Genomic DNA, 72089 nt, shown 5'->3' with positions numbered 1-72089 from the left:
TTAATTCCTCAAGCTAGCTATTTATTATACCATTGTGAACAACGTGTATCATTTTTTTTTCTGATTTTTCTTCTTTTTTAGAAACTTTTTCTACTTATTCAATTGCAAAGATCCGTCACAGTCGTATCCATCTGGGGTTTAAGTTTAATTCTGGATCAAATTTCTTTATTTACACTTAATTGAAGAAAGTTGTATCATCATTTAAAATGGACTAGTATAATACCACCTCTTTCAAATTGATTTAATGACCGAATTAAGTTATTTGTTGTTAGAGTTATGCTGTAGTTAGAATACATTTTTTTTAATCATTAGGCTAAGGTACTATTTGGTTTTCGGTGTAAGTGAGATTTGAACACTACATCTCTTATTCGGCGACAAAAGTTTGTCCTAGTTGAATTAACTGGAACCCACCAGATACATTAACGTAAGTTCTAACTTATACCATTAGGCTAAGACATCATTCGGTTTTTTTGTGTAAGTAAGATTTGAACTCTAGATCTTTTATTCGGTGACAAAAGACTATCCTAATTGAACTAGTTGAAACCCACCGAATATATTGATGTAAGTTTTAACTTATAAATGGTTGTATCAACTTTTAAACAAGATTATAAAGTAATTCCAAATTTTATTATATTATATATGTTATTTACGTAATACCAACCATATTCGTTATCATTTTATTGTAGATTAACCTTTTCTTTGTTGTTATCTAACAATAGCCAAGATGAATCATCATAGTTGATCAAGGTCACATCAAGCTGCAAGGAAATTTCTGAGATACTTCTAGCTGAAGAGATTGTTATTCAATCCTTCGCCTCAAAAGACAATAAAAAAGGAAAAAGCAAGCTTTGGTTAAAGCAAACAAATTTGGGTACTGTTTTCTACTTTAAAAGAAAGGAAAGTCCGTAAAATACTTAGGAAGGACTTAAGGGAAGGTCATTTGGTGGGCCACAAGAGTACTTAAGGACAATTGAGGATGCACAATTGCACGTCTTGTTGTCTCTAATAAGAATCTACCAGGTGTTCTTGGATTCCCCTTTATGCAAGTTCGATTTGACAAGAATTTTGTCATAACTCAACTAGATTCTAGGTAAGGATACAAGGTAAATTTCACATTCTTTTGTTTTCATGATTGTTTATGCAGTAAATTATGATTGAAACATGCAATTTCAATGGTCGAAGATAGTGAAGAAATTATTTATATCACTTTTATTAGTACTAATCACAACACGCGGCCGCAATGTTCATAATAAATATCTTGAAAATTTTGGTATCTCTTTAAATATAGAAAATTAGGTTGAAATAGCTTCTGTACTTGTCAATTGTCATTAGGTTGCAATTTTTTCTTGCCTTGTTTAGTTCTGCTAAGAACTACTGTTTTGTGTTCCACAACGAGATCTTATTAGTCATAAGCAACCCGTGAACTGAATCAACCTTTTTGGAGAACAGAATAACACGGTGGGGACAAGATCCTATATATTGAAGTACCATGTATTCTAGTTCATGCTTTTTTATCCATTTCACATAAAAGCCCAAGATCAGTTATTAGTAGTCAAACTTAACCCGTGAATATGTTGAGAAAATATATTTGGGACTTGGGAGACAAACAAGTAGTCTTTTAACTCCACATTTTAAGTGTAGATACTAGATATATATCTAAAAGGAGTTTCCATCTTTCTTTTTTTACAAATATATTTTTTTTGCTTTTTATTGATATATATATTTTTTTAAGTGGTCCATATTCTTTTAACTATTGTTATTGTGCATTATATTTTCCTAATTTCTTTTTGTACAACTAAAATTTTTAAGTTTTAAATTTCTTAGTATCTTAAGGAGATTTATCATGATAATAAAAAATCTATATATATATATATATTGTGGGGGCCGGTTAACCAATAATTATTAAAGCCGTGTTAACTAGGCCTGTAGCCTATCCGATGACGTAAAACTGTCCGAGGAGGCTCATATCGGGTTATAAGGATAACCAAATGAAAAGAAGAATAGACATTAAGTTAGGTGAGTTCAGTGTTTGTCCGAGAACAAAATCCTTCTCGGCAATATGTGTCCGAGGACGACTTGAACACTATATTGTTACAAACACACTCCAGAGCTACATTACCACTAAGGGTGGGACATGGGACCAAGAGTAAGAAAGAAAAGGGGAAACAAATATCTTTGACAACAGTTGCCTCCGCATTAATTGCCTCTCAACCAACTCTCTGACCGCATTAATGTGGAGGTGATGCCTGAACAGTGATGAAGCAGCCTTACAGCTGCTGGTTGGAGGTTCCAGAAGGTGTTGGATGGGACGGGAAGGGATCTCCCGAACCCAACCTACATGTGTGTGGTGAAGATATCATCAAGAGAGCAGTATTTAACATAGAAGGATGCATTGAGAAAAAAGAGGGATCAGAACTGCAAAAGAAACAGTACTAAGAAGAAAACCGGAAAAAAGTAAAGAACCAAACTCGTTTCAAGGGGAGGTTGATCATAATATCGGTGTTGATCCATCTATAAAAGTGAAGTTCGATCTTTTTTTTTTTGGAGTTAATCTAGTTCTTTGACATCCACGCTTTACAAATTTATTTTTTGGGCCTATAACGTTCGAACCCAATACGAATTTGGGATCGTTACAAATTGAGTCCTTACATATATATATATATATATATATATATATATAAGCGGAAACCTCAAGTTGGAGAATATGAAGTTGTGTCATGTGGCACATTCCTTGAAATTCTCTTTATTTAATTTTCTATTTCAACAAAGTTTGCATTTATATTAAAATATTAGTTTATTGAATTAGCCAATAAAGTAAATGCATATATTAATCATTTATTGTTGTGCATTAATTATTTATATTAAATGAATTCATATGATTATTTTTATAAACTCTATATAGAAAATAAATTTTAGGTGGAATAATAATAATACATTTAGAATATGACATTCTTACTCATGTTTAGTTACTTTTACAACAATTGTCACAAAAGCCATAAAAAAAATTAATATTTGTGAATTCAATAAGATTAATCTTGATCCTTTAAATTTTCTAACTCCTTTGTGTGTGTGTGTGTGTGTGGAACTAACACTGTAGTATGTATTCTAAATAATGAAATTTTAATATCATTTTTCTAAGATTTATATGAGAAACAATTGGTTTTTTTTTTTTTTTTTTTTTTTATTTTTTTTTTTTATGTGAGAAACAATTGATTTGACAAAATGAAATTTTTACTCAAATTTAGTTGTTTTTGCAACAATTGAAACCATGTCCAATAAAAAGAGGAAGATATTTTTAGTTACACACAATCAAGAATGTAAAAAAAAATAATTGAAGGATATATGTATTTTTTAGTAAGCATGGAACATGCCTGTAGGGTTAAGGGCCTAGAATCATGCATTGGGCCTTGGGCTTTGTCCGAGGACGTTGGATGATCTGAGAATGAACAAATAGTTATTAGAAATTCCAATTTAAAGTCTCATGAGTTAGGAACGAATGGAAGATGACCCGAGGAGGAACTCCTCCTCGGATATGATGAATGTAGCTCAAGTATGTACTCCAGCAATTAGAGTGACCCTCCAAGAAGCTCCAATGATAGGGACATGCCTCATGAACATACGAGAAGGAAAGAAACCCAAAAATATCTAAGAGAAAGCTGGCATCACTGCATTAAATGCACTGCAGCTACTTTTCTGGCTTCATTTATGTGGAGAAGACCTCTGAACAGTACTGTCTTGACTACCACAACTCACAAAGAGGGTCTCTGATGGGACATGTACTCAGATAATGGCTCAGATGATCAACAAGTATAGGATGAAGATGGTCCAAAGAGAGATATATAATGTGAAAGACCCTCCATGAGAAAAGGATCGGAAAATAGAGAGAGAGAATACTGTAGTAATCTAAATTGTTTTTGTATTCAATTGTAATCAATTTATATAAGTTGGACCTCCTCGGATGGTGAAGTCGTTCAGCTTTACCTTCTTTATTCTTGCTTGATCATCTTCCAAACCCATACTAGCCGTTGTCAAATTCATTAGAACCTAGTTCTTCGACCCACTCTCTACAAATTTATTGTATTGGGCTCATTGGGCCAAGATCCCACACATTTTGGGCTTGGGCAGTAAACCGTGTCCCTACAATGTCTATCTATATTAGCTACTATATCATGCAATTTTCAATTTGTAAACACACCTATATATATAGTATGATCAAATCACTATACTACTCTTAGTGTATTTCTATTTTGTCTATATATGAAATAACTAAAGATTACAATTTTTTATAATGAAATTTATTAAAAATATCTTTTTTATATATCGATAGTTGGAAATGTTTGAATCCTAAATGTTTCTATTGGAAATTGAGGAATTTTTTTGTAGAACTTATAGAAATATTGGAGAAAACTAATAATAAGTTGCATCACACATTGTGCGGAAACTCAACTAGTTCAGCTAACAGGAGAATCTGCATCAGCTGAACAAGTGCGTAACTTGTATGACACTAATTCGGCCACACTAATGCAGCCATCGATCATTAATCAAATAAGACCAAACTATATTGCTTTGAATATAGAATATGTTTTCTCTTTATTTTCAGCTTGAGGAATAGACACACAAACACTCACCATCTATCATGGAAAGTAGGAACTAGGAACTATATAGCGCATAATGATGGAACAAGATTAGTGTCCCATACTCCCATCTTTCTCCAAAAAAATAAATAAAAATATTAGTGTCCCAAGTTTTAAGGAATTATATCTAAATTTTGCTCTTAAAATATTAAATGAATGATATACATATAAAGCCTTTGAGCAAATGGTTGAAACGAGGTTAGTTTATCATTAGGAGGTTGCTTAGAAAACCCCAGGAATAAGAAAATAACAAAGCCTTTCTTATGGAGAATCAATACAAAGACTGCTACTGGTTTTGCCATATCTCTTTCAACTTTCACGCTAGTTTTTTTCTTTTCTTTTCTCACTTCTATCCCAAGAAAAGAAAAAACTTTTAAGTGTAACTTGGTGTAAGTACCTAGATGTAATGATTGCATGAATATAAGGCAGTTATGCAACTCTCTCTCTAATTAGTTAGTGGGTTTCTCACTCTAATTGGTTAGTGTGCCCCAAAGGATCAGTGCTTTAGTTTTTGCACAAAAATTGCAAACATAAGTTGTTCCGAACTTATAACATGTACTATTCTTTTAAACATATATAAGGATGATAAGGAAAAAGAATTCACTATTAGTTGTATTCTATCATTTTATATCTTATGCAGCAAATGTGTCATGTATAGTTTGTAAAACCAACATTTTTAGTTGCAATAGAGGCTTTAATACTATAAGATTTTTTTTTTTTTTTTGCAATAACTTAAATCAAAGAAATCATTGTAATAACTTAATACCAATTATTTTGCAATCTATTACAATAAAAATTTCAAAGTGACAGCTTATTGTAACAAATATATCATTGTAATAACTAAATATCAATTATTTTACAATATATTTCAATGACAAACATGGCTGGATTTGAGTGGAAAGAATGATAAGTTGCTTGTATATACTCACCGTACTTCACCACTTCTCGGCGGAGATTCTTGTCGAGTGGGTCAAGAAGGCCCTTCCAATCATTGCTACCATGATATTCCCTCCATTTACTACCAAGATGGTTCCTTGGAGAGTATTTAGCTGTCTTTGACAAGAGTCTTTGAAGCCTATTCAGATGCCTAGGTGACATTTCTTTTACGGCTTTCATTTCTGGCCAAAGTCTAGCCAAGTTAAGCCTTGCAACGAATATATTATTATAATAATCTAATACTAATTATTTTACAATCTATTTTAATGAAAAATATGAAATAATTATCTGTTACAATGAAGATATTGTTGCAATAACTTGACTCAAATTATTTTTGTTAATTATTTGCAATCTATTGCAATAAAATTTGTGAAATAATAACTTATTGCTACAAGATATTCGAAATGGTAAATTATTTATTGCAACAGCAAATATATTATTACATCAAAATTGTCATTAAAACTGTGCTTAAAACATAGGATTGTAGATAAACAGCCCGAAAAAGTTAATACAACAATCAAATGTTAAAACAACAAAATTAGTACAGTGGTACTAGACATAAAATTACATCTATAAATTAAAAATCATTGTAATAGTAACTTAAAAGGGGTAAATTATTACACTAATTATAATTAGTTGAAATAAGTTATAATTTTTAGTTGCAATAGAGGCTTTAATACTATAAGAATTTTTTTTGCAATAACTTAAATCGAAGAAATCGTTGTAATAACTTAATACCAATTATTTTGCAATCTATTACAATAGAAATTTCAAAGTGACAGCTTATTGTAACAAATTTATCATTGTAATAACTAAATATCAATTATTTTACAATATATTGCAATGACAAACATGGCTGGATTTGAGTAGAAAGAATGATAAGCCGTTTGTATATACTCATCGTACTTCACCACATCTCAGCGGAGATTCTCGTCAAGTGGGTCAAGAAGGCCCTTCCAATCATTGCTACCATGATATTCCCTCCATTTACTACCAAGATGGTTCCTTGGAGAGTATTCAGTTGTCTTTGACAAGAGTCACTGAAGCCTGTTCAGATGCCTTGGTGACATTTCTTCTGCGGATTTCATTTCTGGCCAAAGTCTAGCCAAGTTAAGCCTTGCAACGAATATATTATCACAATAATCTAATACTAATTATTTTACAATCTATTTTAATGAAAAATATGAAACAATTATCTATTACAATAAAGATATCGTTGCAATAACTTGACTCAAATTATTTTTGTCAATTATTTGCAATCTATTGCAATAAAATTTGTGAAATAATAACTTATTGCTACAAGATATTCGAAATAGTAAATTATTTATTGCAATAGTAAATTATTTATTGCAACAGCAAATATATTATTACATCAAAATTGTCATTAAAACTGTACTTAAAACATAGGATTGTAGGTAAACAGCCCGAAAAAGTTAATACAACAATCAAATGTTAATACAACAAAATTAGTACAGTAGTACCAGACATAATATTACATCTACAAATTAAAAATCATTGTAATAGTAACTTAAAAGTGGTAAATTATTACATTAATTATAATTAGCTGAAATAAGTTATAATTTTTAGTTGCAATAGAGGCTTTAATACTATAAGAATTTTTTTTTTGCAATAACTTAAATCGAAGAAATCGTTGTAATAACTTAATACAAATTATTTTGCGATCTATTACAATAGAAATTTCAAAGGGACAGCTTATTGTAACAAATATATCATTGTTATAACTAAATATCAATTATTTTACAATATATTGCAATGATAAACATGGCTGGATTTGAGTGGAAAGAATGATAAGCCGCTTGTATATACTCACCGTACTTCACCACTTCTCGGCGGAGATTCTCATCGAGTGGGTCAAGAAGGCCCTTTTAATCATTGCTACCATGATATTCCCTCCCTTTACTACCAAGATGGTTCCTTGGAGAGTATTCAGCTGTCTTTGACAAGAGTCTTTGAAGCTTGTTTAGATGCCTTGGTGACATTTCTTCGGCGGCTTTCATTTCTGGCCAAAGTCTAGCCAAGTTAAGCCTTGCAACAAATATATCATATTATATATAATACAAATTGGGCTTAGACGCCGTGGTTACGCCACATGGCTTCACCAAATTGTAGAAATTTTATTAAATTTTTAGATTTTTAAAAATTAAAAAGGAATAATATATTACTAGGACTCTAATTCATTTTTATCATTAAATAGTTTATCTATTTTTTTAAAAAAATAAAGAAATAAAAAACTGCTTCACGGCTGCTTCATGTAAGATTGTAAGTATAGATTAATATTAGATTAATAAAAAAATATACAGATATTATTATTAATTTTTTTAAATTATTTTTATAGCCGAATGACCTTGATACTTATCTACTACTACTTCTCAGTCCTTAGAGTATATCTATGTAACTGACATTACTAAGATAGACTCACGTGTTCCTATTCCAATCGAAGCTGAACCCAAAAGCCAGTTTCTATTTGTGAGTTTCTCTCTCTCTCTCTCTCTATATATATATATATATATATATATAGTTTTGTTTGTCTTTTGTTGGCTTTTCTGTTTGGTTAGAATGATTCTTTTGTGAAATTTCTTGTGCAAGTGAAGTGAGTATTCTAACAATGTGACAATAACCCATGTTTTTATATGCTGATTTCGTAAATGGGTATTCCCCAAATTGGTTTATTTCTAATAATTATGTGAGTTTGATTGTGTGTGTGAGGTTTTATTTCTAATACAACAATCAAATGTTAATGCAACAAAATTAGTATAGTGGTACTAGACATAATATTACATCTACAAATTAAAAATCATTGTAATAGTAACTTGAAAGTGGTAAATTATTACATTAATAATAATTAGTTGAAATAAGTTATAATTTTTAGTTGCAATAGAGGCTTTAATACTATAAGAATTTTTTTTGCAATAACTTAAATCGAAGAAATCGTTGTAATAACTTAATACCAATTATTTTGCAATCTATTACAATAGAAATTTCAAAGTGACAACTTATTGTAACAAATATATCATTGTAATAACTAAATATCAATTATTTTACAATATATTGCAATGACAAACATTGTTGGATTTGAGTGGAAAGAATGATAAGCCGCTTGTATATACTCACTGTACTTCACCACTTCTTGGCGGATATTCTCGTCGAGTGGGTCAAGAAGGCCCTTCCAATCATTGCTACTATGATATTCCCTCCATTTACTACCAAGATGGTTCCTTGGAGAGTATTCAGCTATCTTTGACAAGAGTCTTTGAAGCCTATTCAGATGCCTTGGTGACATTTCTTCTACAGCTTTCATTTCTGGCCAAAATCTAGCCAAGTTCAGCCCTGGAACGAATATATTATTACAATAATCTAATACTAATTATTTTACAATCTATTTTAATGAAAAATATGAAACAATTATCTATTACAAAGAAGATATCGTTGTCTTTGAAGCCTATTCAGATGCCTTGGCTACATTTCTTCTGCGGCTTTCATTTCTGGCCAAAGTCTAGCCAAGTTAAGCCTTGCAACGAATATATTATTACAATAATCTAATACTAATTATTTTATAATCTATTTTATTGAAAAATATGAAACAATTATCTATTACAATGAAGATATCGTTGCAATAACTTGACTCAAATTATTTTTGTCAATTATTTGCAATCTATTGCAATAAAATTTGTGAAATAATAACTTATTGCTACAAGATATTCGAAATAGTAAATTATTTATTGCAATAGCAAATATATTATTACATCTAAATTGTCATTAAAACTGTGCTTAAAATATAGGATTGTAGGTAAACAGCTTGCAAAAGTCAGAAGGTGTCAAATAATCAGATGTAATAATTGTCATTAAACTGTGTCTATATATCTATACACATGACTAAAGCTTGGGCCTGTATGTTCTAGATATAAGTCCAAACAGAGTTGTAGTATATATTTGGTGTAAGTAGGGCTGTCAAGAGTACCCGATGACCCGCCGGAACCGACCAACCCGACCGGAACCGACCCGTCACGGCCGGGTTGACACCTCCGACGGGTCGGTGACGGGTCCCAATCTTCAGAACCCGACCCCGGCGGGTCGAGTGACGGTTTCCATCCTCAAAAACCCGATCTACCCGACCCGCCCGACAAAACCTCAAAAGAAGGCCAAAATCCGGCGACATTTGGGCTTCTCAGCTTCGATCCGGTCACGGTTGGCCTTCCTTTACGCAGATTCGCTCAAATCCTCACTCCGATAAGCTTAAATCCGGCGAATCTAGCCCAGATCGACTTAAACTCGGCCAAACTCCAGTGAGCTCGACTCTAACTCGGCCAAATCTAGTTAGATCTCGGCCAAATCTCGGCCATATTTCCATAGATACGAAGGAACATCGGCCAAATCTCGTTAGATCCGGCCAGATCTGACGAGATCCGGCCAGATTTCGGCCAAAATCCGGCGAAATCGGAAAACCCGAAACCGACCGATTCACACTCGATATCCGATATGACCTGACCCGATTGATCTGGAACTGCTGACGGGTCGGTTGCGGGTTGAAATCTTCCCCACCCGTGAAGGTCGGGTCGAGTCCGGGTTGGGCACAAACCCTACCCGGCCCGACCCGTGAACACCCCTAGGTGTAAGTTTGGCATTGACTTAAAAAGCTAGATTTTTATATTATTAGTTTATTTTTGTCACTATTCATGTGTCTTATTACACTTTTTGGTACTATTTATGGATCACACTGTACTATTTCAATTACCTTTTAACTTTATTTATAGTACTTTTAATAAAAAATTTTCAATTTCAATTAAATAAACTATTTCCAAACAAACACTTGGACGGCCTGATCGTAACTATAGCTCATTATTTAACCACCTTTTTTGGATATCACGTTGTCCAAGAAAAGGCCATACTGATAACAGATATTCGGGCTTGCTCAAAGTCATATTATATGCTGGTTACACGTTGGTATCAAAGTAGACTGGGCCTATGTTTCCAGCTTTGGTTGGGTGTGATTGTCAATCAGACCCAGACCAACACACACAAAGCCCTTTTTTCGGCCCCCTAATTTATAAAGGGTCAAGGATGGACCAGTCCTGGTCAGACTCAGACCTCACCTAGACGTGATTATATAAGACCATATAAGTCCATACCCTTTGAGGAATCAATGAACAGACCCCTTTTTTTTTGTTCATGAAAGGTATAATAATAAGTAGTGGTCACATTATATTTTAAAAAGGCTAGTTAAAGAAATGACCACTTGATATCCATGCGATTAGTTCGTGAATCATTTTTAGTACACAGTTCATACTTTAGCCATCTATATTTGCTTGCCTTGCTAGGCTTTCATAGTGTTACTTTAGCTACTTTCTCCTCATTAACAGCAAATAGTATTAGCTATACCTAATACTGCTTTCGAAATCCACAGCATGAGCATCAATGATCAAACACACCATTAAATAATTCATACCAAAATCTATGTGTTGCTTTCAACCCAAGTAGATGCAAAGTTTCCTTTGAGCCCTCATTGCACAGGTTGCAATAGTAAAATTTTCCTGCAAGAACTTTTTTTGCATTCAGCAATGCATTGAGGAAGAGTGCAAGGTTTTAGTTGAATTCCAAATGCACACTCCACTGGGTGAAGAGTCCAGAACCAAAACCAAGAATCCCAGCACCATGGCTACCAACACTATAGGCCTATAGGCATATCCAACTTCTTCATTGCTTTCATTTCCAATTGAAAAGCAACACTTTTGGCCCTAAACCACACTTTCTTCTCCTATTTTAGCAGCAGATTTTGAAAAGGAACTGCCTTCTAAGCATTTATAGAAAGACCAACAGTCTAGAATGATGTCACATAAGACTAAAAAGTATATAAAATATTTAAAGATATATGAAAACCACACCGTGGGTTTTTAAAAATCACCTATTCCCTCTTGCAATTTTTCTTAAAAATGAAAAAACATATTTTGAGTTTCATTCATCGACCCCGCTAAGAAAGAGTTCTAGCTTCGTCACTGCATATAGTGATCATAATCATTTAGTTAAACAATCAAATTGGACCTATTTGGTTATCCAATTACTTGTGTTAGTGTTTTATGCTTACAGGTTACAGCTGCATCCACCAAAAATGGCTCTAGATTACACCTTTTCTCCAAGAGTAGTGGACATGAACCAATAAGAGGTTTGCCCTATGTTATAACTTTGGATTTTTTTGTTTTTGTTTTCCAAGTGTAGATATTTGAAAATTTTGGGCTTCAAAATGCTAATCATAGGTTAACATTGGAATGTTGATCAACCACAGTTTCTTAAATGATGTTGATCATCACAAAATAATTCTCCTCCCCTATAGCCTATTCTCTTTCTTATCAAAAAAAGAAGGAAAAAGACCTAATTAAGAATTTAACAACAAGAAGCCCACTTTGTCTTATGCCACTTATAGAGCCCAGTATCCACTTCTGGTCCAACTCAAGCCTCTCTCGGCCTAGTGTTCAGTTCAGGCCACAAAAGGGCCGGATCAAATCAGATCCGGATCCGGGTACGTGTTCAAACCAATCACTTTCCCTTCCCTCCCAAAACTTCAAAATAAAAAAACTAAAGTGGAGGGAAAAGAAAAGAAAACCCCAAACCCCCAAAAATGTCTAGAAGACGCCTCAGACTAATATGTTCCTCCGACGAAGAAGAAGAAGAAGAAAACCAAATTCCTCAACAACCCGAATCCGAAAACCCGATTCTGGACCCGAATCATGTTCCGGATCCATATCCATCCGAACCACTTGAAATCTCCGACGACGATGTAGAAGAAGAAGAAGAGTTCATCGACGTCTCCGATAACTTCACTCCTCCCGATCCGAATCCGAATCCGAATTCGAATCCCGACCACTCCGCACAACAAACTCCGGCGACGAATTCCGCCTGTGAAGGCTCGGGTTTCCGGGAGGCTGATGTTTCCGGCGACTCCGCGCAACCAAATCCGGCCGCCGGAGGAGGAGAACAAGAGCGCTCAGGCACGGGTTCTCCGATCGGAGATTTTCTCGGGAGGCTAGGGCTGAGGCTGAAGAATGAGTGGCTCGAGGCTTGTTTGGACGCGCTTCGAAGCTCCGTGCGGAGCTTCGCGAGCCTCGGCGTGGACGCGAAAGCCAAGCTTTGCTTCGAGCGGTTCTTGGTTTCCGATATGAATCAATCCGGGAGCGGCGTGCTCCCTCGCAACGTGGATTCCATGCACCTCGTCGATCTTCCTGGTCCGTTCGTCTTGCAGGTCCGATTTTGATTTGAATCTCTGCGAAATTTTTTTGGTTTTCAATTATTGTGGCTTAGGTGTTTGATTGTAGTTCTGTTTGGAAAGTGGTTGATAGTTACTTTATCAATATTAGGATGAAATTAAAGAAAATTAAAATTTATTTGTTAGTTAATTAATGGTAATCACGATTATATAGTTTACAATAAGTTTAGAGACACAAGTATGAAACATGGACATTGACACTGGCACTAACATGACTCATACGTCAATTCTTGAAAAATTAGGACCGTCATGGTGTGGGGTAATGAGAAAATCTAGGAGGACAACCTTTTTATGCCACAACTCTAATGTGGCAGATTGCGAGTGGTGAGTTAATGTGAAAGTGACAGGCAGTTTGCCCCCACATGATAGTTGTGGAAAAGAGTGTGTTAAAGGTTGTGGTTATAGAATTACTCGGAGATGATATTCTTTTTTAGTAAAAGATATATATTTTTTTCTCCCAACATAATGAGGACATGCAAGCAAAAGTGTACTTGGTGTGTCCAACATGGACATGTGTTGGACAAGCACATGCTAGCAGCTGTGCTTCTAAGGATGCAACATTTTTAACAACGGCTAAGATGACCTATTGTGATTGGCACATAATAAACATGGTGTTAGTAATAGATACAATCATACAACAGGTCATGTCAACAGTATTGAAAAATGTTGTGTCCAAATTGTTACTCCAATCATTTATTCGTAAACTAATTCTAAGTTGGTTTTTCAAATTGAAAGTTTTTTTTTTCCTCATGTAGGAGTTTTATTTTGTGCGTGTTTGATTGCAGTTTTGATTAAAATGATAACCACTTTATGATTACTAGGGAAATTAAGAAAATTAAAACTTTTATGTTAGTTTAATAATTAGTAATTATGATTAAATAATTTATTTGTAAACAAATTCTCTCTCTCATGTTGGGTTTTTATATTATAGATTGATGAGATAGTTAATATCAGTTGTCCTCTCAAGGGAAGGTATCAGAAAGCGCCTCCCGGGATCAAGAGGTGTCTCAAGTTATCGATGACTGATGGTGTTCAACGTGTTTTTGGAATGGAATACAGGCCTATTCAAGCGCTTGAATCTTTGGCTCCTGCTGGATTGAAGGTCTTTTTTGGTACTTATTAGTTATCACCTGTGTATATGGTTTTTAGGTTCTGGCAGAATAATGGGTGTATTTCCAAGATTGAATCTGATATATTTGAGGAGTTATCTGCTTATAAATTATATTTAGACAAAGGCATGATGCTCTTGCATAGGTATGCTTACAATTGAACATGAATTGTGTATGAGACACGTAATATGTTAAAGTCACTTGAAGAAATCTAAAATAAATCCCATGAAGCAAATGCATATACAATTGCACGGTGTAACGGAGATGTTCAAGCGGTTGCCTCAAGACATAATGCATTATGACATGGATTTCTGTGCCAAATATTGTCTATCATGCATATATGTTGGTGGTTTGGCACAAAGCCACAAAAAGGATAGCTTTTGATACATTGGAACGAAATTCATCTGACTTAGATGTGGTCCTATGCCTTTGTGTATTATTCATTAAACTAGAAATTATGCAAATGCTTTAGAAAATTGTACAAGCTGTGGGATTAGTGACATATAGCGTATTAGTCAAGTTGTCTCAGAGATCAGCTGTTGCCATCTGCTTGTGATTCACTATCTGAATTTGTTCTTACTTGTCGCTTGTTTGTTGTTTGATCATTTCCACATGCCAGGTAAAATCAAGAGATATATCTAGTATATCTTCTTTGCTTCTTAACAGTTAGTCATGTTCTGACATACTGGTATTATAAGTGATCCATTTGAAAAAATATAACTCCTGTTAAAACATGTCAAATTAGCCGAATGACAGATCATCCTTTTGACTTGTAGGTTGCCATCTGTAATGTACATATACGTCATGGGCTTCTAATGCTGGTCCCTGAAGCTTTTGAAGTTCTAGGGGGATTGGTTGAGGAGTTGGAGGCAGCACGCCTGCGACTTGTTGACGAAATAAATAAGCCACCTAGGGGAAAAAGGTATATGTTGAGCACCAAGGATGTAATGATCTCTGTGAAAGTTACAATTTATTATAAGGTTTTTTAAATGACATTTTGGCCTGTTCTTTTTTATTTTGAAATGAATAACAGTGCCTTTAAGTGCACTTGATTATATTGCATTCTTTGCTATTAACATCTTTAGCTTATTCTTCTATATATGCATATATTATCTTTTGCTTATTCTGTTATAGATGGAAACTATAGTTTCTGTGACTAAATGCTGCACTAGCCTTAGTGCAACTTCGCTTTTAATCCTCTACTTTTGGTTGCATGTATGCAACTCCCCATAGTGAGTAAATGTTAGGAAGGTGATCTTGGTCCATGAAAAGGACCTGAGGTTCATGCAAGAGGGGAGTAAGTTGTCATTAAATTAATTGTTGAAAGGAAATTATTTCCAAATAGAATGTGTATTAAATTATGTCAAGAGAGTTATGCTTTTGGAACTTTTGTGAAATATCATTTGTGCTGGATGATAAATTGATAATCTGTAGTGATCGAAATCTATTTTAGTTGTTCATACTGGCCTTGTATGTGATGTAATTCTTGACCTTTAAAAGGCCAGTTTAAACTGAGCTGTTTACACCTTTTAAGCAGTTTCTACGTTTACTCTCTTACCTTCAGTTTAACTATTCTTATGCAGAACAAGGTCAGGAGTTGTCCCTCCTTTAGCAACTAGAGCAACCCTTGCTGCATGGCCATCAAATGGTGTTAGTGCTGCCGTGCACAACAATAGTTCCACATTGCAAGATGCAACTCCCTTTCGAGCAAATAACCAAGGTAACTCACTGTTTTTTCCTTTGGGAAGAAAGGAGAGAAAAGGGGGATGGGTGGGTTCATTTAACTTGATAATGAACAGTTTGACTTTCATATACAGATTATACTTTTTTGATAAGTTGCATGGTAGTGGGACTATATTTGTGGTATACATGTGCCAACTAGGGTGGATGTCGAGAGTAAATAAAACCTCATATATATATAGATTAATGTTACGGTCACAAACTATTCTACAACATTTTTTCAAATTGATGTGGCAAATTCTTACTAGTTCTAATATGAACTCATTACTAACATCACATTTTTATTTACCAATCGTTATTTGAAAAATGCTAGAACTACATCAGCAATTTGTAAAAATATTGTAAAATAGTTTGTGTTTGTAGCATTACTCACGTATATATATATATATATATATTGGAATTTCATTGTACTATTGATATAATGTGCTATGCAATTGAGTTCTCTTAGATTAACAAGCTATTCCAATTGCCTTTTCTTTCCTTGTCTTAATTCCTCACCCATCTCCCCTCCGTAAATATATCACAATTAAAAGATCTAGTCTGTGAAGAAGGATGTCAAGGAGAGCTGTGGTAGTTGACCTGATTTGAAAAGTTTGAAATGGAATTTTTATTTTTGTAAGAATGCTGAGACATGATTTAGCCATTTTCCCTGCTGGCAATTTTCATTTTCAAGACATAAACTAGAAGGTGTATTCCAGTGCATTACTCAGATGTGTGTATTGTATAATTAGTCATCAAATGAGTAATCAATATATGCCGGACTGTTAGTGAACATAGAAGAAATTTGGGAATATGCTGGGAATACTAGATGTCAAATCAGGAATTGGTACATGCTTGTATGTCATTAATATTTTTTGCCTGAATTTGGGTTCTGCAGGTGCTACTTCGGTTCCGTCTGGCACTAACACCAGCCAAAGGACGACAGAAGAATTTACAGCTTCTTCTACTGCAGAAAATGCTGTTCCTAACACATCATCTTCTGTTATTTCGGGTTTTGAGGGGATGCATATAGATACTTTCCCCTGTAGCCGGGCAAATGCTGTTCCTAACCCATCTTCTCATACTGTTTCGGAGGTTGAGGATGTTCATATGGTTGATGAGGCAGACCACCCCCTCATTCTATCTGGTGATCGGGAAATCCCATTCACTTACTTAGCTAGTTTGTCAGCCAAGTTGGTAGCAGTAATGGAGAAATCGCCTTCTGTTCGGGGAAAAATTAAGGTATATATTCCGTTTTCTTTATCAATTAGATAATATGGCCACTATAATTTGTTTCTTTCAATTGAAGGTTCCTCGAGTCTTCGAAACATATTATGAGTTAGATTGAGATCAGCTCCACTTGAGTTGGTTCAGTTCATCCTGCCAATGCCTGGCCTTAATGATCTGCAGTTGGCTAGCAAATCAGAGAGTCCATATATTATGAATTAAAAACCTCTGTAATATCTTAAATTCAAAGATCAAATATATGTGCAGGTCATTCCTTTTACCATTTCAATATATTTGAGAACATTATCCTAACATCTATGTATCAAAAGAGCAAGAGCATTATCCTAACATCATGTTTATTAGAAATGTCGATACTTGGGTTGATTAATCAATTGTGGGCAATATTTTTATTTATAGAAATGTTGATACTCTAGGCTCTAGTGCTGCGGACATATATGAAAATCTTAAGAAACATGGTACATTGATACAATCTTTATTTTATTCTTTATCTAGCTCATTTCAACTCAATGTATCTATTGACCAACTTAGACTGGCTGTTACTTGTGCAGTCTTCAATTTTAGATGGACACATACCCTTCAGACCTAAGATATGCTTATGCAATTGTAAATGGAATTTACATTTTAACTGTTTAAAGATGGAGGGACTCTATAAACATTACAATTTAATTCAATAGGGAATATATTAATTTTTTAATCGGTAAGTCTACCCACATATAGTGGATTTTGAACACAACCTTAGCTTCCACCCCTTATTTATGGGATGGAGGAGGAGATGTTTGAGCTAGAATTCTGGGGCATAAATATATTAATTTTAACTGAGATAGATTGTACTTGATGTCATAGGTATAGGATACATTTTCAATTTTATAGTAAGGCATCTTGAGTTGCTTTTTGTCCTTAAAATTATTATGTCTTGTAGTAGTATTCACCTATAATTATTCTACCACTTTACTAAATGTATATTTCTTAAATGTGAATCCAAAATTTGTAGTGCTTTTTGACTGGCGTAAAGGGATTCCAATATAAGCAGCGGACAACATATGAGCTCCGGGCATATGTTGATGATGGTAGCCTGATTACTGAGATCCTCATTCATCATGATGTGAGTATTTACCTTCTTCCGTTCATAATATGAGCTTGTAGGACTTTGGGTTGTTGATCAATTTTTTATGCACTCTAGGTTGTACAGAAAGGAATAGGTTTTTCACCAGAGGAGGTCACTGCTGCTCTTTCTTCTCCAGACAAAAAAATAGTTAGTGACATGAAGGAGACGCTCAAACAATTCCAGATGTTCTTAGCGAATTTTGAGGTATTATCTTTCACACTCCCCCCCCCCCCCCCCCACACTCCTTTCTGTTTGACTGAGAGATCAATAGGCCTACTTTATATTTTAAATGCTTCTGTAAATGTTATTATAGTTTTTTGAGCTGTGAGAGAGTGTATTAGATTAGTTCATCTATCAATCTCTTCAATTGGGAATGTTTTGTTTCAGGGCACAATGCTTATAGAGATGAGTACAACCTCTCCGCAACCGATTGCTCTTGAGATGAATGAGGGCTGTACTGAATCTGATGCGTGGTTGCTTCTGAGAAGACTAAATTCTACTGTTCCTGCTCAAACACCACACCGTTCTTCTTTAGATCCCATTGATGTATCCCCTTGAGTGGCTCTCAGTTTGCCAGTCTTTAGGAAGAACATTGGCTCACAAAATTGACAAGGCTGGAGATCATCCTGTGTCCATCTTGGGTGCAGGAGGACTCTTCTTTGATTACGACATTCCAGATTCATGGATCACAGAACCTGTGTGGCAAGCCAAGTTGGGAGGCCATGATAACTTAAATTGATGAGGCAATTTTTAAAGCATTGCCTGCTTATTGGTCTGGAGGTTGGGCTGTTTCATCGGATGTATAAGCTATGGCTGGGGAAAGTGATTTTACACTTCATCATCCTTTAATTTGCTGTGTAACTGGATTACGCTGTTTGGTCAAGGAAAGAAACATTGTAGACTAATGAAGTCCTCTTTGTTTAAGGAAAATCTGCTCCCAGTTGGAGTCTGCCACATAAAGTAGATGATGCTTAAGAAGAAAAATGCAAAGCCAATGAGCTATCTGGAAGAAGACCAGGCCTGAGAAGTTAGAACGCTGAGAAGAGCTGGAAACTTGTTTTACATTTGAATGACTTGTAACAGCTAAGTTTTGCTAAATTGCTTAGTCAATTGTTAACATGGTATTTATTCTGTCTTAAAAAAAATCTTCTGAGTTGGGTATGAATTGCGGAATCAATTGTCCACTCACATTGTATTATTATTATTTATGCAATTGCAAGGTCATGCCCCCACCTCTTTTAGATCATGAAATAGTGTAGCAAAATGTAGTTTTTTTTTTTGGTTGATGAACCTGGTGGACAATCAGCTTTGAAAAGTACATAGAAATTGATCTGTAACATCAGAACTTTTCCAATATGATATTTTTATTGTCTTATATGGTATTTTACATTAAAAAATGTAATTTAATAAAAAGATATCATAATCGGTTGACTAATTTGAATATATACTGTAAGGACTGAATTTGAATTGGATCCAATGTAGGATTGAGTTTAAGTCCAACAAGCCCAAACAATGAATTTATAGAGTGTGGGTGAAAGAACTAGTTCTATCCCAAAAGATGGACAATAAAAGTTGCTGAATTAAGATTGTTGAACACAAGTAAATAAGAAAATCTGTCCTCGGCACGGCCTGAGGAGCTTATGTTATAATATCTAGTACTTGAACAAAGCTATAAGAGTTCATTGCATTCTTATAAAGATTTTTTGATTTTTTTCTATCCCCTCCTTTAGGCCACTTTTCCATGCTATATACTACAATTTTAGTGTTATCTCCATCATACACGTGTAGGTTAGATTCGAGGAGCCCCTTCTTGTCCCATCCAACACCTCCTAGAACCATCAAATAGTAGCTGTAAGACTGTTTGGCCACTGTTCAGGTATCACATCCACATTGATGTGGCCAGAGAGTTAGTTGGAAGGCATTTTATGTGGAGGTAGCAGCTTTTGAAGATATTTGTTGTATCCCTTTACTCACCCCTTGTCCAACGTCCAACTCCTAGTTGTGATGCAACTTTTAAGAAGGTCTAGGGTGATAGGACATTTTTACCGACCTCGGATTCTCGTTTTCGAGATGACTTTTCTCCTTGGACGTGTGTTGGACTTATCTCGTACTATCTTTATTTTTTCCCTTTATACCGTTCCCATTATAATCTCATTTGGCCATTCTCGGATTGGTTAATGTCCTCGGATTGGGCCATAGGCCCAATTCGTACAACTTTAATAATACCTCCTGACAAATTGGCCCCCACATATACAAAAATATTTTAAAAAAAAATGTACTCCTCCATTCCATAGAACACATGTTAGAATTGTAGCTTTTTTTTTTCCTTTCCAAATATAAGTGTAATGTCAATATTATTGAATCTTAAATTTCAAGGAAGTGTTGTGAATAGTCATCATTTTTGTTGTTTTTTAAGGGCTTATATCTCTAATTTCAAATGCTTATTTTATATTTTTTTAGCCAAAAACTAAAGAGTTTGGTCCACTTTGGACCAAACTCTTAATTTTTGTGTCTAGTATTGCTCATGAAACATTCTCACCAATTAAAAGCAACTAGAATGAGCAGAGAATTGATTTCACTCTTAACACTACCCAAAGTGGCCGACTGTTTCATCTACAAAACGCTTACAATCTTCTACGTTTGAGACATCTGCAGGGATCATAGTAACTTAAGGGGAGCCGAGCTTGTAAGCCTTGAGGGAAACCTCTCAGAGATGGTTCTCTCGTCTTGCCATGAGGGCTAGGCAAGCTTCTCTCTTAGCAATTAGCATACTCGTGCAATTGCAGGGTGCTTCAAAACCACAACAATTAATTGAAAAAAAAAATAGCAAGAAGAAGATGCAAAGTAATTAAAACATAGTTTTTATTTGATAAAAAACAATATGTCCTAAAAGGGCAAAACTTCCATTAAGAAAGTAAACATTTAATCATTTAACCATTAAGTGGCTTAAGATGGTTCAAACCTCGCCCGTGCCAGAGGACGCCCCAGTGATGAGTATTACTTTTCCAGCCACATTTTCAATGAATATGGATTTTATGTTGGATAGGAGAAGTTTGAAGAACATATATATATTGGTAGAATGAAGACTAACATGGTTAGGACTTTGGGAGAGACTGTAATGTATGTGATTTGGTGAATGAAATCCATGACTTCTCTTCACAGACGCAGAGATAAGTGTTTGAAGTGTGTAGGATTTATGTTATAATGGAAGGAAGTGAAAGGCTAGTGGTTTGTAACTTAAGGGCATGAGTTGCAGTGGATATATACAAGCAGGTAGGCTGTCTGGTATAGCATTTTAGATGAGAAAAAAGGGTTTTAAGCAATTTGTCAAAAACCTTTCTCTGTGTCACTGATCAAGGCTGCATGTTGTTAGTATTATTTCTCCTCCACTTGGCCTAGATGATGTTGGTCCCCATGAAAGTAAATCTGGAACATCACTGAGTTTCTTTGATTATCCCATAAACGGAGATGGTTGCGTTGTCTAAACCATCCATTGGTTTTGTAAATTTTACTCTAATTTAACATCTCAAAATAATTGATATAATTCGTTGGTTGGTTATAAACTTGTATATTTGGTCTTTTATTTGAAAATTAACTTTCGGTTGATGACAGCTAGAGCCTTGCAGCTCCACTGACATCTCCTGGTCTTTTCAACAAAAATTTTCAGGTTCAAATCCCTCAACTATTAATTAAAAAAAAAAAAAAAAAATCAGTTGATAACATCTGATTATCAATTTGCATATGGTTTCATAAAAATGTAGTAGGAAAAAGAGAAAAAGGAAAAAAAGACAAGTTATGTGCTTCATAAACAGATATTGATATAATTTATCAAGGTGACAATTTTATTAAACTTTAAAGGTATAATATCTAAATTGAAGCCCATTAGCTCTGCTTGACTTCATGATTTTTATATGCCTTCATGTGTGGAGATTAAATTGAAGCTGTGTTGAAGAATTTATTGGCTTAAACACCAAATATTGCAGTTAGGAGTCTTTTGAAGTCTGGTGCCTCTTGACAAATGTCAAGTGTAAACACCATTCCAATACTTCAGGACACATGATTTTCATCCAAAACAGCACCTTCATCCAAGATGGGTCAGTCAAGTACATATCTCCCCTGCAAGCACTGGCCACAATTGCCTTGGCACACCCTTCTGTTGACTTAGCTAGGATCCAGGTTGCTTTAGCCTATCCAGAAATCACATTCAGAAAATGAAAAGTTCCCTCTTTGTTTAAAAAATAATAGTGGAAGTGTACATAATGACTAAGTTGGAAGTAGAAATCACATATAACAGGAGTGGTATTAGACATATATAAAAATTTTACTACATAAGGCTTACAAATTGATGTGTCATAAACCATGTCAGTAAAAAAAAAAGATTCAACAAGGTTAATTAGTAGTTAGTACAGTTATTGTTTGGTTTAAGTGATCATTTTCACATTTTAAAGGGTCTTTACCATACCATTACTCAATACTATTAAAACATCTTACCCTTTTGGTATCTAGTGGCTTAAGACACTTCATTGTCTCTAATATAAATGCAAGTTTTTAAATTTGATTCAAGATCATAGGTTGGTGAAGGACACTTTCAGCTTCCATTTAATTCACAATATACCTTTGATAATTTTGTGGCTTCTGACATTTCTGACTCAATCAATCCAGGAGTCACAATTGTTATTCCAATATCCGAACCAAGTTCAACCCTCAATGTCTCAAAAAAGGATATCAGGGCTGCCTTGCTTGCCTGTAGCCATCACAGATTTACAAATGAATCAATTAAAAAAAAAAAGTGGGAGTAGGGCATTCCAATTAAGAAGGTTTCTTACATTGTAGAAACTCAATCTTGGCATAGCCAACCATCCTGCAGTCGAAGCAAGTACAACAATCTTTCCCTTTCTTTTTCTCAAGTGTGGAACTGCATTGTGGGTGCTATATATTGAACCCCAGAAATTTATGTCCTAGAAAAATATAAAGTGGGATTCTGTTAATGCAAGAAAGCAAGTTAAAAAATCAAATAAAAATTTATAGGGGGTTAATTCTTGTAGAACCGCGGCTTAGCATCAAGTTCCTAATAGATACGATCGTTTTAGTGTTTTACTAATCCAATGTGCAAGAAAAATTTTGAATTCTAGGGTGTAAAGAATTTGTTGCAAAGTTTTTGAGTATTTAGATGTAATTAGCCAGTAGGATTTGAACCAAAAAGCCTATTTCATAATGAAAAACATATTACAAGTTTCTATACTAGGCCAAAACATGCATTTGGTGCTGAAATGTGTAAATTTATTTAAGGGAAAGATAATTGTAAATCCTAAGAAGACATGATCACAAACATATTATAACAGGACAATATGCCATATTTTGGTGTCTCTCTAACAAGTAACATTTTCTAATAAATATTATGATAAAATAAAAAAAATACTTAAAATATGGTTTTATAGAATATAATGACATTCTATTAATTAAAAAAAAAAAATCAAATCATGTGAATTCTTTTGTTTACATTTCCTTTTTCTATATTATTTGATTTTCTTCTTTCTATTTAGCAAATACTTTCTTTTTTTCTTTGGGGGGGGGGGGGGGGGGGGAATTTCAAGTGCAATTAGTATTGCCGCCTTGTTACAAAAGTGAGACAGAATTGCAACCATGTTGGTTTTAATTTTTACCATAATGGAAGCATTATCAGAGATTTGGATGAAATCTTCAAATAATTCAATTTGTGTTACTCCAGCGTTGTTCACCAAATGATCTACTGTTGAACAAAAACCACCAACCATAACGTCTCAAAATATTTCCACAAAAAAAATCCTTATGAAAAATGAAAACTTATCACACTTTCACTTACATTGTCCAAAATGGTTCATTGTCTCATCAACAAAACGCTTGCAATCTTCAACCTTGGAAACATCTGCAGGTACCACAATAACGTCTGGGGATCCAAGTTGTCGGGCTCTATTTGCAACTTCTTGAAGACGGTCCTCTCTTCTTGCAATAAGGGCTAAACAAGCTCGTCTCCTAGCATACTCATAGGCAACATGCTACAAATTCACACATTTTAAATTTATATTAAAAGCCTTGTAAGTTGTAACTTAGTAATATTGACCGATTCTTCTAATAAAGAGAATTGAAACCACAATTCTCTACTTTTTGAAAAAGAATATCATGTATGCGGTATATGTAACCACTCTCTCGCACAGAGGTAGACTCCACAAATGTAGACCCAATCTTATGAGAAGAGTGGCTACATATACAATATACATGATATACCCTCTCGTACTTTTTGCAAAAAGAATTTTCAAAAGATTTACAAATTGGTGTGACAATGAATATAATTGGTATCATTTCAACAACTAATAAAGAAATAATGAATTGTAATTCAATTTTTTAAAAGTTGACACAAAAATTTGTAGGTGCATAATAAAATTTGTAATAATTGTACCATCACTCATCTACAAAAGATTAATAGTATGAGATTGATACAAACCTCACCAATTCCAGAAGATGCTCCAGTAATGAGTATTACTTTGCCCGCCACGTTTTCACTGTATTTGGATCTTTTTAAGAAATAAAGAAACTTGAGAAAGAGAAATGGGGCCAAAGTGATAGAGAACACAATGAGCATCAAGGGAGGTGATGCGATGCCCAAGAACTTGTGCAGAAAATCCATAGCTTTGCTACGAGAGAGAGAGAGAGAGAGAGAGAGAGAGAGAGAGAGAGAGAGAGAGAGAGAGAGGTCGAATCCTTTATGTTTTAGTTTTCATGCACTTCGTGCCGTTGGGTTTTAGGAGTCGTTAGATAGTAGGTTGGCACACATTTTGCATGAGAGGGAGTTTTGGTAGAAGGCCTCATATGTTATTAGTTATTTTTAGTTTTGATTGTGTGACTAGTTTTTTATTTTTATAATTCGGAGATAACTTTGAAAAGGGAATATAACGTTACTTCGCATCTCATTGATTAATTATATATTTGGTCATGTATCTTTCACCTTAATTGGATGATTAATGTGAGTTTCAGTTAACTCAACTGGTAAATCTCTTATCCTCAAATTAGTCACTTACACCAAAAATAGATTGTGCCTTAAACTAATGATAAGAAGGTGTAGGTGGGGATTGGACCCCAGATTTCTTATTTAACCATTGGAGCGATCATCAAGAGTGAATGCCATAGATTGAAACTCTCTCTCTCTCTCTCTCTCAAAAAAAAAAAAAAAAAATCATTATAGAATAGATGTTATAGGTTACAATTCTATAGTATCTATATATAAAAAAATTAGATGACTAATTAATGTTAATTTGATACAAATACTTTAGGTGAAAAATCACTTACATTATGTATTGCAGGAATAGATATTGATGTACTAATACTAAATGCTAAATGAAAAGTCAATTGCCTTGTGGCTTAATTGACACTTCCTAATTCTTAGTGTTCTTCCTGATTCTTAGTGTTTCCAACGTAGGTATGACTAGATATTGATATAATATATCAAAGTAATACTAAATTCTGAATGAAAGGTCAATAGCATTGTGGCTTAGTTGACACTTCCTAGTTCCAAGTGTTTTCAACTAAGAGCACAAACAGCAGTGGAGTTAAAAAGCTATATAGCTATTTTAGCTCCACCAAAACACAAAAAACCACCATCCAACAGTGGAGCTATAGTTATTTTTTTTAGCTTCATTGCTATAGTGCACATCTATAGATAGATGTGCACTGTAGCTAAGAGCTAAAATATATATATATATATATATTTGATTAAATTTCTCTCTCCTCTTTCATTTAAAAAATATTTTCTCTTTCTTTCTTTTTCTCTCTCTAGCTTCTCCTTTTATTCCTTTTTCCTTCTCATTTTTTTTTTCTCTCCCTCATCTACTCTTTGCTTCCCCGATCTGCTTCACCGTTGCCAGCCCACCCCCACGCTATCGACCCATGCCATCGGCACGCCCTAGACCCACGTTGCCAACCCATTTCACCTTTTTTTTTTTTTTCCCTCTGTGGGTTGTGGTGTGGTGGTGGTTGTGGTTGTGTGGGTAGATCAACGTTGGTGGGTGGCTGGGTTCGTCGACATCAGTAGATATATTACCTAGTGAGGAATGGAGTAGATAGACGTCGATGGTTGTGGTTGTGTGGGTAGATCAGCGTTGGTGGGTGGCTGGGTTCGTCGACATCAGTAGATATATTACCTAGTGAGGAATGGAGTAGATCGACGTCGATGGTTGTGGTTGTGTGGGTAGATCAACGTTGGTGGGTGGATGGGCTATGGGTGGGTTTGTGGGTAGATCAGTGTGTTCGTGGTGGTGGCTCGGGTGGGTTTCGTGGTGGTGGGTGTGGGTGTTGCCTGGTGGGTCTGGTGGGTGTGGGCTTGGTTGATTTTTTTTTCTTTGTTGTGGGCTGTGGCGGTGGTGGTGGTGATTGTGGTTGTGGTTGTGTGTGTGGCTGTGATAGTTGTATGTAGTGAATATATTATTTTATTGTAGTGAGATGGATTATTTTATTGTAGTGTATATATTATTTTATTGTAATATTTATATTATTTTATTGTGTTAAAAGTTAAAATAGATTCACTGCTGCAGTATGTGTGCAGGTAAAATAGATAAAGTAACTTTTGGTGGAGCTAAATAGCTAAATTTTTAGTTCTACTGCTGTGGATGCTCTAAGGTATAGAAGGTTCAAAATCCCCCACCCCAAATTTTAATTACTGAATTATTAAAAACTAATAATAATAGGTGAAGTGAAAGGTTAACGAATGCCCTAAGGGCATTGATTTAGAAACTAATTTTAAAAACTTTTTATAAGAAAAAAAAAGCTATTGATTTTTTGATAGTTTTTATAATACCCATAAAAGTGGTATTTAAACTTTTCTAAAATAGTTCATTAACAAATGCTCTAAGGGCTTCCGTTAACCGGAGTTGCCATAAATGAAAGAAAATAAAAAAAAGAGATCAAGAAAGAAACCAATAGTGAAAGAATCTTTCCACAAATGGATTCATAGACTTAATAATAACATATATAACCAACATTTCCTTGTCTTATAATGAATACAATACGAGTTGTCGGATACTTTCACTACTGAACGAGACTTGAAGCTTATCATTACTGCTTGAAACGGTCTGTTGTAGCTCAACATCACTGCGTGATATGACTTTTAGTATAATGTTACTGCCAATTAACACTGAATAAGTTCAATAATCTAAATCAAAGGAGCTACACTAGCTCTTCTTAGCTTGATGATCTTAATCTGCCTTGAGATATTAAGGATTAAATTTAAGCCCTGTTGAAGAATCTGTTGTCTTAAAACATCAAATGTCACTTCTAGGAGTTTTTCTTTGAATTGAATTCAGGAGGGGAGCTTAAATGTATAATCTCAAAAATATGATACCTAAGCCACTACATGGAGTGATCATAATCATTTAGCTAAACAATCAAAGTGGACCTATTTGGTTATCCCATTACTTGTGTTAGTGTTTTATGCTTACAGGTTACAGCTGCATCCACCAAAAATGGCTCTAGATTACACTTTTTCTCCAAGAGTAGTGGACATGAACCAACAAGAGGTTTGCCTTATGTTATAACTCTGCACTTTTTTCTTTTTTTTTTGTTCTTGTTTTCCAAGTGTAGATATTTGTAAAATTTGGGCTTTCAAAATACTAATCAGGTTTACATTGGAATGTTGATCAATCACAATTTCTTAAATGATGTTGATCATCACAAAATAATTCTCCTCCCCTAACCCATTCTCTTTCTTATAAAAAAAAAAAAGGAAAAAAATCTAATTAAGAAGTTAACAACAACAAGCCTTATGCCAGTTATAGAGCCCAATATCCACTTCTGGTCCAACTCAAGCCTCTATTGGCCTAGTAGTGTTCTGGCCGCAAAATGGCCGGATCAAATCGGGTCCGGGTCCGGGTACGTGTTCAAACCAATCACTTTCCCTTCCCTCCCAAAACTTCAAAATAAAAAAACCAAAGTGGAGGGAAAAGAAAAGAAAACCCCAAACCCCCAAAAATGTCTAGAAGACGCCTCAGACTAATATGTTCCTCCGACGAAGAAGAAGAAGAAAACCAAATTCCTCAACAACCCGAACCCGAAAACCAGAATCGGGACCCGAATGTTGTTCCGGATCCATATCCATCCGAACCGCTTGAAATCTCCGACGACGATGTAGAAGAAGAAGAATCATCGACGTCTCCGATAACTTCACTCCTCCCGATCCGAATCCGAATCCCGATCACCACTTCGCACAACAAACTCCGGCGACGAATTCCGCCGGTGAAGGCTCGGGTTTCCGGGAGGCTGATGTTTCCGACGACTCCGCGCAACCAAATCCAGCCGCCGGTGGAGGAGAACAAGAGCGCTCAGGCGCGGGTTTTCCGGTCGGAGATTTTCTCGGGAGGCTAGGGCTGAGGCTGAAGAATGAGTGGCTCGAGGCTTGTTTGGAGACGCTTCGAAGCTCCGTGCCGAGCTTCGCGAGCCTCGGCGTCGACGCGAAAGCCAAGCTTTGCTTCGAGCGGTTTTTGGTTTCCGATATGAATCAATGCGGGAACGGCGTGCTCCCTCGCAATGTGGATTCCATGCACCTCGTCGATCTTCCTGGTCCGTTCGTCTTGCAGGTCCGATTTGATTTGAATCTCTGCGAAATTTTTGTGGTTTTCAATTATTGTTGCTTAGGTGTTTGATTGTAGTTCTGTTTGAAAATGATTAGTATTTACTTTATTGATATTAGGATGAAATTAAAGAAAATTAAAATTTTATTGTTAGTTAATTAATAGTAATCACGATTACATAGTTTACAATAAGTTTAGAGAGACAAGTATGAAACATGTACATTGACACTGGCACTAACTTGACACGTGACATGATGATACTCAATTCTTGAAAAATTAGGACCGTCATGAAGTGGGGTAATGAGAAAATCTAGGAGGACAACCTTTTTGTGCCACAACTCTAATGTGGCAGACTGCGAACGGTGGGTTAATGTGAAAGTGACAGGCAGTCTACCATATATGATAGTTGTGGAAAAGAGTGTGTTAAAGGTTGTGGTTATAGAATTACTTGGGGATGATATTCTTTCTTAGTAAAAAGATGTGTGTAGGACACACATGCCAGTGGCTGTGCTTCTAAGGATGCAACATTTTTAACAACAGCTAACATGACCTATTGTGATTGGCACATAATAAATATGGTGTTAGTAATAGATACAATCATACAACAGGTCATGTCAACAGTATTGAAAAATGTTGTGTCCATAGTGTTACTCCAATCATTTATTTGTAAACTAATTCTAAGTTGGTCTTTCGAATTGAAAGTTTTTTTTTCCTCATGTAGGAGTTTTATTTTGGGCGTGTTTGATTGCAGTTTTGATTAAAATGATAACCACTTTATGATTATTAGGAAAATTAAGAAAATTAAAACTTTTATGTTAGTTTAATAATTAGTAATTATGATTAAATAATTTATTTGTAAACAAATTCTCTCTCTCATGTTGGGTTTTTATATTATAGATTGATGAGATAGTTAATATCAGTTGTCCTCTCTAGGGAAGGTATCAGAAAGCGCCTCCTGGGATCAAGAGGTGTCTCAAGTTGTTGATGACCGATGGTGTTCAATGTGTTTTTGGAATGGAATACAGGCCTATTCAAGCGCTTGAATCTTTGGCTCCTGCTGGATTGAAGATCTTTTTTGGTACTTATTAGTTATCACCCGTGTATATGGTTTTTTGGTTCTGGCTGAATAATGGGTGTATTTCCAAGATTGAATCTGATATATTTGAGGAGTTATCTGCTTATAAATTATATTTAGACATAGGCATGATGCTCTTGCATAGGTATGCTTACAATTGAATATGAATTGTGTACGAGACAAGCAATATGTTAAAGTCACTTGGAGAAATCTAAAATAAATCCCATGAAGCAAATGCATATACAATTGAATGGTGTTACGGAGATGTTCAAATGGTTGCCTCAAGACATTATGCATTATGACATGGATTTTTGTGCCAAATATTGTCTATCATGCATATATGTTGGTGTTTTGGCATGAAGCCACAAAAAAGATAGCTTTTGATACATTGGAATGAAATTCGTCTGACTTAGATGTGGTCCTATGCCTTTGTGTATTATTCATTAAACTAGAAAATTATGCAAATGCTTTAGAAAATTGTACGAGCTGTGGGATTAGTGACATATAGCGTATTAGTCAAGTTGTCTCAGAGATCAGCTGTTGCCATCTGCTTGTGATTCACTATTTGAATTTGCTCTTACTTGTCGCTTGTTTGTTGTTTGATCATTTCCACATGCCAGGTAAAATCAAAGAGATATATCTAGTATATCTTCTTTGCTTCTTAACAGTTAGTCATGTTCTGACATACTGGTATTAATAAGTGGTCCATTTGAAAACATATAACTCCTTTGAAAGCATGTCACATTAGCCGAATGACAGATCATCCTTTTGACTTGCAGGTTACCATCTGTAATGTACATATACGTCATGGGCTTCTGATGCTGGTCCCTGAAGCTTTTGAAGTTCTAGGGGGATTGGTTGAGGAGTTGGAGGCAGCACGCCTTTGACTTGTTGACAAAATAAATAAGCCACCTAGGGGAAAATGGTATATGTTGAGCACCAAGGATGTAATGATCTCTGTGAAAGTTACAATTTATTATAGGGTTTTTTAAATGACACTTTGTCCTGTTTCTTTTTTATTTTGTTATAGATGGAAACTATAGTTTCTGTGACTAAATGCTGCACTAGCCTTAGTGCAACTTTGCTTTTAATCCTCTACTTTTGGTTGCATATATGCAACTCCCTGTAGTGAGTAAATGTTAGGAAGGTGATTTTGGTCCATGAAAAGGACTTGAGGTTCATGCAAGAGGGGAAGTAGGTTGTCACTAAATTAATTGTTGAAAGGAAATTATTTCCAAATAGAATGTATATTAAATTATGTCATGAGAGTTATACTTTTGAAACTTTTGTGAAATATCATTTGTGCTGGATGATAAATCGATAATCTGTAGTGGTCAAATTCTATTTTAGTTGTTCATACTGGTCTCGTATGTGATGTAATTCTTGAGCTTTAAAAGGTCAGTTTAAACTGAGCTGTTTACACCTTTTATGCGGTTTCTTCGTTTACTCTCTTACCTTCAGTTTAACTATCCTTATGCAGAACAAGGTCAGGAGTCGTCCCTCCTTTAGCAACTAGAGCAACCCTTGCTGCATGGCCATCAAATGGTGTTAGTGCTGCCGTGCACAACAATAATTCCACATTGCAAGATGCAACTCCCTTTCGAGCAAATAACCAAGGTAACTCACTTTTTTTTCCTCTGGGAAGAAAGGAGAGAAAAGGGGGTGGGTGGGTTCATTAAACTTGATAATGAACAGTTTGACTTTCATATACAGATTATACTTTTTTGATAACAACACTTAAGTTGCATGGTAGCGGTACTATATTTGTGGTATACATGTGCCAACTAGGGTGGATGTTGAGAGTAAATAAAACCTCATATATATATTTTACAACATTTTTACAGACTATTGATGTGACAAATTCTTACTAGTTCTAATTTGAACTAACTACTAATATCACATTTTTATTTACTAATAGTTATTTGAAAAATGCTAGTTACATCAGCAGTTTGTAAAAATATTGTAAAATAGTTTGTGTTTGTAGTATTACTCATATATATATATATATATTGGAATTTCATTGTACCATTGATATAATGTGGTATGCAATTGAGTTCTCTTAGATTAACAAGCTATTCCAAATGCCTTTTCTCTCCTTGTCTTAATTCCTCACCCATCTTCCCTCCGTAAATATATCACAATTAAAAGATTTAGTCTGTGAAGAAGGATGTCAAGGAGAGCTGTGGTAGTTGACCTGATTTGAAAAGTTTGAAATGGAATTTTTATTTTTGTAAGAATGCTGAGACATGATTTAGCCATTTTCCCTGCTGGCAATTCTCATTTTCAAGACATATAAGCTAGAAGGTGTATTCTAGTGCATTACTCACATGCGTGTATTGTATAATTAGTCATAAATGAGTAATCAATATATGCTGGAATGTTAATGAGCGTAGAAGAAATTTGGGAATATGCTGGGAATACTAGATGTCAAATCAGGAATTGGTACATGCTTGTATGTCATTAATATTTTTTGCCTGAATTTGAGTTCTGCAGGTGCTACTTCGGTTCTGTCTGGCACTAACACCGGCCAAAGGACGACAGAAGAATTTACAGCTCCTGCTACTGTAGTAAATGCTGTTCCTAACACATCATCTTCTGTTATTTCGGGTTTTAGAGGAGATGCATATAGATACTTTCCCCTTTAGCCAGGCAAATGCTGTTCCTAATCCATCCTCTCATACTGTTTTGGAGGTTGAGGATGTTCATATGGCTGATGAGGCAGACCACCCCGTCATTCTATCTGGTGATCGGGAAATCCCATTTACTTACTTAGCTAGTTTGTCAGCCAAGTTGGTAGCAGTAATGGAGAAATCGCCTTCTGTTTAGGGAAAAATTAAGGTATATATTCTGTTTTCTTTATCAATTAGATAATATGGCCACTATAATTTGTTTCTTTCAATTGAAAGTGCCTTAAGTCTTCAAAACATATTATGAGTTAGATTGAGATCAGCTCCACTTGAGTTGGTTCAGTTCATCTTGCCAATGCCTGGCCTTAATGATCTGCAGTTGGCTAGCAAATCAGATAGTCCATATATTATGAATGAAAAACCTCTGTAATATCTTAAATTCAAAGATCATATATATATGTGCAAGTCTTTCCTTTTACCATTTCAATATTTTTTTTAAAGTTTATTTTTAATTGATGTTCTATGAGATTATTTATCTGAATTAGCAACTAGTCTTTCCATGTCAGAGATGAACCAACTGTTTTTCAATGATCACATTATATATTTAAATAATGCTAGAGATACAAACTATTTTATAAAATTTTTTACAAACTGTTGATATGGTGAGTGGTTATTAGTAAATGAAAAAGTGATATTAATGGTGGGCCTAGATGAAAACCAATAAAAGGTTGGTCACATCAGCAGTTTGTAAAAATGTTGTGAAATAGCTTATGGCTGTAGCATTACTCTCTCTATATATATACTATGCAAAGTGGGTGTTGAACTTTCCTTTTTTTGTCTATTTCAAATTGAGCATCAAATTTCTAAAAATGTTAAAAGCATTTAAATTTCCACTTTCTCACACTTGTTACAACAATGTAGGAACCCTCTTTGAGAACATTATCCTAACATCTACGTATCAAAAGAACAAGAGCATTATCCTAACATCATGTTTATTAGAAATGTCAATACTTGGGTTGATTAATCAATTGTGGGCAATAGTTTTATTTTTAGAAATGTTGATGCTTAGGTTCCTCTAGGCTATAGTGTTGCGGACATATATGAACATCTTAAGAAACATGGTACAATGATACATCTTTATTTTATTCTTTATCTAGCTCATTTAAACTCAATGTATCTATTGACCAACTTAGAGTGGCTGTTACTTGTGCAGTCTTCAATTTTAGATGGACACACCCTTCAGACCTAAGATATGCTTATGCAATTCTAAATGGAATTTACATTTTCACTGTTTAAAGATGGAGGGACTCTATAAACATTACAATTTAATTCAATAGTGAATATATTAATTTTTTTTAATCAGTAAGTCTACCCACATATAGTGGATTTTGAACACATGACCTTAGCTTCCACCCCTTATTTATGGGATGGAGGAGGAGATATTTGAGCTAGAATTCTGAGGCATAATCATATTAGTTTTAACTGAGATAGATTGTACTTGATGTCATACGTATAGGATACATTTCCAATTTTATAGTGAGGCATCTTGAGTTGCTTTTCGTCCTTATAATTATTGTGTCTTGTAGTAGTATTCACCTATAATTATTCTACTTTATAGATTAAATGCTTCTGTAAATGTTATTATAGTTTTTTGAGCTGTGAGAGAGTGTATTAGATTAGTTCATCTATCAATCTCTTCAATTGGGAATGTTTTGTTTCAGGGCACAATGCTTATAGAGATGAGTACAACCTCTCTGCAACCGATTGCTCTTGAGATGAATGAGGGCTGTACTGAATCTGATGCGTGGTTGCTTCTGAGAAGACTAAATTCTACTGTTCCTGCTCAAACACCACACCGTTCTTCTTTAGATCCCATCGATATATCCCCTTGAGTGGCTCTCAGTTTGCCAGTCTTTAGGAAGAACATTGGCTCACAAAATTGACAAGGCTGGAGATCATCCTGTGTCCATCTTGGGTGCAGGAGGACTCTTCTTTGATTACGACATTCCAGATTCATGGATCACAGAACCTGTGTGGCAAGCCAAGTTGGGAGGCCATGATAACTTAAATTGATGAGGCAATTTTTAAAGCACTGCCTGCTTATTGGTCTGGAGGTTGGGCTGTTTCATCGGATGTATAAGCTATGGCAGGGGAAACTGACTTTACACTTCATCATCCTTTAATTTGCTGTGTAACTGGATTGTGCTGTTTGGTCAAGGAAGAAACATTGTAGACTGATGAAGTCCTCTTTGTTTAAGGAAAATCCGCTGCCAGTTGGAGTCTGCCACATAAAGTAGATGATGCTTTAGAAGAAAAATGCAAAGACAATGAGCTGTCTGGAAGAACACCAGGCCTGAGAAGTGAGAACGCTGAGAAGAGCTGGAAACTTGTTTTACATTTGATTGACTTGTACCAGCTATGTTTTGCTAAATTGCTTAGTCAATTGCTAACATGGTATTTATTCTCTCTTAAAAAAAAAAAAAAAAAAAAAATCTTCTGAGTTGAGTATAAATTGCGGAATCAATTTTCCATTCACATTCTTTGTATTATTATTATTTATGCAATTGCAAGGTCATGCCCCCACCTTCTCTTTTAGATCATGAAATAGTGTAGCAAAATGTAGTTTTTTTTTTTTGGTTGATGAACCTGGTGGACAATCAGCTTTGAAAAGTACATAGAAATTGATCTGTAACACCAGAACTTTTCCAATATGATATTTTTATTGTCTTATATGGTATTTTACATTAAAAAACGTAATTTAATAAAAAAAATCATAATCGGTTGACTAATCTGAATATATACAAAAATATTTTTTTTTTAAAATGTACTCCATTCTATAGAACACATGTTAGAATTGTAGTTTTTTTTTTTTTTTCCTTTCCAAATATAAGTCTTGTGAATAGTCATCATTTTTGTTGTTTTTTAAGGGCTTATATCTCTAATTTCAAATGCTTATTTTGTTTATATATTTTTAGCCAAAAACTAAAGAGTTTGGTCCACTTTGGACCAAACTCTTAATTTTTGTGTCTAGTATTGCTCATGAAACATTCTCACCAATTAAAAGCAACTAGAATGAGCAGAGAATTGATTTCACTCTTAACACTGCCCAAAGTGGCCGACTGTTTCATCTACAAAACGCTTACAATCTTCTACGTTTGAGACATCTGCAAGGATCACAGTAACTTAAGGGGAGCCGAGCTTGTAAGCCTTGAGGGAAACTTCTCGGAGATGGTTCTCTCGTCTTGCTATGAGGGCCAGACAAGCTTCTCTCTTAGCATACTCGTGCAACTGTAGGGTGCTTCAAAACCACAACAATTAATTGAAAAAAAAAATAGCAAGAAGAAGATGCAAAGTAATTAAAACATAGTTTATATTTGATATAAAACAATATGTCCTAAAAGGGCAAAACTTCCATTAAGAAAGTAAACATTTAATCATTTAACCATTAAGTGGCTTAAGATGGTCAAACCTTGCCCGTGCTAGAGGACGCCCTAGTGATGAGTATTACTTTTCCACCCACATTTTCAATGAATATGGATTTTATGTTGGATAGGAGAAGTTTGAAGAACATATATATATTGGTAGAATGAAGACTAACATGGTTAGGACTTTGGGAGAGACTGTAATGTACATGATTTGGTGAATGAAATCCATGACTTCTCTTCAGAGACGTAGAGATAAGTGTTTGAAGTGTGTAGGATTTATGTTATAATGGAAGGAAGTGATAGGCTAGTGGTTTTTAACTTAAGGGCATGAGTTGCAGAGGATATATACAAGCAGGTAGGTTGTTTGGTACAGCATTTTAGACGAGAAAAAAGGGTTTTAAGCAATTTGTCAAAAACCTTTCTCTGTTTCACTGATCAGGGCTGAATGTTGTTAGTATTATTTCTCCTCCACTTGGCCTAGATGATGTTGGTCCCCATGAAAGTAAATTTGGAACAGAGTTTCTTTGATTATCCCATAAACAGAGATGGTTGTGTTGTCTAAACCATCCATTGGTTTTGTTAAATCAATATATATAAAAGCAAAGATCTCATGTGTGAGAGTATGCAGTTCTGCCAAGTGACGCATTGTATGACATTTTTTTTTTTTTTTTTCATTTGTGATTCCACCTCATCTAAATTTAGCATTTATATCAAATTATTAAGTAATGACATATGCATTTATTTTGATGCATTAATAAAATTAAAAGAATTTGTATACATTTATAATTTGAAATGCTTTGGATAGACAAGGATGGATCTAAAAAGTCATTGGAAAGATAGAAGTTAAGAAAACTTTTCAATTTTATGCATTAGACTAACTTCAATGTAGAATTGCAAGAGTCAGATTCAATGAATATTGAGTAATATAATTATTTGTCTCCACATTTTCTAATATAAATCCTCATTTCCTTTGGACTTAAAAATCAAACTTTCATAATTTCTCTCATAATATCTTTAGTTTCCTTTTTGAGAGGTATGTTAACTTCCAAAATATTATGTTCGTCTTTAATTTTTTGTTTAGATTTTATGCATTCATTTTTATTGATGTAGCATTGTAATGTGGTTAGGATGGCTTTTTCATATTATGTGCTAATTTAGATTTTGGGTTTTTCGTATGATGCATATACTTGGTAAGGATTTGTAGTATATTTGGTGTTTTGGCTGCTTTTAGCTTAATTAAAATTTGGAGGTTAAATTGTGATATTATTGTGTCATTTTGGCATTATTGTTCCTATTGTTGTATCATGAAATTCTAGCAATTTTTATAGCTAATTGATTAAGATATTACTCTTTCAATTTTCACCCTATTATAATTAAGATCTTAGAAAATCAAACTTTTCTTCAATTAAAATATTAATGGGCCTTAATTTTATCTCATTTCAATTTTGAAACTAAAGAAAAACTACTTTCATTGACATAAAAATTATAAGTGTTGATATAATGGAGATAGAGACTTTAGTGGCACAAGAAATGTAGAAATTAACACTATAAAATCTATATATAAAGCATAAATCATACAATAAAGACATCTAAGAACCACCAAGTTTGTAGGTGACAATGTGAATGTAATATGGTGACATTTGTTGGTTGCATGAATTAGAGGAATTTTTTCCCAATTTATTTAGTTTGAATTTTGTCTTACTAGAAAACTTCATAGAATAATTATGACAAACAATAATAGTATTCATGAAATTAATAGATCATAAATAATTTTTTACTAAATTTATTAAACTACACCGCGCATTGCCCATGATATCCACTAGTTTTACTCTATTTAACATCTCAAAATAATTGATATAATTCGTTGGTTAGTTATAAACTTGTATATTTGGTGTTGTATCTAAAAATTTACTTTCAGTTGATGACACCTAGAGCCTTGTAGCTCAAGTGCTCAACCGACATCTCCTGGTGTTTTCAACAAAAAATTTCATGTTCAAATCCCCCAACTTTTGATTTAAAAAAAAAAAAAAAATCATTTGATAACTTTTGATTATCAATTTGCATATGGTTTTATAAAAATGTGGTAGGAAAAAGAGAAAAAGGAAAAAAAGACAAGTTATGTGCTTCATAATTAGATATTGATATAATTTATCAAGTTGACAAATTAATTCAACTCTAAAGGTATAATATCTAAATTGAAGCGAGACCCATTAGCTTTGCTTGGCTTCATGATTTTTATATGCCTTCATGCGTGGAGATTAAATTGAAACTGTGTTAAAGAATTTATTGGCATAAACACTAGATGTTGCAGCTAGGAGTCTTTTGAAGTTTGGCGCCTCTTGACAAACCTCGAGTGAAAATACCATTCCAATACTTCAGGACACATGATTTTCATCCAAAACATCACCTTCATCCAAGATGGCTCAGTCAAGTACATATCTCCCCTGCAAGCACTGGCCACAATTGCCTTGGCACACTCTTCTGTTGACATAGCTAGGGACCAGGCTGCTTTAGCCTATCCAGAAATCACATTCAGAAAATGAAAAGTTCCCTCTTTGTTTAAAAAATAATAGTGGAAGTGTACATAATGATTAAGTTGGAAGTAAAAATCACATATAACAGGAGTGGTAGTAGACATATATAAAAATTTTACTGCATAAGTCTTACAAATTGATGTGTCATAAACCATGTCAGTAACAAGAAAAGATTCAACAAGGTTAATTAGTAGTTAGTGCAATCATTGTTTGGTTTAAGTGATCATTTTCACATTTTAAAGGGTCTTTACCATACCATTACTCAATACTATTAAAACATCTTACCCTCTTGGTATCTAGTGGCTTAAGACACTTCATTGCCTCTAATATAAATGCAAGTTTTTAAACTTGATTCAAGATTAGAGGTTGGTGAAGGAGGCTTTCAGGTTTCATTTAATTCACAATATACCTTTGATAATTTTGTGGACATTTCTGACTTAATCAATCCAGGAGTCACGATTGTTATTCCAATATGCGAACGAAGTTCAACCCTCAATGTCTCAAAAAAGGATATTACGGCTGCCTTGCTTGCCTGTAGCCATCACAGATTTACAAATGAATCGATTAAATAAAAAAGTAGGAGTAGGGCATTCCAATTAAGAAGGTTTCTTACATTGTAGAAACCCAATCTTGGCATAGCCATCCATGCTGCAGTTGAAGCAAGTACAACAATCTTTCCCTTTCTTTTTCTCAAGTGTGGAATTGCATTGTGGGTGCTATATATTGAACCCCAAAAATTTATGTCCTAGAAAAATATAAATTGGGATTCAGTTAATGCAAGAAAGCAAGTTAAAAAAGCAAATAAAAATTTATAGGGGGCTAATTCTTGTAGAACCATAGCTTAGCATCAAGTTCCTAATAGATATGATCGTTTTAGTTTTTACTAATCTAATGTGCAAGAACAATTTTGAACTCTAGGGTGTAAAGAATTTGTTGCAAAGTTTTTGAGTATTTGGATGTAAGTAGCCAGTAGGATTTGAACCAAAAAGCCTATTTCATAAGGAAAAACATATTATAAGTTACTATACTAGGCCAAAACATGAATTTGGTGCTAAAATATGCAAATTTATTTAAGGGAAAGATAATTTTAAATCCTAAGAAGACATGATCAAAAACATATTATAACAGGAAAAAATGCCATATTTTGCAGTCTCTCCAATAGGTAACATTTTCTTATAAATATTTTGAAAAAATAAAAAATACTTAAAATACGGTTTTATAGAATATTATGGCATTATATATATATATATATATATAAAATTTAATCATGTGAATTCTTTTGTTTACATTTCCTCTTTCAACATTTTTTGATTTTCTTCTTTCTATTTAGAATATATATATATATATATATATTGGAATTTCAAGTGCAATTAGTAGCACCACCTTGTTACAAAAGTGAGACAGAAATGCAACCATATTGGTCTCGATTTTTACCATGATTGAAGCAAAATCAGATAATTGGACGGAATCTTCAAATAATTTAAAGCGTGTTACTCCAGCATTGTTCACCAAATGATCTACTGTTGAACAAAAACCACCAACCATAACACTAACATCTCAAAATATTTCCACAAAAAAAATCCTTAGAGAAGAAAATGAAAACTTATCATACATTCACTTACATTGTCCAAAGTGGTTCACTGTCTCTTCAACAAAATGCTTGCAATCTTCAACGTTGGAAACATCTGCAGGTACCACAATAACCTCTGGGGATCCTAATTGTCGGGCCCTATTTGCAATTTCTTGAAGACGGTCCTCTCTTCTTGCAATAAGGGATAAACACGCTCGTCTCCTAGCATACTCATATGCAACATACTACAAACTCACACATTGTAAATTTAAATTAAAAGCCTTGTAAGTTGTAACTCAGTAATATTGACCGATTCTTCTAATAAAGAGAATCGAAACCCCAATTCTCTACTTTTTGAAAAAGAATATCATGTATGCAGTATATGTAACCACCCTTTCGCATAGAGGTAGACACCCCTTTCGCATAGAGGTAGACTCCACAAGTGTAGACCCAATCTTATGTGAAGAGTGGCTACATATACAATATACATGATATACCCTCTCTTACTTTTTGTAAAAAGAATTTTCAAAAGACTTACAAATTGTCGTGACAATGAATATAATTGATATCATTTCAACAACTAATAAAGAAATAATGAATTGTAATTCAATTTGTAGTATCCTTATCATCACTTTTTAAAAGTTGACCCAAAAATTCGTAGGTGTATAATAAAAGATTAATAGTATGAGATTGATACAAACCTCACCAATTCCAGAAGATGCTCCAGTAATGAGTATGACTTTGCCCGCCACGTTTTCACTATATTTGGATCTTTTTAAGAAATAAAGAAACTTGAGAAAGAGAAATGGGGCCAAAGTGATAGAGAACACAATGAGCATCAAGGGAGGCAGTGCAATGCCCAAGAACTTGTGCAGAAAATCCATAGCTTTGCTACAATGGAGAGAGAGAGAGAGAGAGAGAGAGGAGAGAGAGAGAGGACAAATCCTTTATGTTTTAGTTTTAATGCACTTTGTGCTGCAGGGTTTTAGGAGTCGTTATATAGTAGGTTGGCACACATTTTGCGTGAGATGGAGTTTTGGTAGAAGGCTTCAAATGTTATTAGTTACTTTTAGTTATTTTCTTTTTTTTGATAGTTATTTTTAGTTTTGATTGTATGACTAGTTTGTTTATTTTTATAATTAGGAGATAAATTTGAAAAGGGAATATACCGTTACTTCGCATCTCATTGATTAATTATATATTTGGTCATGTATCTTTCACTTTAATTAGATGATTAATGTGAATTTTAGTTAACTCAACTGGTAAATCTCTTATCCTCGAATTAGCTGCTTACATCAAAAATAGATTGTGCCTTAAACTGATAATAAGAAGGTGTAGGTGAGGATTAGACTTCAGATTTCTTATTTAACCATTAGAGCTATCATTAAGAGTGGACGCCATAGATTGAAACTCTTACTCTCTTTAAAAAAAAAAAATCATTATAGAATAGATGTTATAGGTTACAATTCTATAGTATCTATATATAAAAAAATTAGATGACTAATTAATGTTTGATGCAAATATCTTTGGTGAAAAATCACTTATGTTATGCATTGCAGGAATAGATATGGATGTACTATATCAAAGTAATACTCCCTCCGTCCCACTTTGTTTGTCCTGTTTGAAAAGTCAAATTTTTTAAGGGAACATAATTTATTGTCTTGTCTACCTTTTAAAAATGTATAAGTTTCCAAAACTACCCTTAAATAAATTTATCAAAAATTTGAATTATTAATAAAATAGAGGTATAATAGGAACATTAGTAAACTAATGACTTTTATTTTTAGAAACAGGACAATATTTTGGGACATCCCAAAATGGAATAAAGGACAAACAAAGTGGGACGGAGGGAGTACTAAATTCTAAATGAGAAGTCAATTGCCTTGTGCCTTAACTGACACTTCCTAATTCCTAGTGTTTCCAACGTAAGCATGACTAGATATTGATATAATGTATCAAAGTAATACTAAATATTGAATGAAAGGTCAATAGCCTTGTGGCTTAGTTGACACTTCCTATTTCCAAGTGTTTCCAACTAAATTCCCCCACCCCAAATTTTAATAATACCCATAAAAGTGGTATTTAAAATTTTCTAAAATAGTTCATTAATAAATGCCCTAAGGGCACCTATTAACCGGAGTCGCCATAAATGAAAGGAGGTAGAAAAGAGATCAAGAAAGAAACCAATAGTGGACGAATCTTTCCACAAATGGATTCATAGACTTAATAATAACAAATATAACCAACATTTTCTTGTCTTATAATGAATACAATACGAGTTGTCAGATACTTTCACTACTAAACAAGACTTGAAGCTTATCATTACTGCTTGAAACGATTTGTCGTAGCTCAACATCATTGCTTGATACAACCTGTAGTATAATGTTACTGGTTAACACTAAATAAGTTCAATTTGAATCAAAGAAGCTGCACTAGCTCTTCTTAGCTTGATGACCTTAATCTGCCTTGAGATATTAAGGATTAAATTTAAGCCCTGTTGAAGAATTTGTTGTCATAAAACATCAAATGTTGCTACTAGGAGTTTTTCTTTGAAGTGCATGGCCTATTGACATACATTGAGTGTGCACCCCATTCAAATACTTCAGGACACAAGATTTTGATCCAACACCACACTTTCACCCAAGATGGCTCAGTCAAGTACATGTCTCCATTGCAAGCACTGTCCACAATCGCCTTGGCACACACTTTTGTCGCTTCGACTGGAACCCATGCATACTAATCGGAAATCATATTAAAAAAGATGTCTCTTTGTTGTGAGAGAATAAAAGCAGCAATGTACATATAATCAGAGTGAAAATCACACGTAGTAAAAGTCATTAAGACTTTCTGCAAATAAGTGTACAAAAACTGCTTGTGAACATGTACCACGTATAGCTAATAGTCTAATACTATGCTATGTGATTTAAACTTGAATTGTTATTTACAAACATTCATCTAATGGAGAAATTTCATTTTAAAAAAATGGATCAGTAAAAAGTCAGTCTAATCATTGGTGATCAATTGTTTACTAGCTAGCCATGCACTAATTATGTTTGGCTTCACTGTCTTAATTGGCTTTGATGAGATTTAGTTTCTACAATTAAATTCTAACATATAGTTGCATTAAATTTAATTATCCTCGAGAAGGATAACATTGTTTGTATTGCATTAGTCAATGCAATCATGTGTTTGAATTCAGTGGGGAAACTTAATGTATAATATCTAAAAAATGATACCCAAGTTTCCATGCTTTTGTAATGAGAGTGGTCCAGAATTAACTAACCATATCTTAATTACAATGTACATTTGTTTCCTTTAATTGAAGATGTACTTCCTTTGAGTTAAGGGGTAAGGGATGAGCTATGTTTAATTTAATTGACAATGTATGTAATTCCTTTAAGCCTACCTGTGATAAAATTTCGCCTTTTGTCATTACTGACTTTATCAATCCAGGAGTCACAATTGTTATTCCAATATCTGGATCAAATCCAATCCTTAAAGTCTCAAAAAAGGAAATTAGTGCTGCCTTGCTTGCTTGAATTCATCACAGATTTAGGAGCAATCAATGAGAAAAAAAATGTGGAGTAAGGCATAATAATTTGGAGGTTCTTACATTGTAGAAGCTAAATCTTGGACTAGTTAACAATGCTGCAGTTGAAGAAATTACAACAATCTTCCCTTTGCTTTTTCTCAAGTGTGGAATTGCATAATGGGTGCTATATACTGAACCCCAGAAATTTATGTCCTAAAAAACATGAAGTAGCAATCTGTAAATGCAAGCAATAAAAAAAAAGGGGACATGGAGTTAATAATAGGTACATGCATATATGCTAATCCCATGAATTCATGATCATAGACATATCATAGATTTATATACAGTACCATTTGTAATATCTTTAGCATCACTCATTCTTTAAGGAAAAATTTAAAATTGCTCTCTATTATACTACAAATTACAAAAGATTTATAAACTAATGTGCCAATGAATAAATGTGATTGATGTCATTTGAACAACACAATAAATAAATTTCTTTGTTTTAGTGATGGTGACACATAATATATTACTGGGTACCAAAAGGTTCCCTTATATTACAATCTTGTTCCAAAAGTATGGCAACAATGCAATTTTATTACCATAATTGAAGCAAAATCGGAGAATCTAGTGACTTTTTCAAACAAGTCTATTAGTGCCACTCCAACATTGTTCACCGAATGATCCATTGTTGCAAAAAGCCCATCAACTATAAAACATTTCCAAAATTTACAAAAAGAATCAAAGGAAAATAAAAACATATTGAACACTTACATTGTCCAAAGTGGTTCACTGCCTCTTCAACAAATTGCTTACAGTCTTCAACCTTGGAAACATTTGCAGCGACCACAATAACCTCCGAGGATCCTATCTGACGTGCTTTATTTGCAACTACTTGAAGATGGTCCTCTCTTCTTGCAACAAGGACTAAACGAGCACCTCTCCTAGTGTACTCATAAGCAACATGCTTCATACATACTCACAGAGTCAACAAATATGACATTAGTAAGCCATGCATAGATGTAAAATATTGAATCGTATAGTGTCATAAGTTATATAGTGTGTGATTAAATATAGAATAAATATTTTCTATTCTTGTTAAATAATTGAAAACATTAGTCTTATTTCATCTTAAGAGTACTCTGATCTGCAAGATAGTATAAATATTCATTGTTAGGTTTTAAGGAATTAGGAACTAATGTATTAGAACTTCATTTTGTAATGTTGGCAAACCATGATCAAAACGTTTTAGTCTTGTTTAGAATTGCTCAAAATATGTGGTTGTATGTAAAGTTGGAATTGAGTAGCTGCAGGATTTACGATGTAAATCTGCCTGGCTCGATTGATCGAGAATTAGACTCGATTGATCGAAAGTCGTGCATATTGTTTTTTCTGCAGAATTTCCAACTCAACCCAAGCTCGTTTGACATGTAGGGTTTTATGTTTTGCCCTAGGTATAAAAGGGAAAACCCTAGCCACGTTTTGGGGTTGCCCTTTATGCTGTGTGTGTGAATCTCTTATGAGATCTAGAGGTGGTTGCCTTCACATACACTTAGGGTTTCCAAGATTCAAGATTATGTCAAGAACTTGGTAATTAATTCAGTTGCAGGTTTAAGACCTTAAAGATACACAAGCAGGAGTGCTTGTACTTGCTGGGAATCCAAGAAAGAAGTAGTCTGTGGACTCGGAGCTGTCAGTGGCGGCGCCACATAGAGGTCAGGGTGGTCCCCGGACCACCCTGACCTGAAAAAAAAAAATTATATGTAATAATTAAACATTTTTTTATTTATCTACCCTTAAAAAAAATAGGAACACCCTCAAAATTTTTTTATGCCAATAAAATTAAAGAGAGATGTTATGTCCACAACATTTTTACAATATTTTCATAACAAATCACAGGTGGTTAGTTGTTATTAGTTCAAATTTGAACCTAGCAATAAGATTATTTTTTTATGACAACAATAATAACCAGTAACAACCTACCACTTAGAATTTGTTGTAAAAATGTTGTGAAAATGTCATGGACATATCATTTCTCAAAATTAAATTTTGGTAGATTATTTGTTACATTTCGGCCGGTACCAGTTTTTAGAAGAAAAAAGAAAAATCCCTAAACGGACAAACTCGTCAGCACAGCATGTCATTTACCTGCGTCGAATGCCTAAAAACCAAATCCTGCCATCGCAAAGGTCACCCCTACTTCTTCTTCTTCCTTTTCTTCTTCTTCTTATTGTACTATTTTTGGTTGTTGTTTTTTATTATTTAATTACATATTTATGTTTTAATATTATAAAACAGTAATTGTTATGTAATAACTAAATGATCTGAGTGTCAAAAAAGAAAAACTAAACCATTTGTTTTATTTGAGGTTTACTTATTTGGATCAATAATTTTATGTTGTATAAGAAAATATAAATATAAATATATATTATTTTTAATTTTTTTTAGAAACCCCGAAATACCCTGAAATGGTACGTCGAAATAGATCAGTACCGAAATATTCCGTTCCACTAAACAAATCGAAACAATGTCCAAAACAGTATTCATAACATTGCTTTCAAGCAAAAAGAAAAAGCTAAAAAAAAAAATTGAACTAAAATCTAAAAAAGAAAAAATTGTAATAGAGAATCTAAAGAAAAAAAAATTGTAACAGAGCAAGTCCACCCAGGAACACCCTGAAAAATATTCCTGGAGTCGCCACTGGGAGCTGTCACATGGTCGTGGTAGTAAGTTTCCTACTTGAGGTAGCAATAGGATGTTAGTGGTCTAAGTCGCTATTGTGTAAACTTCAATTCTTTCATAGTGGATTCAGTTTTACCTTGAAGATAGCTAGATTAAATCCTCCCCAGGTTTTTTACCGGTTTGGTTTTTCTGGGTTATCATATTGTTGTGTTCTTTATTTTCCGCACTTTACAATGATATGTTATATTTGTGTTAACCTAGATTTGATAATTTGACTAAGTAATCACTTGGCTAATTAACTAGGTTAATCTGGTTTTGTTTTAAGGAGTCTAAAAACAAACAGTCATAAGTTTACATCTTCAATCCTTACTCTTTTTTACTCACTCTTTAACATTATGGGACATTATAACATAGCGCGCAAGACCAAATAATTTTCTTTTTTTTAGTAATGCTACAAGGATATAATATTTACTTATAATTATTAATGCATTGTAATTGGAGTTATATCACTTTCACTTAAGTCTACTGCTAATATTTTGTATATTATACATAAACAGATATCATGTCAATAGTTGTAAAAAATGTAATATTCCTAAACTTATAATTATTTTTATCATATAATCAAATGAATCAAAAAATAAGTGGTGGGCTTCAAGATCCTTACTTCTATTATTACCACAAAATAAGTATTTTAACCTTGAAATACAAAATAAGACATGAAAACTGCATAAAAAACACTCTCAATAAAGGGAGGGTTAGACTAGAGACTCCCCCTCCCTTTCCACACTGTTTATAAAGATATATAAATGGTTTGGAATGGATACACTCATACACACCTCGCCAATTCCTGAAGATGCTCCAGTGATGAGTGCTACTTTGCCTGCTACATTTTACATGTATATGTATCTTTTCAAGGAAAAAAGAAACTTGAGAAGACCAAATATTGGCATTAAGAGAAGTAACGCGATGAATGTTAAGGGAGGGAGTACAATGTTCAACAACTTGTGTAGCAAATCCGTGAGAGCTAACTTGCTACACAATGTCATTTATTTTAATTTGTAATTGTTCTTTCATTCAAGTACTAATATAAAAAGATGTACATGAGTCCAGCCAAGTTTTGAATTGCTCAGGTAGCTCAATATCAAATAATCAATATGAACTCAAAGTACTGGCATGGGTTCGAGCTTTCATTAAGATGTTGGCAAATTTGGCAACTAAAGCTTAAGCTGGGTCCGAAGTTGATCAATTATGCCACTAATAATTGATGGACATGTAGGCTAGTGGGACGATAATTAATTCAATTGCTAACACGATTTGACACTTTACCAATAATATCCAAAGAGTATTAAAAAAAGTTTAGGTTTCATGTATGGATATAAGAGTATTACTAGTCAACATCTTCATTGACAAAGCTAATTGTTACGAACTGACCATTAACTCGAAATTTAAGGCGTGGGGTTACAATACACCGAAGCAATTGGCAGATTTGGCTGGAATATGGTCCTAAGCACATTTTCATAATAGGAAAATAAACTTAGGGGGTGCATGGATTTTTCAAACCCAATTATATGATATATTTTGGAGAATAAAACTTAATTACAATATCTTGGGTGCCTGTATATTAAGTTCTTCTTTAATTGAATTCAAACACATGCTTGTTTTGAATTTAATTATTCTTGAAAAAAAAAAAACTATTATTGATGTCTTTTTTTATTTTATTTTTTTTTAAAGAAGTTACTGCATTACTTTATTAATAAAATCAAAACAGTCGATTACATCTTAAGCAATAACCGTTTTTAAAAAACGGTGATTTCCTCAACCCATGCTACAAAATCATCTACGAACTTCGCTTGATGAGCTAACTTATACGTTGGCTTATTGCCATCTCTTTTGATGTGTGATTCCTCGACTTGACTATTGATGTCTTATTGTTATTATTATTATTCCGAGTAATCCATTGAAAAAATTCTATATGAGTGAATATTGAGTTAGGGATGGTAAAAACAACCCATCCCTCTTGACCTTCTCTGCAACGTTTTATCCCACTCAAATTTTTTCTACCTTGAAGATGCATGTGATGGAGCAATGCCGGGATTTACTTGTTTTGTTTGCCTTGCCGCATCCTAAATGTGTGTGTATATATATATATTATCTAACATATATATAAATTAGTTATACATATAATTTAACATTTTCTATACATATTCTAGTTATAATATATATTTTTTATACATATTCTATTATTATCTTCAAAATATTTTTCGGCTCTTTCTCTCTAAGTACTCTCATTGTCATCATTTCCGTTTATGTGTAATCTTTATCTCATCAATAATGTTGGCTTTATGCAAATATTCTCTGTCTTTTCTTTACTCTATTTTTTCTTTGTGAATCTGTCATTAACTTCTACCTTGTGAATCACTTGGTAATCCTATAGGTGCCCTATCTTTTCACTATTTTCTCCACCTACCACATGTACACCTCAAAAGTTATTTATTTCGCCTATCCGTCCATCCCCATAAAATTGACATGACCCATTAAAAATTAAGTTGATCATGGGATTATCATGTGTAGAATTAGTTTTACTTGATGAGGCTTAGGCTTAATTAGAATCTCCGTTACTACTCTAAGTCCGTACTTTATGAAATAAATAAATAAAACCCATGTGAAATAAGTGAGGAGTTAAAAAATTTCTCCTTTTTTATGTTTCCTTATATCTTCTTCTTCTTTTTTTTTTTTTTTTTTTTTTTTTTTGTTGTTTCAATTTGTATCATAAACCCATTAACATAACTATAAAATGATAATTTCCAAAGCAAACTTAAATTATATTATCTATATATATTTTTTGAAAAAAAAAAAAAACTTAAAACTCTGGCCCCCTCTCACCGCTCACATAGCAAATCTCCCTCACTTTGAATTGAAGGTACATTTTTCAGTGTCTAAAAGCAATTCCCTCCAGAAAAAATTTGCTCAATTATTTCCTTTTCTTTGGACCAAATGATGAAGCAGAAAGGAAGGATTTACAAAATAGTAGAGCTTGCCAAAGTTAGAGCTTTGTCTCAAGCCCCGCCCTAGACTTCCATTAACCAAATATATTCAATGCAACCGAAATACATACCACACGAATTCCTTTGTAAGGGTCCCTTGAGTTTTTATTTGCATCAAACATAAATACTAAATATGTTCAATCTGAATGAGCTCAATGAACTCTGCTCAGCTTGATGTACTAGGCTTATTTGGGTTGTTGCTAGCAGCTAGGAGTTCTTCTTTGTAGATTGTGGCCTATTGGCAAACATTGAGTGGGAACACCATTCCAATACTTCAGGGCACAAGACTTTGATCCAATACAACACCTTCATCCAAGATGGCTCAGTCAAGTACACGTCTCCACTGCAAGTACTGTCCAGAATCGCCTTGGCACACCCTTCTGCTGTCTCAGCCGGAACCCATGCAGCCTAACCAAAAATTAACATTCAATAATTATTGTTAATTTATTGTCAAGCCGAGGTGCTCCTATTCCAAATTTAATACAAATTGAAAGGTAAGGCTACCGTTCAGTGCTCTAGTACACTAGAGCTTAACACATACATGACAATGAACACATTTGATCTGGATGCAAGCCAAGTCCTAATAGTAAAACAACACTATTCGACCAGCAGCCAATACTGCTTGTGGGCAGGTACCACATGCATCAACTTACAGTCTAACACCATGCTGTGTGATTTGAACTTTAGTTGTTATTTGCAAACATTCATCTCATGGAGATTATTTTTATTTTTATTTTTAGAAGTCCAACAATAAATGAATACATCAACAGAAAAATCAGTCTAATCATTGTTGAAAAACTGATTATTTGTTACTAGCCATGCAAAACTGCATGCATTTTTTTCCCCTTTAGTTGACTATACGAATATGTTTCATTTAATTGACAATATATTTCCTTGGTGCAGCGTAAAGTGGAACACAGATTGATTGAGACGAGCCTACCTGTGGTAAAAATTTGCCTTGTGTCATTTCTGAATCAATCAATCCAGGAGTCACAATTGTTACCCCAATATCCGGACCAAATTCAATTCTCAATGTCTCAAAAAAAGATAGTAGGGCTGCCTTGCTTGCCTGTGGCCATCACAGATTTATGAGCAATTAATCATGAAGAAAGAAAACGTGGCCATAAAGCATTGAAGGAGGTTTCTTACATTGTAGAAGCTCAATCTTGGATTAGCTAACCATGCTCCAGTTGAAGAAATTACAACAATCTTCCCTTTGTTTTTTCTCAAGTGTGGCATTGCATAATGGGTACTATACACTGACCCCCAAAAATTTATATCCTAACAAATTGAAGTGGGAATCAATTAATGTAAGTGCGCAAGTTAAGACTTAAGAATTAAATTAACAAACTAGTAATACTAGAACTACAATGTTTTTCACAATTACAAATATAACTTATTGTGATTAACATCACCTTTATCATGCATCAATTTTAAAAAGTTATCTTAACAGTTGTGAAAAATATTTTGTCACTAGTGAACAAAAATGATACCAACCGCAGCTTAACAAGAATTTTTTTTTGGGAACAAAACAAGAAGTTCATTATAGGTACACAGTATTGCTAATTCCAAGAAAGCATGACCACAATCATATTATAACAAAAGGAAAAAAAATAAAGCTACTGCCATTTACTATCAGTATTAGATAATATGTCTTTGAAACTTGTTATCAAGTTTATTACATTAAAATGATCTCGTTGTTATAACTTATTGGTATAATAGCCCTTTCTAAATCATGGCCGCTACCCATTCTTCTTCTCTGTCTTATTCCACATTTCCACTATTGTAGTATTATTAACTCTAATAACCCATCTTTTACCATACCTCACCAACTCTAATAATAAATTACTCACTATCTGCCAAATAGGACAATTGTGACAAAAATTGTGTAAAAAAGTGTAAAACTAGATTTATTCTGCATTTTCACACAACTTTTCTCACAACTATCACTGTTCTCAAATGACATTATCTAATAGACAATAGCTACCACCATATCTTTTCTAATATCAACTATTCAATTAATGTCATGACAAGTTTGTTCCAAAAGTATTAGAACAGAGATGCAAATTTATTACCATAAGTGAAGCAAAATCAGAAAATTGGGTGACTTTTTCAAACGAGCGTGGTTTTGTCACTCCAGCATTGTTGACCAAATGATCCACTGTAGCAGAAAACCAGCCAACCATAACATATACATTTCCAAAATATTATAAAAAAAAATACATAGGAAAATATGAAAACTTTTCGTAGACACTTACATTGTCCAAAGTGGTTCACTGCCTCTTCAACAAATCGCTTACAGTCTTCAACCTTGGAAACATCTGCAGCCACAGCAATAACCTCCGGGGATCCTATCTTACGGGCTTTATTTGCGACTGCCCGAAGACGGTCCTCTCTTCTTGCAACGAGGACTAAACGACCTCTCTTCTTGCAACGAGGACTAAACGAGCACCTCTCTTTGCGTACTCATAAGCAACATGCTTCAAACTCACAAACACAAGTCAATAGACAATAGATATGACACTAATATAATGATAGTCTGATTTCTTTCTTCTTCCTCTTCCTTTTTTTTGGTGTGTGTGTGTGGAGAATAAGGTAAGCAAAGACTGTAAAGTTTTATTGCTTAATAAAGTCTGTGAAATACAACCTTCAAATTAGAGGGTGGTTCTTCTACCCAAATATTTAAATTTGTAGCTAAAACTGCTCTTTTTGCGAGGGAGTTTTCTAGTTGATAGCCCAATTTCTAAGAGGTCCAATCTATACATAGCTCGTAGGGTACCTAAAGTGATTGTTGTTGATATAGATAAAATTTATACATTCATGAATTATATTGTTTATGACGAAAGATATAATACGAGTTATTTATTTTATTTTTAATAGTTGAATGAACAGTATTTAGAAATGTTATTCCTAATCCCACTTTAAGAGTATTCTAATCCCTAACATAGATATTATATATATATATATATATATATATGCTCCAATTAGTTCAACTAGTAAAGTTTCTAATGGTTGAATAAAATATATGAAAAAGAAAAAAGAAAAAAAAGAACATAGATTAAATGCTTATTAAGTTTACATTTTCACTTCTCACTTCTTAGCAATCTAAGAGACTTGGCTGGGCAAAATGAGTTTGAGTTCAATCTGGTTGGGTGTGAGTCAAATCAGTATGGGTCAAAATTTTTTTGGAGTAAACAAGTTGTTATTCCTTTGCTTTGATGGGTTGAATCTACCTGATATAACCTATGTTTTATTTTCACACACTACAAAAAAACTTTAATATAATTTTTATTTATTTTTCAATATAAATAAAAGAACAAAGAAACAACCAAAGATAAGAGAATAATACAAAAATCATTACGATATATTTATATATATATATAAAATAAATGAATCATGAAATAAAATTAAATCACTTATAAATATAAGTGTGCATTTGGATTAGTTTTTTTGTTGAGAGTTGACAAGACTATAATTGTACTTAAAAAAAAAATTGAGGGTTTAAAAGACTGGACATATAAGTATATAGCAAAATAAATTAAAACCAAAGGTTGATTCTAGCTCACACTAAAAATATATAGATTTAAGAATAAAATATAACATATTAGGTAAATAAATAAAAAAGTAAGTAGTTAGGAAGAACATCTATAATGAAAAAGAAAATTACTGAATGTTAGAAACAGGTTGAGTTAAGCCAAGGTTTAAAGGTTCAATATTATATCATTATATTGTATTTCAAACACAAACCGAACTCAAGCTTATCATCAAACTAAATGACTTGTTCAAATTTGGTTAATCTTCTTGTCGAACAAGTTTGAACTTATTCACAAGTTACATGATTTACTTATTCTTTTCGAATGCATATATAGTAAATATCATGACTAAAATTTTTCACTCCTTAGCTAATCTATGCTAATAATTTGATTTTATTGGTTTGTTTAATGGTCAAACTTAAATCTATATAAACTTGAGCTTGATTCGTTTACTAAATAAATACACATAAACAATTTTTTTTTTCCTGAATCAAACTTGTGCTATTCAAGAAAAAATCGGTTCATTTACAACTCTATCTAGATAGGGCTTTCATCCACTCTACTTTTCATTAATTACTTAAATTTGAAGTAAAAATAAAAATAAAAATATTATAAGCTTGAAATAAGACATGAAAAATACTTATTCTTGAAAGATAAATGGTGTGGGATGGATAAAGACCTCGCCAATTCCTGAAGATGCTCCAGTGATAAGCGCAACTTTGCCGGCCACATTTTCCATGAATATGTATCTTTTCAAGGAAAAAAGAAACTTGAGAAGAAGAAATGGTGGCATAATGAGAAGTAACAAAATGAAGGTTAAGGGGAGGAGTATAATGTTCAAGAACTTGTGCAGCAAATCCATAGCTTTTAGTGAAACACTGAATTGAGACTGTGTGTGTGTGTGTGTGTGTGTGTGTGTGTGAGAGAAAGAGAGAGAGAGAGAGACTGAAGCTTAAATGGATGAAGTAGTGAACAGTGAACTCGACTCGTGACCAAAGGCCCACCAATAATTGACCGATTTGCAGGTTGTTGGAATCATCATTTATTGAATCACTAATACATTTAACACTTCACCAACATCTGAAGAAGATTTAAGAAATTTAGGTTTAATCTGTAAGACTCAACACTCAACACTCAACACTCAACAGGCTTATAATTAATGGTAGCAGCAAGTCATTAATTCGGTATTAAAGGCGTGGTCTTACTGTTACGGGGTTACCCCACTTATGCACAGTTCCAATACTTGTAAAAGACCAAAAATTATAGTAATAGATTATAGTTAATGATTCATCGGCTTCACACACAAATTCATTAATTCGGAATTATATATAATTTGACTTTATTTTTATAAAAATTGTAAAAAAATTATAAAATAAAATATTAAATGTATTTTAAGCACCGCTCTTAGGGGTATATATTAACAAAATCCATAAAATAATACAAAATATAACTGAGAAGGAATTCTGTATGAGCGGTTCCCGAGGATTAATTACTAACTTACGGTAAAGGTGCATTCTTAATATAATAATTCATTTAAAAAAAATTTTGACATATTTTTATGGGAAATGAAAAAAATTGTCACAATATTAATTGTTTTTTTTTTTTTTTCCATAAAAATTTTCTTTAAATAGATTATTAACAATTTCCCTAAAGCTCTGCTTGGGAGTTCATAAGGGAATGAAATGAGATAATCATAAGGGAATGGAAAGGAATGAAATGGAATGGAATATATTTAAGTAAGGGAAATAAATGGAATGAAATGGAATTAAGTAGCCTTAATTGGATGTTTTAAAATAAAAGAATGGAAATGAATGGAATGTATGTAATCCTGTTTGGGAGCAACAAGAATGGAATGGAAAAATTTTATGACAATATTACTATTAGACCCCTATTTTAAAATAAATGGTTTAATATATAGGGGTATTTTGGGAGTTTTATTAAAAAAATCATTAAATCTAATTCCATTCCCTTCCATTTCTCCCAATTTCGAAGGGAATGAAAATTTAAGGTTTTAAGGGAATAGAGAGGAATGAGTGTTTCCTTCCACTTAAACTCCCAAACAAGAGAATGAACTTTCCATTCCCTCTATTAAAACTCTCAAACAAGAGAAGGGAAAAATATTCTAAAATTATTCTTTTTATTCATTTTCATTCCATTCCATTCCCTCCTCCCAAGCGGAGCCTAAGAGCATCCGTTAGTATTTCCCTAAAATTTATAATAGAATTAACTCAATTAAGCATATCAAAAGATGATAGATGGCCAATAGAATTTGAACATTTGTATTGTGCCATCATCTTCTTTTCTTCTATAAAAAGAGAGGAAAACTTGTAATTAAAAAAAAAAAAAAAAACTACCTTATGTATAAATGAGTTGAGTATTAAAAGTATAGGTTTGTTCATATAATTTTATTTTGAACACAAACCAAGTTGGAGTACTTCATAAAAAAAATATGTTTAAGCTTGGTTCATTTGCTTGTTGAATAAGCTTGAACTTGTTCAAAAGGTACTTGATTAACTTATTCTTTTTCCATATAGTAAAATTGTGACTAAAATTTTTAATCATTCACAAATTTATAAATTTTTATTATGAATGGACTGTTTATATTGTCAATATATTGCAAATAATAATTTGATATCATATGAATCTATTTTAAAACTTACATAAACATAAAAATATTATATTATATATCGTTAAATTGAGTCTCATGTTTACAAGCTTATTCACGAACACATTATTTTATTCAAAATTAATTTGTTTCCTAAATAAACAAATATAAACAAACTTTTCTTGAGATGAGCTTGAGCTATTCATAAATATCTTAATTCATTTGCAACCCTATACATGTGGCTTTCCACATAAAACTACAAGTGACTTTGAGTGTGTGTGAAGTTGTAAATGAATCTGATTGTTCATAAACAGCTTGGGTTTCGCTCGATAAAAATCTCGTCCATGTTTGTTTGTTTATAAATAAGTTAAGCTTGAGTTTTAGTTTTAGGCTTGTTTAATAAACAAGTTGAGCCCAAGCAAAAAAAATAATGATTCTTGAATAGGCTTGTGAACATTAGGAATTGATACAAAATACGCTGAGCCTAAACTCATTTATGGCTTGGGTAATAAGTTTGATATGAGCTTAACAAATAAGCTCATATCTTACTAGAACTTTAATTAATTGAGAGTTGAAACCACTCTTCCAAACAAATAAACTTGATATGAGCTTAATAATGTACTTGTATTGGAACTCAAGCTCATAAGCTTGATATTGAACTATCTTGGTTTCACTAATGAATTAACCAAAGTTTAAGTTTTTAGATATTTTTTTGAGCTCCAGCTAAGCTTGAACATTTTACTTTTGTTATCCAATTAAACACAAACATTCACTACTCAATAAAGCTGGCCGTTTATAGTGTGTATCTATTTTTTGCAATTATTCTCTGCTCTTTCCTTTTTTTTGATAAGTATTCTATGCTCTTTCCTTATTCATTGTGAATCCACCATTAAGATTTACCTGATGAACCACGTCGTATGATAAATGTTGTAGTAATCTTCCACCTCCCTTGTCCTTTTATTATTTTATTATTGATGTACAACTCTCAAATGTAGTAATTCAAACCATTGACCGTGGGAAAAAAACTTAGGCACTCTTGTGATCCGGGCTCTCACAAAGGATTTTTTCCAACTCCAAAAAAGAACAATATCAGGTTTTAAGGCATTTAAAGTGAAAGGATGGTGGATCTTTTATTGGTATAATTGTGTGAACAACTATAATTTTCCAGAAGCAACAACTAATTGTGAAGAGGAGCCACATATCAACAATGATTAATGATGAATTTGGTTATGTATTTCAATATCCACTTTGAAGTGATGGCTTTTATTTATCAGATTCGCATAAATTTTGATTAAATGTCTTAAGGGAATAATTGAAAAAAAAGGGACATATTAACTAGTACTTCATGCTAGCATGAAGTACTAATTAATATGCTCTTGCCCAGGTATTTATTTAATATACCAAAGTGATATTTTAATTCTGAACCGAAAATGATCAATTATCTCTTAATATAGTACACTTTAGTTTTCATTTGCACCAAACAATTGATCAAACCCTTCCAATCTAGATCATAGAGAGCTCCATTATTAGTTCTTCTGCGTAGAATTTATTGGCTCAAAACTTTGATCTTTGACATAGCGGTCCTTTTGAGCGAGTGGCCATTTGACTAATACTGGGTGCAGACACCACTCTAATACTTCAGGACATAAGAGCCTCGTCCAAAATCCCCACCCCATCCAAGATGGCACAGTCAAGTACATGTCTCCTTTGCAAGTGCTGTTCACAGTTGCCTTGGCACACCTTTCTGTTGATTCAACTGGCATCCAAGAAATTTTACCCTAACCAGATATATCACCATTCAGAAATGAAAATAAAAAATCCTCTTAATTTGTTTATGAGAGTCTGCATAGGTTCTTTGTTTAGAAGAGTATAAATGACATTTAAGGCACGTTTGGTACACTGAATAAAGATTATTACAACTGTAGGGACACGTTTTGCAGCCCAGTACAATAAATTTGTAGAGAGTGGGTCAAAGAGCTAGGCTTTAGTGCATGGATAACAGTTAATATGGTGTTCATGACAATCAAACAGAGATGAACTGAGTTTATCAAAGAAAGTTTGTTTTTGGCCCAATCCGAGGAGTTTTGTTCTAATAAATATTGAATGAGAATGGTTCCAGGAGTTCTTGAGATTGCTACAGTGCTTTTTCTTCTCCTCTCCCTGATCTCTAGGGTCTCTACTCTTATTTATACTACCTATCTTCCTTCATCTCTACCCTACACATGGATAGATGATGGTTTATCCCGATACTTGTCCCATCAGCCCCCTCTAGAAGTCTTCTGGGGTGGTTGTAAGGCTGCAATAATACTGTGTAGTGGTCACTTCCTCATTAATGTGGCCAGGGAGCTAGATGGGGTGCATTCAATGCGGTGACAGCAGCTTTTCCCAAGATATTTTGGGATTCTTCTTTGTCTTCTGTTCCTACAAGGCTTATTCATATTTCTAGAACTTCATGGATCGCACCTCTAGATGGCAGGCATCCTTTACGGACCTCGGCCTTGACTAGCCGAGGACAAATTCATCCTCGGCACAAACTCCTAGGCCATTATATTCAATATTGTCTTCCTTATCCATTAGCATGGGGTTCCTTGACTATACTTACCCATCCTCGGACGACCCCTTATCCTCGGCTAGGACCCTAGGCCCAAAGCCCAATTGTATGATCTGGGCCCATGACCCCACAACAACATTTATCATACTACTTGGTTCATCAGGTAATTAAATCTTATGGCGGATTCACAATGAATAAGAACAAAGCTGAGAATAATTGCAAAAAATAGATACATGCCATAAACAAACCGAGCGTTATTGAGTAGTGAAAGTTTGTAAAAGATAATGTATAAAGAAATGATGTGTAGAAGATATTATAATGGAATAACTATTATTATCTATAAGTTTGGTTGTTACATATGGAAAGCTTGTAAAAGATGATGTATAACGAAAATTTATATTTTTAAAAATATATTAATTTTAAGACCTATTATATGCACTATGGAATAGCTATTACATCCATCTTAAAGAGGAATAACTATTCTTCAATTTAAAGAATAGTTATTCCATTGTAATAACTAATTCATGTAATGATTATGCAATCAAATGATTGAGGCTGTGTTTGGTTCACGTAAAATATTTTCCGGAAAATAAATATTTTCCAGAAATGCTATTTTCGGGAAAGGAAAATGTATTCAGGTTGTTTGGTTGCCTCGGAATTCGTTTTATGGAAAATCAATTCTTGTGTTTGGTTTGTTTAAACATTTTATGGAAAATGCTTTCCGTTTTACGTCGCAATTTCCTTAACAATGCAACCCCCATAAGGAGGACAGATGCAATTGAGGCAAGAATTGCAGCTTTGGTTTTTTTTCTTCATCTAAAAAATCACAAACACTGTGGTGTAAGAGGTATGTAAACAAGCATGCTATTGATTACACAGTAAATAAAAACAGCCATAAACAGAAAACATCCAAACCACATTGATAACGAGTACCAAATCACATTGCATTCTATTTACAATCAATATTTACACCATCACATTGATAACTGCACATTGATACCATCACATTGCATTCTATTTACAATCAATATTTACACCATCACAGTACCAACACATTGATAACTGCACATAATACCATCACAATCAATATTTACACCAACAAATCACATTGCATTTTATTTATGTATAATTGTAACACCAACAATAGTTAAATTCTTAAATCAATAATTACAAAATGGATAATTAAAAAAGGTAAATAAATAAATAAATAATTATATAAATAAATAAATAATTATATGAAGTAAATAAATAAATAAATAAACAAAAAAAAATACATATATATATATATATATATAGATCGGATCTGAGAGGGTGGGTAGGAGGTTGGGTTGTTTATGGGTTTGAGGGAATGTGGATCAGAGGTCAGGTTTTGGTCGGAGGTGTGTGGATTAGAAGTGTGTGGATCGGACTGAGAAACTCACTCACCATGGGTTGGATCGGGATTGAGAAATGGAAAGGAAACTTACTGTGGGTCAAATTGGGACTGAGAAATGGAAAGGAAACTCACCGTGGGTCTGCATTTGGCGCTTGTCGGACTGTGGGTGGAGCTGTGAGGAATGAGTGTGGAGAGTGCGTTGTGAGGAGTGCGCTGCTGTAAGAGAGCTCAGATCGTGTTGTGTGAGGAGTGGAAATGGTTTGAAGTGAAAATATGAATGAAAATGATTTTACGGTCAAAGGGGAAAGCATTTCGGTTGACTGAATTTACTAGTTCAACCAAACACTCAAGTTTTACGGAAAAGCATTTCCGGAAGTAATTTGAAGCCAAAACAAACACAGCCTGAATTGCTATTACACATGAATAGCTATTCATTACATGAACTATTACATCATACCAAATATACCCTTAGTAGTGGCAATTACATGGTTGAGGTTTGTTTATAAGATTATGCAAAGGTCATTAAGGAAAAATCTTAGATACTCCCAGAAAATAATGAAATTGTGCTATCTTATTTCACATTCATGGTGGGGTTCACTATGAATTCAATGAGTGAATTTTACTATGAATGTGAGAGGAGAAAGCACCATTCATTGTACTCCAAGAGTACCTAAGAATTACTCATTTATTCGTATAGAAGTGATGTTAGAGATATTATAAATTTTACTACATATAGCTTACAAAATAATATGCCATCAATCACAAAAAAACAATTCAAACATTCATTTATGATGTGGGTTTTTCTCAGAAAGAGAAGAAAGATAATTGAAGCTCGTCAATCATATTTATTGCCACGTTAATTTATAAATTTTATATAGTAAAATTTGTAATAAGTTGCCTACGTACCCTCGAGAGGGATCAAGTCATCACGTAGTTCAAAAAAATTTTTTTTGATGATTTTTTTTCTTGTGTGTTTTTGCAAAAAGGAGGGCGTAGTGTGTAATAGTGGGTATCACCACTAATTGAACCTGAGACCTTGGCCTCAAGGGAGACACGGGCATCCAACCACTACGCCACACTCGCAACTGGTGACATCATATACTTTTGCAGCACTACAGTGGGATTAATTTCTCCTTATTGGTATGCTTTCAAGGGTAATGGGAAGAGATCATATACTTTTGCAGCGCTACAGTGGGTAGTTTAAACTCTTACTAAGGAGCAATCCTTGACTTTCAAGCATAGAAGCGTTTAAGGAACTTCCCATTGATGGGGTCGATCCTTACACCATCATTATCAATCAACTTGTAAGCTCCATTGGTGTAGACTTCTTTCACAACATAAGGTCCATCCCATTTTGAAGTGAACTTATTGCCTGTATGATGAGTTGTGATGATAGGTCTTCAAACAGCAAGGACTAAGTCACCAACTTGGAATGATCGTGGTTTAACTTTATTATTGAATGCGCTTGAAAGACGAACTTGATAGCACTCAAGGCGTTGTTAGGCCTCGAGCCTTTTCTCATCAAGTGCCTCTAATTCTTGCAACTTGAGCTTGGCATTTTCTTCTCCAGTCAATCCTTCTTGAATGGCAATCTGTAATGATGGGATCTGGTGTTCTAAAGGAAGGACGGCTTCCACTCCATAGACAAGAGAATATGGTGTCGCTTGAATAGGCGTTCGAAATGTTGTTCGATATGCCCATAATGCTTCTCCGATTCTTTCATGCCAATCTCGTTTTGTCTTGGATACCACCTTCTTCAACAAACTGCCAAGTGTTTTGTTAAATGCTTCAGCTAGTCCATTTGCCGGGGCATTATACATGGAGGAGTTGTATTGTTTAAATTCAAAATTCTCGCATAGCTCTGTCATAAGCCTATTGTAGAATGGTTTGCCATTATTAGTTATGATATACTGAGGGACACCATACCGATAGATCAAGTGAGTTTGAATGAAGTTGACCACTGTTTCTTTCTTCACTTCCTTAAGAGGCACATCTTTCGCCCATTTTGAGAAGTAATCAGTTGCGGCCAAGATGTATAGATGGCCACTAGATGACTTTGGTAATGGCCTTATTGCATCAAGCCCCCATGCATCGAAAGGCCAAGAAACTACAGTTGGGTGTAAAGGTTCTGGCGGCTGGTGGATGAAGTTTGCATGATACTGACAAGCTTTGCATTTCTTAGCGCACTCCATAGAATCTTGCACCATCGTAGGCCAATAGTAACCCATTCGTTTGATCCTGTAATGTAACTTAGGATCTGACTGATGTGCGCCGCATATTCCAGAATGAGCCTCCTCTAAGGCTTGTTTAGCCTCCTCCTCTCTTAAGCAACGGAGAAACAATCCATCAAATGAACGGCGGAAGAAAGTGTCCTTATAGTAAATGAATCGAGCAGCCCTCCTCCGCACTTCAGTCTTGTGGCGTTTATCATCCGGGAGTCTTCCATGTTGAAGGTATTCAATGATCACTTGTCGCCAATCTTCTTTTTTGAAAGGCATACAGAAATGATGTTGGCTTGCTCTTCTTCTTCTTCTTCAACCACGAGAGGTACTACCCACCTTTGGGAAATAGCAACTTTGGTTGTCTCTTCTTGAGATGATGCTAAGGCGGTAGCCAAATTAGCTAAAGCATCGGCCTGTCTATTCTCCTTCCTTGGTATATGCTCTAATGTGATGGCCTCAAAATTTGCTAGCAACTTCTTCGCATATTTGCAATAGGGGATGAGGTCTTCTTTCTTGATGTCATATTGCTCCAAGATTTGGTTGATAACTAATTTGGAGTCTCCCAAGATCTCAAGTTGCGATATGGCCATCTCAATGGCCATTTGTAGACCAATAATCAATGCTTGATATTCGGCTATGTTGTTAGAGCAAAGTTCACTTAATGAGAAAGAGTATAGAAGTATTTGTTGTTGCGGAGAAACAAACACTACACCTGCTCCCGCTCCTTCTTGACGTGCAGCCCCATTGAAAAACATCATCCATGGTGGCATTACTTAAATGTAAAACACGTCTTCATTTGGGAAATCATCAGAGAACTCCCAATCAGACGGAACTGGGTGATCAGCTAAGAAATTTGCCAATACTTGTCCTTTGACAGCTTTTTGTGGAACGTATGCAACGTCATATTATTGTAGCAAGACTGCCCATCGAGCTATACAACCCGAAACCACTGGCTTGGAGAGGACATATTTGATCGGGTCCGCCTTTGCTATCAAACAGACTATATATGCTTGCATGTAGTGCTCCAGTTTGTCTATGGCAAAGAAAAGAGTGAGGCACATCTTTTCGATAAGAGAATAATTTAATTCAGCCCCATTGAGAGTTCGACTTAGATAATAAAGGGCTCTTTCTTTCCCCTCTTTATTTTCTTGTGCCATAAGAGCACCTAGAGACTTTTCTTGGGCCGCAATATACAGTACCAAAGGCTTTCCTGGGATAGGAGCACCTAAAACTGGAGGATTAAGCAAGTATCTTTTGATGCGCGCAAAAGCATTGCTAGAAGCCTCATCCCATTCAAAGTGCACATCCTTTTTCATCAATCTATTGAAAGGTTGACATCGACCAGCCAAGTTCGAGATAAATCGTCGTATGTAGGCCAGTTTTCCCTGCAAGCCTCTTAAGTTCTAGCAGATTCTTGGGCTTTGGCATTTTCTGGATAGCTTCAATTTTGGATTGGTCAATTTCAATACTGCGGTGCCTCATAATGAAACCAAGAAATTTTCTAGATGTTACGCCAAAAGCGCATTTGCGGGGGTTCATTTTAAGCTGATACTTTCTCAAGCGATTGAACACGGATTGTAGATTTGCCAGATGGTCTTCCCTCCTTTTTGTTTTAACCACTAAATTGTCGTCGACACTCCATGTATTTATGAAGTGCATTATCAAAGATTTTCTGCATGGCCCGTTGATAAGTAGCACTAGCATTCTTTAGTTCAAAAGACATCACTTTGTAACAGTAAATTCCCTTAGGAGTACGGAAAGCTGTAACTCGAAGAGCCATCCATGAAAGATAAAGCTTCATGACCAGTAGTGGCATCAACCATGACCTTAGTGATGGGTAATGGAAAATCATCCTTGGGACACGCATTGTTCAAATCATGGAAGTCAACACATACCTGGATTTGTCCATTCTTCTTTTTGACAGGGACAATGTTAGCAATCCACTCTGGGTACTATACTTCACGAATGAAGCCTGCCTCGATTAGCTTATTGACCTTAGTTTCTATTTGAGGGATAAACTTTAGCCGAAAGCGTCTTTAGGCTTGTTTAATTGGGCGCACACCCTTCTTTACTGCCAAATGATGTAGAGCAATACTCGAATTGACCCCAGGCATTTCCTTGTAAGTCCAAGCAAACACATCTTTGTATTCTACTAGGAGTTTGAGGTTTTTTTCTTCCTCTTCAAGGGTGAGAAGTGCACTGATGAAAGTTGGCCGGGGTTCTTCAGTAGTTCCTAAATTGATCTCTTTAAGTTCATCAACTGTAGCTTGTTCTCCATCTTCCAAGGCTGGAGGAGCTTCATCAACCTCGATACGATCAAACACTGAGACACGGGGTGAAGAGTGGTCTTTTCTTTGATTGGAACTTTCGCCAACCTCCACTATTATGTATTGGAACTCGAAGTATTGCTTCTTTTCTTGATCCATATCTGAGCTGGTTGTTCAGGAGTATAACCTAATCCGGTCTTCGGGATAGGAATTTCATGCCCTTCAAGCCGCATTTTCCTTTGTGTTTTGCTAAGGCCATGCATCTTTTCTCCAATGGCTTTTGGAATTAGCTTCCCTAAGTCCTCTTGTTATAAGAAATCGTAGCCTGCTTTGGCTAACAGCCTATATGCCTTTGGGTCGAACCATTCTTTCGTCCGCTCACTTGGTAGAATACCATGCTCTATCGGACTTTGCAAAGACCTCACGAATCCATTCAACGGCTTTGAGGGCAAAGGATTTGTGGATGAAGTTAAAGGCATGACATGATTTTCTTTCAATATGGCTACATCCTCCATCGTGAGCTTTGTAGGAGGCCTTCCCATGTCTTTTGTAGGTTGAAGGCATTCCGTGAATAGTGATTGTCCATTCTTACGGTGTGATAATGGTACATATCGGAGGAATGGAGGGCTATTGGAAGGCGTTGAAATTTCCACTCTCACTAAAGTACTGGTAGATTCACTAGAATGATCATTCCCATATTTTGGACCTTTCTTTGGGGAAGAAATATCCTTTCTAGCGATGAATTTAACATGCTCCTTTTCACCCTACTTGCTTTCCATGGACGAGATCTTAACTGGAAGAACCTCACTAGAAATGTCATCTTTTACATAAAATTTTGCATCAGCAAAGTGAGCTTCGTTCTCAGCAAAAGGCTTCAAATCGGCATTGACCTTTTTTATTCCATTTTGAAGGAACTTGAAGCATTGATGCAAAGTCGACGGCATTATTCTGTTTCCATGGATCTAGGGATGTCCTAACAACATGTTATAGGTCGTCTTGGCATCAATGACGTGGAACAAGACATTGCTTGTCAATTTTCCAATGATCAATTCCAGGTGGATCATGCCGATTGCATGTTGTCCTCCTTGGTTAAAACCTTGGATGACCAAATGACTGTGTGATAACTCTTCCATAGTAAGACCCAGTCGTCTCTTGGTCATTTTTGGAAGTATGTTAACGGTTGAACCTCTGTCAACGAGGATATGCTCGATCCTTTGTTCACGAGCATAACCAGGGACATAAAGTGGGTGATTGTGGGGCTTAGAGCCTAACAATAGATCCTCATCAGTGAAGGTTAAGTATGGAGAGCATGCGTAACATCCCTGTGTTTGTTGAAGCGTGTTGGTATGAGGGGTGTATATCTCTAGCTTTTCAAGAGCTTGGGTGAGCACTTCTTTTGGTGATGTGGAGGATTGTGAGGGTTCAACTTCATCCACTTGAGATTGGAGTTCCTTTAAAGACGCCAAAGTCTCATTTGGACCACCATGATTAACTTCCTTTTTTTTTTCATGAATTTCGCAACGAGAGACTATGTGAACAGCCTCTGTTGAGTCATTTTGAAAGAATTTTCTGGGGAAGAATTCTTCCAATGTGATGAGCTTTCAAGATTTTTGGGTTTGTGCTGAATCTTCATACACTTTCATTCCCAGTCTCCCTTACCTCTTATCACTCATTCTTTTTAATCAAGGCTGAATCTGGTTTTGTACTTTTCTTGACTCTTGGGTGATCAAATGAAGAAGGAATGCTCGTTTCTTCTTCCATCTCCTGCAAGCATCCATCGTCCAGCCCTCTTCCTCATCCATTGTTGGCCTTTTATCATTGTTTGAATTATAATCAGATGCTTTTTGTGAGAACTGAGCTTGAACAGGTTCCAGAGAACCAAACTGGATAAGCGTGGTATTTGCCCCCTGCTTAGTAATTGGAGACATGCAACTAGGTAACCCACAAGCAAATGTTGCAAGTTTTGATTGAGCAACATCATTAAAATCCAAGTCGATTTTCCTTTCCTTGGCTAGCTTCATGATGAGTTCTTTAAGAACAAAGCATTTTTGGATTGGATGGCTTATGATGCGATGATACTTACAATAGTTTGGGTCATTAACTTTTCTCATCTCTTCCAGTTGTTTGCATTCTAGCAATTCGATTAATTTCAACTTGAGCAGTTGTTCCAACATTTCGGGCATATCGGCATCTAGGAAAGGATAGACCTTTTGTTCCCATTCTTTAAGTGATGAGCGACGCGTCTCACACTGTTGGCCTCCTTCGGGCCTCTTCTCATTAGCCTTCACATTTCTTGTTGAAATTTTGACTCGGGTAGGATTGACATTCATTGAGTCTTTGATATTACTTTTTGCATTCCTGTCATTTTTCTTTATCTTCCGTCTTTCTTTCCTTTCCTCAGGTACGGGAGGTTTCGTATTTCCATGGCTAGAGATACTTAATTCCATGTCATGCGCATGAGTTGCTAAGTCTTCAAATGTTCGGGGCTTTATCCCTCGGGCCTCTTCTCATTAGCCTTCACATTTCTTGTTGAAATTTTGACTCAGGTAGGATTGACATTCATTGAGTCTTTGATATTACTTTTTGCATTCCTGTCATTTTTCCTTATCTCCCGTCTTTCTTTCCTTTCCTTAGGTATGGGAGGTTTCGTATTTCCATGGCTAGAGATACTTTATTCCATGTCATGCGCACGAGTTGCTAAGTCTCCAAATGTTCGGGGCTTTATCCCTTGAAGGATGTAAAGAAGTCCCCAATGCATGCCTTGGATGCACATCTCTATAGCAGATATTTCACAAAGTCTATCCTTGCAATCTAGACTCAAAGAATGCCACCGATTGATATAATCAATGACGGGCTCATCCTTCCACTGTTTAGTATTGGTAAGCTCCATCATGCCTACCATGCACCGTGTGCTATAGAATCGGTTGAGAAACTCCCTTTCAAGTTGTTCCTAACTATCGATCAACTCGGGTTCTAAGTCTGTATACCAATCAAAGGCATTCCCCTTTAGTGAACAAACAAACTGCTTTACAAAGAGGTCTCCTTGAGTCCTTGCATTCTCACAAGTTTCTACAAAGTGAGGAATGTGTTGTTTAGGGTTTCCTTTGCCATCAAATTGCAAGAATTTGGGGGGTTGATGCCTATTTGGCATTTTTATGTTATCGATGCGCTTTGTGTATGGTTTTGAATATATGAGAGAACTTGTAGAAGAACCTCCATATTGTGCTCGAATGGTATTTGTTATCATGTCCTGCAGTTGTTGGACAGATATTGAGGCCATTGAGGTGGAATGTCCGTGTTGAGAAGTGCCTTCACCTCCTTTTCCTTTATCACCCTTGGCGTTTTCTCCTTTCAAGGTAAAGCCAGGTGGGTGCTCAGGGCCAAGACTTGATTCACCCGAATCTTGTATCTCCAACTTGTTCATTAGGGTTGCAATTTTGATGTCCTTTTCTTCAAGTGCTTTTGTGAGAAGCATGACCCTTTATTCCATTTCAGCCATCTTTTCTTCCATGGTAGAGATGTTAGTCATCATCACCGGCATGACCTCTATAGATGATGGAGAAAATGATGAAACAGGATGAGTCAGAGGTACTTCACTCCTTAAGTTTCTCATTACAGGTGAAGAGTTGATAGAAAAGGTCTTTGTTGGGGATGATTCATTACTAATCTCCAAATCTTTCGAGGTAGATGAATCTTTCATGGTAGCTTTCCTGTTTGCAAGAAAGTCCAAAGAGATGACAGTAAGAGGTTGGCTTTCTTTGGTTGGTTGGGGTTGGAGTCGATCAAGAGCTTTGGACTGACTGCGAGTGATTGGGCCGACATAATCATTAGCACTGGAATCATCAACCACTGATTTTCGGACATTCTTGCTAGAGGCCATTGAAGCTGGAAGCAAAATGATGTCGAATTTCTTTTCTTTCGAAGGAGAAAGAGATGAGAGGCAGAGAGGTTCCACCAGGCATGCCAGAATTTGTAGACGACTAAATTTCTAGTTTGAAATAAATCAAACAAGTAAAATAGTTTTACAAATGTGAATTTGTATTAATGATTGTGTGGAAAAATTCTCTAAAATTACAAAAGAGTGATCCTTTGATTTGATCTCCTTGCAAGACTTATTGATTGGATTTGTTGTAATGTGATTTTGACTTGAACACAAAATATCCTTCAATTCAGTTGAGGGATGGATCAAAGATTGCTGAAACGGAAATACAATGAATCTCTGGCTATGAACTTGTTAGAAATCCTTTGTTCTTCACGTTCTTCGTGTCCTTCATGTGTTCTTCGTCTTCGAAGGTTTGTGGTGGAAGTTCTTCAGGGCTTTAGAAGCTTGGATCCGTAGAGCTTCACTGATTTGTGATTTGTTGATGTTTTTGGACACTTTGAGCTTGATTCCCGTAAACTTTAGGATCTAGGCAGATAGTTTGGATGATTCTGCTTCGAATGTTCTCCGATTTTGGGGTTGAAGTTCTTGAAGGCTTTAAGGCTTGATTCTTGCAGAGCTTTTTCACTTCTGAATCTTGGTCCCCTTAAATGTCTTAGGAAGGCTTCTATTTATAGGAGCTTGGAGGTGGGTGAGCAACACGTGGCGGAGTTTGATTGGTAACACATGTCACAGCCTGATTGGTCTGCTTATGTCATCACTTACACGTGCTGGATTGCTTGTATCATCGCTTACACGCATTGATGTGTGATTGGTTTTTGCATGACACTTGGCAAATTTCTGTTGGTTTTTAAATAGTGATAGCAAAACCTAGCTACAATATGTGGTGCTTTGTAATTGGCTGTATTTTGTGGACTTGGTAATGTGACGTGTCAGCTTGTGATAGGTCGGGAATTTTCCCTCTCTACAAATATTTTCAAGGAAATCCCAAGAGAATATAGATCATATAAACTTATTTATATTTAATTATATTATTAAATAATTATTACTTATTTGTTTGGTCCGGATTAAATGGAACATAAACTAGATTGGTTAAGGATTTTCAAGTTTCATTTCAATCAATTCTCAAAACACCTTCTCTAAAAGCCTACCTGTTGAAAGAATGGGCCTCCCGTCATTTCTGAGCTAATTAGTCCGGGAGTCACAATAGTTATTCCAATATTTGGACCAATCTCAGTTCTCAATGTCTCAAAATCAAAAAAGGATATTACGGCTGCCTTGCTTGCCTGAAGACAACTCAAATTTAAAACCAATAAATAAAAGAAAATGCTAGCTAGAGTGAGCTAGCTACTAAGGCATAACAAGGAGATTTCTTACATTGTAGAAGCTTAGTCTTGGCATAGCTATGCTTGCTCCTGTTGAAGCCATTACAACAATCTTCCCTTTGCTTTTTCTTAAGTGTGGAACTGCATAATGGGTTCCATAAACTGAACCCCAGAAATTTACGTCCTAAATTACATAAAGGGGGATTCTGTTAATGCATAATGTAAGTACAAAACTTGAAAAATTAACAACAAAAAAAAGATGGGGTAAATTCTTGAAGACATCGATTTCATAGTGGTGAACATGTTAACTCTAGAAGAAGACATTTGTGACTAAAAATGTAAATTTAGTAAGGTTGATAATGTAAATCCCAAAGGCTTGATCACATAGGAAATAATGCAGAAGATGCAATATGCCAATAGGTTTGGAATACATATATATTTTTTACAATTTAATATTTTAAAATATATAAAAGATCAGCATAAAAAATAGAGATGAAAATAGTATAAATAGAAGTACATCTCAACATTTGGTCAGACTTTCAAACAAAATAATAAATAAAAATATGTACTAGTAATTTATTTCTCATATGATTATAATTTAAAATATCTTGACTTTAATTTTATTTGAAATCATATATATATATTGTGGGGTCAGAGAGTTTATGGCCCCGACCCATTTTATATTAAGGCCCAAAGTCGGGGCCAAGGAGAGATATTGCCGAGGACGCGCAATGGAAGTCCAGAATGGCTTGAGGATATGGCCGAGGATGATCTTGTGCTCGGCATCCCATAGTGCCCCTAAAAGAAAGGGCGAGCACAGTGCATGAGCGGTCCAAGTAAAAGGCTGCCAATACTACAATAAAGCACTCTGCACCTGACAGGACCATACTCTTCAGCTTTTACAACCACCCCCAACCATTCTAGGTATGGGATGACAGGAAAAGTCTTAAGCCCCAGAAAATCGAGCTTACACGTGGACACTGGAGAGAGAGTAAATGCTAATATAAAAAGGGAAAGAGAGACAACACAGAAGGTGGGGGGACAAACCGTCTCCCGAACTATGGAGTCCTAGAGAAAGGAGAATAGTGAGAGTACGAAGCTCCATAAACTCCTCGGACGAGGTTTAGTGACCGGAGCCACTTAAACCGCTGTCCGGTGACCAAGGCCTAGCCTTTCAAGCCCACACTCTACAAATTATATTGATTGGGCCTTTAACGTACGAACCTAATACTATCTCGGGGTCGATACAAATTGAGTCCTTACAATTGGCGCCGTCTGTGGGAAGGCTTGTGCGTTGGCACTCCATTACTTCCAGTGGCTTCTTGTTGTGCCCTAACATAAAGTCCCACTAGGGGCTATGCTTCGAAGTGTCAGTGGCGCGGACGGTTCTAAGGGCTTCCAACGTCAGATCAACGTCCCGCACCTTGGCCGATGGGCTAATCCCCCTAAACTTAAAAAGCTAAGTTTTAGACAGAATTAAGGTATTGCATGGTACTCGGACTCAAACCTATGGGGAAACCAACTACTTAAATAAATATCTAAGTTTTGGTCAGAACCAAGGTATTGCATGGTTCTCGGACTCAAACCTATGGGGAAACCAACTACTTAAAAAAGCTAAGTTTTGGACAGAACCAAGGTATTGCATGGTCCTCGGACTCAAACCTATGGGGAAACCAACTACTTAAAAAACTAAGTTTTGGACAGAACCAATGTATTGCATGGTCCTCGGACTCAAACCTATGGGGAAACCAACTACTTAAAGAAATAGCTAAGTTTTGGACAGAACCAAGGTATTGCATGGTCCTCGGACTCAAACCTATGGGGAAACCAATTACTTAAAAAGCTAAGTTTTGGACAGAACCAAGGTATTGCATGGTCCTCGGACTCAAACCTATGGGGAAACCAACTACTTAAAAAGCTAAGTTTTGGACAGAACCAAGGTATTGCATGGTCCTCGGACTCAAAGCTATGGGGAAACCAACTACTTAAAGAAATATCTAAGTTTTGGACAGAACCAAGGTATTGCATGGTCCTCGGATTCAAACCTATGGGGAAACCAACTACTTAAAGAAATATCTAAGTTTTGGACAGAACCAAGGTATTGCATGGTCCTCGGACTCAAACCTATGGGGAAACCAACTACTTAAAAAAGCTAAGTTTTGGATAGAACCAAGGTATTGCATGGTCCTCGGACTCAAACCTATGGGGAAACCAACCACTTAAGGAGAATTCTAGATTACTCAGACCTACGGGAAGATTATCTACTAAAAATCGAATTAAGTCCTAGGCAGATGAAGAGACACCGACATTAATGACGGGCAAAGCTAGACAAACTGTGACAAAAGGCTTAGCATCACCAAAACCCTCCTCTCCGACCAAGAGGTCGGATAGCAGGATTTTGAGGGGCTATTGTGGGGCCAGAGAGTTTATGGCCCCGACCCATTTTATATTAAGGCCCAAAGCCTGGGCCGAGGAGAGATATTGCCGAGGACGGGCAATGGAAGTCCAGAACAGCTTGAGGATATGGCCGAAGACGATCTTGTGCTCGGCATCTCATAGTGTTCCTAAAAGAAAGGGCGAGCACAGTGTAAGAGCGGTCCAAGTAAAAGGTTGCCAATACTGCAATAAAGCACTCTGCACCTAACAGGACCATACTCTTCAACTTTTACAACCACCCCCAACCACTCTAGGTATGGGCTGACAGGACAATTCTTAAGCCCCAGAAAATCGAGCTTACACGTGGACACTGGAGAGAGGGTAAGTGCTAATATAAAAAGGGAAAGAGAGACAACACAAAAGGGGGGGTACAAACCGTCTCCCAAACTATGGAGTCCTAGAGAAAGGAGAATAGTGAGAGTACGAAGCTCCATAAACTCCTCGGACGAGGTTTAGTGACCGGAGCCACTCAAACCGCTGTCCGGTGACCAAGGCCTAGCCTTTCAAGCCCACACTCTACAAATTATATTGTTTGGGCCTTTAACGTACGAACCTAATACTATCTTGGGGTCGATACAAATTGAGTCCTTACATATATATATATATATATTTATATAAATTGAAATGTTTGATTTTTGGTTGACTTTTTATTGTGCCACATAAACTTTTGAGGCCCACTTGTGGTGGATTGACCTAAGAGTCTGAGACCTCCACAATATTGTTTCTACATAAGCTTTTGAATTTAAATTATGTTATATATATTTTTTATATTTAAACCATTCAG

General features: G+C 34.9%; 5 protein-coding genes and 2 pseudogenes across 5 annotated transcripts; 2 read left to right on the top strand and 5 right to left on the bottom strand.

Annotated features, from left to right (window-relative positions):
• Nucleotides 1-12155: 12155 nt before the first annotated feature.
• LOC126701905 (recQ-mediated genome instability protein 1) lies at nt 12156-19192 on the top strand. Its single transcript, XM_050400346.1, has 8 exons — nt 12156-12822; nt 13778-13948; nt 14732-14877; nt 15539-15675; nt 16573-16916; nt 17914-18024; nt 18103-18231; nt 18415-19192. Exons 1-8 carry the CDS (start codon nt 12202-12204, stop codon nt 18583-18585), a joined length of 1830 nt encoding a protein of 609 aa, XP_050256303.1. The 5' UTR covers nt 12156-12201; the 3' UTR covers nt 18586-19192.
• A 2818-nt stretch (nt 19193-22010) lies between these two features.
• Nucleotides 22011-24691, bottom strand: LOC126704355 (11-beta-hydroxysteroid dehydrogenase-like 4A). Its single transcript, XM_050403342.1, has 6 exons — nt 24509-24691; nt 23870-24062; nt 23691-23776; nt 22854-22985; nt 22643-22771; nt 22011-22214 (listed from the first exon to the last, which is right to left on the bottom strand). Exons 1-6 carry the CDS (start codon nt 24689-24691, stop codon nt 22011-22013), a joined length of 927 nt encoding a protein of 308 aa, XP_050259299.1.
• Nucleotides 24692-28163: 3472 nt separating this feature from the next.
• On the top strand, nt 28164-34216 carry LOC126704354 (recQ-mediated genome instability protein 1-like; annotated as a pseudogene).
• A 3844-nt stretch (nt 34217-38060) lies between these two features.
• LOC126704353 (11-beta-hydroxysteroid dehydrogenase-like 4A) lies at nt 38061-40737 on the bottom strand. The gene is made up of 6 exons (XM_050403341.1): nt 40555-40737; nt 39906-40098; nt 39718-39803; nt 38897-39028; nt 38693-38815; nt 38061-38264 (listed from the first exon to the last, which is right to left on the bottom strand). Exons 1-6 carry the CDS (start codon nt 40735-40737, stop codon nt 38061-38063), a joined length of 921 nt encoding a protein of 306 aa, XP_050259298.1.
• A 1398-nt stretch (nt 40738-42135) lies between these two features.
• LOC126704352 (11-beta-hydroxysteroid dehydrogenase-like 2) lies at nt 42136-47113 on the bottom strand (annotated as a pseudogene).
• A 1905-nt stretch (nt 47114-49018) lies between these two features.
• Nucleotides 49019-53572, bottom strand: LOC126701911 (11-beta-hydroxysteroid dehydrogenase A-like). Its single transcript, XM_050400353.1, has 7 exons — nt 53324-53572; nt 51564-51591; nt 51370-51531; nt 51187-51272; nt 50261-50392; nt 50052-50180; nt 49019-49519 (listed from the first exon to the last, which is right to left on the bottom strand). The coding sequence occupies exons 1-7, from the start codon at nt 53504-53506 to the stop codon at nt 49319-49321; spliced, it is 921 nt and encodes a 306-aa protein (XP_050256310.1). The 5' UTR covers nt 53507-53572; the 3' UTR covers nt 49019-49318.
• Nucleotides 53573-60674: 7102 nt separating this feature from the next.
• LOC126704351 (uncharacterized) lies at nt 60675-61382 on the bottom strand. The gene has a single exon (XM_050403339.1). It carries the CDS (start codon nt 61380-61382, stop codon nt 60675-60677), a length of 708 nt encoding a protein of 235 aa, XP_050259296.1.
• Between the last annotated feature and the right edge of the window lie 10707 nt (nt 61383-72089).

Source organism: Quercus robur, chromosome 10 (assembly GCF_932294415.1).
Source record: "Quercus robur chromosome 10, dhQueRobu3.1, whole genome shotgun sequence".
Taxonomy (NCBI): Eukaryota; Viridiplantae; Streptophyta; class Magnoliopsida; order Fagales; family Fagaceae; genus Quercus; species Quercus robur.
Note: the sequence above shows the minus strand (reverse complement) of the source record. Positions and strands in the feature narration are given on the sequence as shown.

What these genes read in the sequence shown, in the direction of transcription:
- LOC126701905 (XM_050400346.1), top strand. Translation starts at nt 12,202, where the DNA reads ATGTCTAGAAGACGCCTCAGACTAATATGTTCCTCCGACGAAGAAGAA. An exon ending in AGATCCTCATTCATCATGAT is followed by an intron (nt 18,025 to 18,102) that starts GTGAGTATTTAC and finishes TATGCACTCTAG; the next exon opens with GTTGTACAGAAAGGAATAGG. An exon ending in TGTTCTTAGCGAATTTTGAG is followed by an intron (nt 18,232 to 18,414) that starts GTATTATCTTTC and finishes GTTTTGTTTCAG; the next exon opens with GGCACAATGCTTATAGAGAT.
- LOC126704355 (XM_050403342.1), bottom strand. Translation starts at nt 24,691, where the DNA reads ATGGATTTTCTGCACAAGTTCTTGGGCATCGCATCACCTCCCTTGATG. An exon ending in AATGAACCATTTTGGACAAT is followed by an intron (nt 23,777 to 23,869) that starts GTAAGTGAAAGT and finishes TTTGTTCAACAG; the next exon opens with TAGATCATTTGGTGAACAAC. An exon ending in CAAGATTGAGTTTCTACAAT is followed by an intron (nt 22,772 to 22,853) that starts GTAAGAAACCTT and finishes TGATGGCTACAG; the next exon opens with GCAAGCAAGGCAGCCCTGAT.
- LOC126704353 (XM_050403341.1), bottom strand. Translation starts at nt 40,737, where the DNA reads ATGGATTTTCTGCACAAGTTCTTGGGCATTGCACTGCCTCCCTTGATG. An exon ending in CATCTTCTGGAATTGGTGAG is followed by an intron (nt 40,099 to 40,554) that starts GTTTGTATCAAT and finishes GTGAGTTTGTAG; the next exon opens with TATGTTGCATATGAGTATGC. An exon ending in CTGATTTTGCTTCAATCATG is followed by an intron (nt 39,029 to 39,717) that starts GTAAAAATCGAG and finishes ATATTTTTCTAG; the next exon opens with GACATAAATTTTTGGGGTTC.
- LOC126701911 (XM_050400353.1), bottom strand. Translation starts at nt 53,506, where the DNA reads ATGGATTTGCTGCACAAGTTCTTGAACATTATACTCCTCCCCTTAACC. An exon ending in TTATGAGTACGCAAAGAGAG is followed by an intron (nt 51,532 to 51,563) that starts GTGCTCGTTTAG and finishes GCAAGAAGAGAG; the next exon opens with GTCGTTTAGTCCTCGTTGCA. An exon ending in CTGATTTTGCTTCACTTATG is followed by an intron (nt 50,393 to 51,186) that starts GTAATAAATTTG and finishes TCAATTTGTTAG; the next exon opens with GATATAAATTTTTGGGGGTC.
- LOC126704351 (XM_050403339.1), bottom strand. Translation starts at nt 61,382, where the DNA reads ATGGTGCAAGATTCTATGGAGTGCGCTAAGAAATGCAAAGCTTGTCAG.